The 72089-nt window shown below is 34.1% G+C and overlaps 6 protein-coding genes across 10 annotated transcripts in view; 4 read left to right on the forward strand and 2 right to left on the reverse strand.

The window, feature by feature from the left end:
* Nucleotides 1–1350: 1350 nt before the first annotated feature.
* On the forward strand, nt 1351–12481 carry LOC111050707 (rhodopsin). The gene is made up of 9 exons (XM_039440009.1): nt 1351–1581; nt 3734–3884; nt 5443–5681; nt 7077–7183; nt 7561–7667; nt 8363–8510; nt 9648–9758; nt 10822–10988; nt 11966–12481. Exons 2-9 carry the CDS (start codon nt 3736–3738, stop codon nt 12096–12098), a joined length of 1161 nt encoding a protein of 386 aa, XP_039295943.1. The 5' UTR covers nt 1351–1581; nt 3734–3735; the 3' UTR covers nt 12099–12481.
* A 1602-nt stretch (nt 12482–14083) lies between these two features.
* On the reverse strand, nt 14084–34210 carry LOC111050704 (YTH domain-containing family protein 3). 3 transcript variants are annotated; one of them, XM_039440006.1, is made up of 8 exons: nt 33993–34210; nt 33844–33868; nt 32214–32281; nt 30592–30705; nt 27759–28050; nt 25180–25523; nt 22425–23450; nt 14084–19750 (listed from the first exon to the last, which is right to left on the reverse strand). In XM_039440006.1, exons 1-8 carry the CDS (start codon nt 34014–34016, stop codon nt 19676–19678), a joined length of 1968 nt encoding a protein of 655 aa, XP_039295940.1. In that variant the 5' UTR covers nt 34017–34210; the 3' UTR covers nt 14084–19675. The 3 variants fall into 3 exon arrangements, with proteins under 3 accessions (XP_039295940.1, XP_039295941.1, XP_039295942.1); XM_039440007.1 differs by lacking the exon at nt 30592–30705; XM_039440008.1 differs by lacking the exons at nt 33844–33868; nt 33993–34210 and having other exon boundaries at nt 30592–30748.
* A 28-nt stretch (nt 34211–34238) lies between these two features.
* LOC111050702 (60S ribosomal protein L30) lies at nt 34239–40591 on the forward strand. Of its 2 annotated transcripts, XM_022337053.2 has the most exons (4): nt 34239–34508; nt 34604–34650; nt 37475–37620; nt 40381–40591. In XM_022337053.2, the coding sequence occupies exons 2-4, from the start codon at nt 34633–34635 to the stop codon at nt 40556–40558; spliced, it is 342 nt and encodes a 113-aa protein (XP_022192745.1). In that variant the 5' UTR covers nt 34239–34508; nt 34604–34632; the 3' UTR covers nt 40559–40591. The 2 variants fall into 2 exon arrangements, with proteins under 2 accessions (XP_022192745.1, XP_039295945.1); XM_039440011.1 differs by lacking the exons at nt 34239–34508; nt 34604–34650 and having other exon boundaries at nt 37421–37620.
* Nucleotides 40592–42492: 1901 nt separating this feature from the next.
* Nucleotides 42493–52929, reverse strand: LOC111050701 (zip homologous protein 3). Of its 2 annotated transcripts, XM_022337051.2 has the most exons (9): nt 52777–52929; nt 52091–52244; nt 51471–51535; nt 50976–51095; nt 50633–50742; nt 50301–50385; nt 49052–49239; nt 43783–43869; nt 42495–43494 (listed from the first exon to the last, which is right to left on the reverse strand). In XM_022337051.2, the coding sequence occupies exons 2-9, from the start codon at nt 52203–52205 to the stop codon at nt 43479–43481; spliced, it is 786 nt and encodes a 261-aa protein (XP_022192743.1). In that variant the 5' UTR covers nt 52206–52244; nt 52777–52929; the 3' UTR covers nt 42495–43478. The 2 variants fall into 2 exon arrangements, with proteins under 2 accessions (XP_022192744.1, XP_022192743.1); XM_022337052.2 differs by lacking the exon at nt 43783–43869 and having other exon boundaries at nt 42493–43494.
* Nucleotides 52930–52999: 70 nt separating this feature from the next.
* Nucleotides 53000–62863, forward strand: LOC111050706 (general transcription factor IIF subunit 2). The gene is made up of 7 exons (XM_022337056.2): nt 53000–53393; nt 53741–53814; nt 54071–54222; nt 54967–55056; nt 55785–55909; nt 59045–59188; nt 61532–62863. The coding sequence occupies exons 1-7, from the start codon at nt 53319–53321 to the stop codon at nt 61673–61675; spliced, it is 804 nt and encodes a 267-aa protein (XP_022192748.1). The 5' UTR covers nt 53000–53318; the 3' UTR covers nt 61676–62863.
* A 1970-nt stretch (nt 62864–64833) lies between these two features.
* LOC111050703 overlaps nt 64834–72089 on the forward strand; it is a 159674-nt gene continuing 152418 nt past the window's right edge. Inside the window, 2 exon segments of the mRNA XM_039440380.1 lie at nt 64834–65063; nt 71748–72089. The exon segment at nt 71748–72089 is cut by the window's right edge and continues 2711 nt beyond it. Of these exon segments, the coding sequence (XP_039296314.1) occupies nt 71770–72089 (320 nt within the window). The 5' untranslated portion in view covers nt 64834–65063; nt 71748–71769.

Below are 72089 nucleotides of genomic sequence, written 5' to 3' on the forward strand. Positions count from 1 at the left end.
AACCTGATGAAATGGTGGGTTATAAAGCCTTAGGTTCACTTACCCCTCATCATCATTATCTTTCCCATTACCCACGCACAAACCTGGAGCTCATGTGCGCATCACCTTCAGCAAAATAAAAATTGGTCTATTCCATAAAAATTGAGCTCCAAACACGTAAAAATAGCAGTCTCCTTAAATCTTCTCAAAATTGTTCTTTCTATTCTTACTGATGGAAATTACTGAGATATTGTAGATATTTATTTATTTAATCATTCAGAATTACACAACTTACAGAAAAGTACCACAGGCTTATAAGCCCAAAACGGTTCCAATTCTGATATATCTATTATGTTATTATCAGATATCTGTGATATACAGATATCTTTGTAGTTTATTATATTTTTTCATAGGCTACAAACGATTTAGCGACGGGTGTATTGCGTGTCGATGTTAGTAAAGGATACATTTTTACAATCCTATAAGGAAAAATGAATATTAGAAAGGATAGAGCTATCGGCTTCATCCAATCACAGACAAGAATGGTAGATCAAAGCTAATCAGGTGCTGACTTTATAACGTGAATCTCAATATGTTTGGAAGTGACTATTACATTGTAAATCTATTACTTAATTCCGTCAATATTAGACTATTTTCTCTGTTGAAATTATTATTTTTCTCTCAGACTACATTATAATTATTATCACTATTAGTAATGGATAATACTTGGCTTATTCTCTTTAAGGCTTGCCTTAGAGATAGGTAACTTCTTGATTTGATTCAATAAGAATCAATAAACGTGTATTCTGTTCTTAGAACACAAGCTTTTTGTATTTTTGGACAGAAATTGAACTTCAACTTTCCACAGTAAGAACATAACCTATTTTTTCGGACATGTTATTGTTTATCAAAATTTGGGAACAGAATAGTTTTGGGCTATGCCTGTTGTTCTATCCCGATCATATTCATATGATTTGTAATTAATTGTATCAAAAATAAATAAATAACAATGCCGAGTGACCTGGCTGTCTGGCTCAGGTTTGGTTGTCAAGAGTTTTCTGTTCGTACTGATCAATTTCATTCTATTCTATTGGTGATATTAGGCTTCAATGATTAATTTATTATGATTCAAATCTTTACGAGTTTTACTATTATTATTAATCAAGAATTGGCTAAGCAAATCAACTATATCCCACAAAATGTGAAGCTCCTAAGTACCTACCAACAAGTAAAAGTACTATCATAAGTACTATCAACAAGTAAAAATAGTAGCCTCCTCCCACATGTTGCTTGGTCTCAAGCAGCCCTTGTTCTTAGCTTATTGGATTAGGCCATCACATAAGAAACTTAGCGAGCGAATAGGATCATAGTTGGCAAGCAGTGGAAATATGGTTTCTTGATTCGATTAGTGTGGACGGGGGGTGTCGGTTTGCATATTTTAAAGGTGGAATAAAAGTTGGAGGCCTCAGTTGTGCAGGCGAGGCCATCCTTTAGTGTTCTAAATCCTCGTCTGTCAGCAAATTTGGCTCCAACAATCCTGAAGTAGTTCGTCTGTCAAAACCAAACGATTTTCTTCAGCGATACGACTAACATCTGTCGCAGGTATGCTCACAACCAAATACACTACCAAAATATCGATTTGTAACTTGATAATTACTTACAATTCTCTACTCCATAGAGATATCGTTTTGTAACTGACAATTTTAAATTAAGTACAACATCCTTTTGTAACTGGAATTTTCTATTTTATATTCTACAGAAATATAGTTTTTGACTGACAGTATTCCAATTTCAATTTATTCTATAAGAATTCAGTTTTGTAACTGACAATTATTCTCAATTTAGTATTTTACAGAAACATAGTTTTGTAACTTGACAATTTCAATAATTGATTGCCTTTTTCACAAATAACTTTTTTCGTTTTTGAACTGGAAATTCTCAATTTAGTAGTCTACAATATATCTAAAGAATTATTATTTTGTAACTTGATATTTTGCAATTGAGTATGTACAAAAATTTATTTTTGTAACTGACAATCTTCAATTTAGTATTCTACAAGATTATTCCACAAACCACGCTTTGGGAGGAAGACTGTTCCAACTCGAAAATTGTCAATTTTGAGCTAAGGGTGTATTTTAGTTGGTTTTTATGCACTTTATTCGGTGGAAGACTGTCCCAAGTCAAAACTCGTTCCAATTATTCTATATATCACGGAATGTTCAGTATTCCTATTTTGAAAACCGATGCAATCATTTACAGGAACACTGTGCCATTTCGATTAGAACAGTCTTCCATTCAAATTCAGCCATATTATGAATGAAAACATAAATACAGGCCAATTTTAAGAAGTAATAAATAAACTAAAACAGTTGGAATCAGAGAAATTGAGTGATTCTAAGAGCAGAAAATCAAGTTTGAATACCTATGAGAACTTAAAAACTGCTCTCCTGAATAAACGACATTTTGAGTTGGAACAGTCTTCCTCTCGAGGTGCGATAGTTTTGTAACATGACAGTTTTTAACTAAGTAGTACTCATTCAAGAAATATTCAACAAAAATTTAGTTGTAACTTACAACTTTTTATCTATTATTCTCAAAAAATATGGGTCTTGAAATTTTAGTGTCGTCTCCTCTTGTTAAATACTTTCTTGACACAATCAAGTAAGATCCTGCCGATTTGAAAAAATATTTTTTCAAGTGTTGGGGTTTCTTGGAAACCCTGAGAAAGCAAATCTAGCTATGTTAATAGAGAATATCATCCATTTGTATCACTTGAATATTGTCCACCATCCGAAAACACAAAAATTTATCGGGCAGTGTGAGGAAAATTTTTAATCAAAATCACAGTCAAATAAATTACCAGTCAAATATTTTTTCCCAAAGAACACAGTGATTGATTGATTTAACCAGTTAGAACATTTTATGTTTTCAATTTGCTGCTTTAAAGCTCATGAAAAGTTATTCTCTGGTTATGCTTCATTATTATGGTGTAACTTCAGAAAACCTTTTATGTAGTCTCTCGGTTCTTGTTCAAATTTTGCACGTTATGAGTAATTTGGTATAAAATTTTCAAGATCCAGATTTTTCTGAATTAGTGATTATTCATTTATTTATTATTGAATAAAGCAAACAAATACAATATTTATAAAATAGAAGTGTTTTTTTAATAAAAACATTCATTTATTCATTTATTGTATAAAATATTACAATCATAATATAATTATGACATTGAAGGGAAAAATAGGCTGAGCCTGTTCTATTTCTCTCCAAAAATGTTGATAAAAAGTTAATGTTGTCCAAAGGTTGAGGTTATGATATCACACACTGCTTCGGCACTTGATTCTCGATCCAGGAATAATGATTTGAAGATTTTCAATTTTGAAGGTTGACATGATACTTCAAATGAATCACAGAAATATATCACAATAAATTGAAAACTTTTGAAATATTGCACTCTTTTGAAAAATTTGAATACAAAATAAAAAACCTACGGTACTCACTATTAAAATTAAACAATAAACCTACTCACTATTAAACAATATAAACACTTATATTACCCTTTATTATTAAAAACTTTAGAATATTTTAACGACTAGTTTCGACCATAGGTCATTTTCAAGTTCAAATGTAGAAAATCTATTAATTTGTACAAAAGTAGCCCATAAGTGAAGTGTTTTTAAGAAAAGTGAGTTATTTAAATGTCTGATGTTATAGTTGTGAGTAACTTTCATAATTTGGTATGTTTTTGTTACAGCCATGTCTTTGATTTCTGAACCGTCTTACAATGCCTACTCGGCCTGGTACGGAGCTCCAGGTGGAGGGGGTCATGGTATGGGCATGGGGGGAAACCAGACCGTGGTTGACAAGGTCCTGCCAGAAATGCTGCACATGGTCGACGCTCATTGGTCAGTCCAATTATCCAATCATTGTCCTAGTAACAACATAACATTAAAAAATATTCATTTTCCAAAAATTTGGTACCTATTTAAAGTGTTCAAATAATTTCAACACTTTTATCCCTGTAACCTGTAATGGTTTTGGCATACTTGGTTGTGAGGCGAGGTGAAACAACCTTCAGGTCTCTCAACCAACAGATTTATTGGAAATGATAAGACGGCAAAGTTGCCAAGTTTATTTTTCCAACGCCATCCCATTAAAGGCCGTTCGCACAGTCAGCGCTTAAACTGAACTTAATCAACTGTTGGCTTAAACTCAAAATGAAAAACATGTTAACAAACGAGACTTGATACGGATTCAATCTAGTTTAAAATGAAATTTAGTTTAAATGGTCACTGTGCAAACGGCCCTTAGTCATTCCGGTATACAATATAATATTAATTGTGATTTTTCAGAAAAAAAACAGTTGTATCTCAAATATATCATATTCAAAAAATAAATCTTTTTATGATATAATAGTAACTTTCCGGAATTTAGATAAAATATTCTGGTAGAAGTTCATCATATTTCTTCATGGCTAGGCATATCCCTTATAAATATACATGCTTTCCATTTTTCTACTGAGAGATAATTTTTCTGCTGAAATATTAATTTATATTTTATAAATTTAAATTATTCATTGTTTATTATTGATGGTGTTTCTCAAGTTCCAAATCGCCCCCCATTGGCACGACCTGTTGGGTTAGCTATTATCATTTCTCTTGCGACACTCATTATTTCAAATTTTAATTAAAAGTTTGTTTGTTTGATTTTCTTAAAACTTCCCAGAGACTAATCAGAGTATAGGAATTGTCAAAAATTAATACATACCGGTACAGTAAAACAAAAAAGAGGCGACTTTTGATAATACAAACATTCGTTAATACGAAGTAAATCTCTCCTCCTTTCGAAAATCTAGATAATTCTAAGAAAATCAATGTATTTTGGTATCTTGGTAATATGAAGTAGGATACAGAACCTACGACAACCTCAACATTCAAGTTTTTAATATAAACTCGCGATAATACGAACTTTTAATGAGCTGTATAATACAGCTCCATCCATCCGTACATTGATATACTCTGTATTGAAAGTATGTTTATTGTAGGATATAATACCGTAGATTGTCTTTTTTTCTTTAGGACGTCTCTTAAATAAAAATAAAAATAGAAATCCAAGTACCCTTTTAAAAATTGTTTAGCCACAATGTGTTTCGGCTATATGATGCCATTATCAAGTCATATGCCTAAACATGTTGTGACTAAAAAGGGTACTTAGATTTCTATTTTTATTTAAATACAGTAGATATTTGAATAAAAAAATTATTCTATTAAGAAAATTTCTCTCCTCTTTTTTTCAAACTCTTGATAATTTGAAACTTTGCTCTGGTCCCTTCTGTTCCTCTATTATTATCGAGAGTCGACTTTAATTATCAGTAACTACCGTATTTATAACATGTATTTACCATGTTATATTGATTAATATCAATAAATAGATTACATTGTGAGTTTGCTTTGTGTTGTTCAGGTACCAATTCCCCCCGATGAACCCTCTATGGCACGACCTTCTGGGTTTCGCCATTGGGTTCTTGGGTTTCCTGTCGGTGTCGGGTAACGCGATGGTGGTCTACATCTTCTGCTCGACCAAGTCGCTGCGGACTCCATCCAACCTGTTCGTCGTCAACCTCGCCTTCTCCGACTTCCTCATGATGTTCTGCATGTCGCCGACCATGGTCATCAACTGCTACTACGAGACTTGGGTACTAGGTCAGTGTCACAACACATACCTGCAAACTTTTGCTTCCGTAAAAAACTAAGAAATAAGTATAGCCACCTTCAATAAAATACCTTGCTTAACAGATACCTGCAAAGTTTTGCTTCCTTAAAAAACTAAGAAATAGGCATGATAGCCACCTTCGATAAAATACCTTGTCCTAGGGAGAATGGGAACGTCGCTAAGTAGTAGCAGAGACAAACAAGTAGACAAACAAACTTACGCTTATCCTTTCTCTATGGTAGCAGTTCTGTCAGCTGGTCATCCCTAGTTCAAAACAGTGAAAAGCAAGTGAAAAATCCAAGTTTTTTTTTAATTCTGTGGCCCGGTTGCACAAAAGCCTTTCAAATTTAAATCATGAATAAATTCCACGAGAACTAATCAAAGAATCAAAGAAGGTTTATCTGAGAATGTTTATCTGATTGCTTATTGTGACATTTAATCGGGATAAAAAGTCAACAGATTTTTGTGCAACCGGGTGTATGAGTTATTTACTACATACCTCAACTGACTTCTGTTTTAAGATGAATTAAAAATGCCTTTTATTCCATTTATTTGAAGAATTGCAACATATACACCCGGTTGCACAAAAGTATGTTAACTTTTAATCCCAATTAAAAACAAAGGTATACAGCTGTGCTGAATAATAAGTTTTATTTTTCCGGCTCTAAATTTTGTAAATTACGTGAAAATGTTTCAATTATCAGTGATTTGAGTGTAATATTTTTGTTTCCTATCCAGTTACTCAACTTTCAAAATTCAAAATTCTTAGTTTTAGTTGTTTTTGAGTGAAAAAGAACTAAATTTCAGAAAAGTGGAATCATAACCTCATTTCGGACTTTTAAATTGGTATCTAAATTTGGGAGAGAAATAGTACAAGGAGTATCCTTAGTTTTTCTCTCCCATTCAGTGCTTCTTGTAAAAATTATAATAATAAAATAAAAATAAACAATAATAAATTAATTGTCACGAGCAATCAGAGAAGACTTCTTCTCAGAGAATGTTATCTGATTGGTTGGAGTTTAATTATGAATAAAATTCAACAGGCTTTTGTGAAACTGGGCCTTATTGCTATTCCGTTTTAAGGAACATAATAATAATAATTATTATTATTATTACACAAAAATTGATACTTTTACTGATTATATATTTTTAGAGAGAACCCTCAAGATCCCATTTGGGAATAATTTATAACCAACACTAGCATTCATTAAGAAAATGTATAATTTCAAAATCTGCATTAGAATCAAACATTTCAAAAAATATTGATCAATTTTGCAATCTACTGTGGTATTAAATAAAGTCGGTTACATGAGAACTGTCAACACTCATGAATTCAGTTTCTCATTATTTCAATTTTAATATTGCAATTGATTTTTTGCTTTCAGGACCTTTCATGTGTGAATTATATGGAATGCTGGGATCACTATTTGGATGTGCCTCCATTTGGTCCATGACTATGATTGCTCTGGATAGGTACAATGTCATTGTCAAGGTAAGTTAAACCACTTATATCCACTTTTTCAAATATAAAAATGTATCTATTAAAAATAACAATATGTGATGTAAAAATAAGGAACCTATTCATCAATCTGAATATCAATATCCATTACAAGAAGCCAGAATAATCAACAACCATTCAATAGAAATATACAATATTCTTCAACAATTTATTTTCTCTTGACAATAATTTATTAAAATAAAATTAACATTACAGAATAAAAATAAATTAACAGAATGAACAATGAAAAATAATTATTTCCTATTTCGACAAAATGTGTGGCATTTTATGGGATTGCTTTCAGAGAATAAAGCATATACTCATTCTGTATAATTTTTTTAACTATCTAATATTATTTGGTACATTTGCAGGGTCTCTCAGCGAAGCCTTTGACCAACAAGCGTGCTATTCTGAAGCTGTTGTTCGTCTGGCTCTTCTCTCTTGGCTGGACCCTGGCCCCATTCTTCGGATGGAACAGGTACTAAACTACTTGAGTAATTTTCAAAATAATAATTTGAAACGGAGTGATCCGTGGTTTAGTGGATACAGTGCTTGCTTAGCAGCCTAGTGGTCCCGGGTTCAGATGGACTTCACTATGATTTATATGGCTCATAACATAGTTGAGCATAAAAAGTTGCTCAGAAGTACTTAGAGGCTACATTTTCACAGGAGTATTGGAACGAACGTTGATAGGGTGAATAGATAGGTAAGGACAGATGTATTTATCTCCCACTCAACATATTACAAATTTTGTGGGAAAAGTTGAGGCAATAAGGGCACCCTCAAATTTAATCTACAAATATCCAACGTTCACAAATAACGTTGTGTAAAATTTGGGATGTATAGAAATAAAAAGAGAATGATGAAGTATAACGTGTCAATGTGACAATAAAAATGTAGAAAGGGTACTAGAGTTGTTTCATTTTGGAAAATAAATAACTGTTCCATTAATACAGAAGAGATGAGCAGGTAGTGTAGAGGAGACAATATCAATTTTTGTGTGCCATTAACAAACTAAGAACTGAAGTTTCAACAACAAACTTGTTGAACTATTAACAAACTTTGTACTAAACATTTTTTAAACGGATCTGTCAAGAAATTGTAAATAAGAGGAGAAGATTTTGTTTGGTTTTGAAGAGTTGAAAAGAAATAATTGTTAATTTTGTCGTCTAGGTATGTGCCAGAAGGAAACATGACCGCCTGTGGAACTGACTACTTGACCAAGGACTGGTTCAGCCGCAGCTACATCATCGTCTACGGATTCTTCGTCTACTTCATGCCTCTCTTCATCATCATCTACTCTTACTGGTTCATTGTGCAGGTAACTTACCCTAAAATACCATCACTGTACCTCGCCCTTTGTCAATATTCCCATCAATCAACTATTTTATTTTGTCAAAATACAAAAGCGCATCTAAATGAATACAGTGGAGCCTTTATAATATAGTACATCTCAAGAACTGCTAAAAAATTACTTTACCAAGACCAAGTACCTACCAACCACTATACCAACTATACCATTATACCAAGTACCTACTATATCAAGATTCTGTACTGTAGATGGACGTTTCAAGAGACTGCAGATAAAGTGTACGATAACGGGAATTACTATAATGGAGTGTACTATACCAAGGTTTCACTGTATAATAAATTCTATTCATTGTCAATACTCCAATCAATTCAACATTTTTTTTATTTCATCAGAATACAAAAAAAAAACATATCAAATTGAATACAATGAAATTCTTCTTTGAGAAAAGATAATGCAAAAACACAGTAAGATATAATTTCAAGAAATTTTTTAATACTCAAGGGAGAAAAGTGTTAAAAGTATGATGTGTGAGCACACACGAAAACATGCTCCTGTGAAATAATAATTTTTATTGAAATAAAGTAAATTTTTGACAACATTCCAAGTCTCTTCAATTAGGAAAAAAGTGTAGAACTGCAACAAGAATCTATGTTGCCTGTTGAAACAATGAATATTATAATTTTATTGTCAGTCATGAAAAAATGTGGACCGTTATTGCAAATCTCATCAAGCTACATTGTTAAATTTTCCAAGATCTTTTTCTATTATAATTATTGCAATTATTCATGCAATTCAAACCTGCTCACAGTTTTATATTAGCTAAGAAGATATTGCTTTTGAGTATTAGTAATTTGTGAAAATATAAAAGTGATTTTTTGATGTAATAAGAATAATTATGTGAGTACTGAATGTGGTTTCAATCAGCTATTGTTGTATTGAAGATGGTTTTCATTTTCTAAAAAAAAAACTTTCACTTCACTGTAATTTATGTACATAGTTTTTGAAGCATTATAATATATCTGCTGTATATTCTTGACCAGAATTGGAAATATTTATCAAATTACAGAATCGCCGTACCTTAACTTATACTTTTCAGTTTTTGAAATATTCATTCTCATCAAATAAAAACTTGTATTTGTTGTGCAGGCTGTGTTCGCCCACGAGAAACAGATGAGGGAACAGGCCAAGAAGATGAACGTTGCATCTCTGCGATCGGCTGAGTCTCAGACCACCAGCCAGGAAATGAAATTGGCTAAAGTAAGGAACAAATTACAACAGGACAGTATGCTAACAATAACTTTATTTTTATCAAAATCAATCTCATGGACTACTTGTACTGATCACAATCACAATATTATTACTGAAAGCAGTGAGTCATTATTCACTTTAGCACTGATTGATATAATGGTCAATTATTTAGATGTGAGTACCCATTTATGAACTGACAGACTAGTGTGGCTAAGAGCAGTCATATTATTCAAGTCACTAAGTTGTTATATCAGGAACTATGTAGTGGATTTTGTGATGGAATAAGAATGAGAGACATTAACTAATATAGTTATATTTCTGTGATATTATGGGTGATGTAGTGTGATTGGAGCTCTTTTGTAACACTTTAAAAATTTGTTGAGGGATTTTAGCAACTCCAAATTCTGCCTCCTAGGAAAAACTGATTTTAATTGTATTTTTCCAAATGATATGTTTCCCTTAATGTATTCTTTTAGTTTTCGAAGTAAACATTTATAAGCCCATGAGCTCATTATAAAGAACAAGTTATTGCAGATATGTAGAATATATTATGGTTTCTCTTAACATTAAGAGAGAAGTTAAGGGTTCGCCTGTTTATCTCTTTTAATAATTTTAATTCTAATTAACTAACTTCTATAAATTTATACAAACGTTAATTAATTAAAATTAGACAGCACAGCCAGTTGGAGCACTCGTTTAGTACCTCCACCAATGAAATCTATGCAGTATTCTATTAAAAAAACACAAACAGAAAAATGAGAAAGTGATTTTTTAAATATTATCTGCTGTAGCCCTGGTTCCCTGTTTTTTAGAAATGTATGAACGATTTTAGTTCTGAAGAAATGTAATATTTGTACAACGGTATTATTTGTGCCTTCGCCATTAAATAAATGAAATGGGAATGGGAATAAACAAACAAAATCGAGCAAGTGATCTCTCAATTCTCTGCTGTAGCCTGGTTCCCAGTTCTATAAAAATGTACAAACGATTATATTTCTGAAGAATGTAAAATTGTACTGTCTTATTTGTGCCTTTACCAATGAATGAATAAAATGAGAATGTGTTGGTACAGGTTGCTCTGATGACCATTGCCCTGTGGTTCTTCGCGTGGACCCCATACCTGGTGATCAACTTCTCGGGCATCTTCGAGACAGCCACCATCAGCCCCCTCTTCACCATCTGGGGATCCGTCTTTGCCAAGGCCAACGCTGTCTACAATCCTATCGTCTACGGTATCAGGTCAGAAAACTTTCTACTTTCATCTTGAACTTTGGAAAATAGAATTCATCGCCCTCCAATACTATTCACTCTACAATCCTATTGTCTACGGTATCAGGTCAAAAAACTTTCCACTTTCATCTTGAAATTTGGAAAATAAAATTCATCACCCTTCACTACCTATAGTCTGATTAAAATAGATTGAGACTTTTGCCAGTTGTACAAAAGCCGTTCGATGTTAATCGTGATTAATATTAATCCAATCAGAGAAGCCTTCTTTTCAAAAAAACCTTCTGATTGGTTCTCATTAAATGGATCACAATTAAACTTTAACCGGCTTTTGGGCAAGCGGGCCTTAATCTTTCAGCCCGAAGTATTTTGTGAATTTTAATTTCAAAATTTCCACTTTTACAAAAAGGGGTGGTCACGCTATTAAGTGACATAGCAGTGCCTGCTACTCCCATTGGACGGGTGATAAATAAATAAAAATCTCTCCCTGGTGTTTTAGAACCCACCTAAAACTCGAAAGATGTAGGTCCACCCTTATTCCCCAACATTGTTCACAAGGCCCACGCACAAGCCTAGGTCTTATGAGGGCATCACCCTCCGCAAATAACCCTTTATTCAGTTCAGAGTGTTATATTAATGTTCTTTTTTGTGTACCAGTAACTTGACTTTGTACAACAGGTTCGAGTAACTATAGTGAGTTTAACTGTTAGAAAAAATAACTGCAATGCTTCTATTCAGCTGACAGTTGAAAGTTAATCAATCTCACTATAAGTAGGTATTCTTGGTCTTTCTTATGCCCAGTCCACATGTTGGTCCAGTATGCTTCCTCAGCCTGGTAATGTCTAGTCTACATCTAGGCCAGCGCTGGCGAACACTGGGGCTGGTCGACACTGGGCCAACATGTAAATGCGGCATTAGCAATGGTCCATGTTTCAGCCCCATACAACAGCTCAGCACATCTAATAAGTCGTTTATTTGTTGCGTTTCAGCCATCCTAAGTACCGTGCCGCCCTAGGCAAGAAGTTCCCCAGCCTGGTCTGCGCGGCCGCTCCATCCGACGACGCCACATCCGTCGCCTCGGGCGCCACAACCGTCACTGAAGAGAAGGGACCAAGCGCATAAGCTTTTATACTGCGACTGCAACGCTATCTGGCGGTCGAAAACGGAACCAGCGTTTCTCGCTCTAACCTACTGCTGCAATCTTCAGTCGCGTCACTGTCGTTCTACATCTTTTCTCTAGGTTAGGTTAGACGTTGAGCAAGCGTTGTCAATATTTTCTAACAAAATCTTCCACCGTCCGTTCAGCATGCACTTGTAAATATCCAGGGTCAATATTAAGAAATGGGTGGGTAATAATTTAATTGTAATTAATGTGTAAGGGGTGATAATAGTTTATGTTTTCAGCTTTGAGTTGTCACCGTTTAGTTCTGTTTTTGAAGGGGGGTTTACCTGTGTTTGTTTTGTAAATTAATAAAGATCCTAGCAAGTACGAAAAGCTGATTAAATGTTTGTTGTATTCATTCGTAGATTATCCTCAATATAGGCCTATGTATAAATAACATTCATGTTGTGGAATATCAACACAATTAAATCCTAACCTAACCAAATCCATCTATAATAATGAGTCCTGAGATGTGCATAGTTGTGGAAAATCTCCATAATTGAAATGAAAATGATGATTTATCAATTCCACAATACATAAAATAGATTGAAGATCTATGGTCCTAAAAAGTGACACGAAAGTTACTACCCATCATACAGCTCATGTTACATAGGCCTACCTCATAACTTGGTTAGTGACTTTTGGGCCACTATGGTGAAACATAAAATATTTATTTATTATTCATGATACATGAATCATAATAATTATGCATTATTAGAAAAAGACCAATAGGTTTAGCCCAAATTAAGATCTGTCAAAATGAAGTGTTCTGGCAAAATCCTCTAAAATGAAGTGTATTGGAAAAATCTTCTAAAATGGGGCCTACTCGAATTCATGATCTACTTAATTGAAACAAAAATGAAGATTATTTTATCAATCCACTTCAGAGAACATACCAGGATAAGTTTTCTTAGTGTAGTGGAATTGACGATATCTTATTCCTCAATTTGTTTGGAATTCTACACTTGGGCCTATTACAAATTTTCAATTACTTCAGGTAAAGCACAGAACAGGCTTCACCAATATTCACATGATATGGGCGAATGGACCTATCAACCTTATCATTGGAAGTAACCTGTTTTCTGGACTTTTTTAATGAATCAAAATTTGGGGAAGGAACAGTTTTGGGCTGTGCCTGTTGGTCCTTCATCAATCATTTTAATGATATTTGTGTTTGTTGAATAAATAAATTGAAATTTTAGGAAATAATAAAATAGATAAAAAAGAAATACTATACTAAGCTTGTAAAATATCAAAACATTGTTTTAATAATCTGTAATGCAGTGGAAAGTTCAAGATGTGTTCATACTTGGAAAACATGTTTGTTGAAACAGGTAGGGCTAATTTGTGCCTGACAAATTAATAATGTTTGCTCTCTTAGCGACAACTGGCAAAATATACATACTGAACATAGGTACTTATGTTCGCCTCTCAAGTTCCTTGAAAACATTTTTTTTCGATATTTGTTAATTAGAGTGGAGTGTAAACCCAGCTTTAGTATAATTTCCAAGCGAGGTATTCAATAATAGTCCATATTATACTAAATACAGTAGCAAGGTTCAAATACTTATAAAGCGAAAGAAAATTCTTCACTTTGACTCACATGTAGATTTCTCTAACCGTTCCCCAAAGATAGTTAAATTTGTACTGAGCTATAATATGATGAATGTTGGCCTCATTCTTTCTGAATCAATGCGTGGCTTCAAACCGATTTACATTACTAGTATAGTGAGGTTTACTTGAAACTGTCCTTAAATAAAGCATGAATGCTGACGGTTTGAAGTTAATCTCACTATATTTCTTCCATTCAACTGCTAAAATAATTATTAATTATCTTCCTAAAATAATGAACTGAGCTAAGCAAAATTTCTTTCCTAATTCATAATTTTTTTCACAGAAAATGGAGTTTTCTGGGTTGCTTATTAAACAGTTGGAATTAAACAAATACAATAATGATTTCGGTTTATTACGTAATCCAGCAAGAAAGTACATACAAATAACAAATCGCAACTGAACCTCAGAAATACTGAAAACAAAATGGAAACTTCAAGTGTGTGAATTAAATTAGTTTCAACTAAACATAATAAAACTATTTTCCAGCACATAAAATATTAATATCATCTTTCAAAATAAAAAAATCAGATAAAACAATAATCAACAACTCTTTATAATAAAACATATTTGAGTAAATCTGTTCGAACAATTGTTAAAAAATAATAAAATATATAAATGTATTACCTAGATTACCGCAATTCAATTTCATACCTAACTGTCCAAATATCGTGTGCCATTCTGATGTAATATCCTATAAACAATGTGTTGTATCAATGCAATGAATGCATCTAGCATCATATTTTTATTATATATCATATTATTTGAATCAATATAATTATTGATTATTAAAATCTACCCGATCTGACATACCGTAGCACATCACTGCAATAATTTTATAATTATGTCCAGTCCTTTATACAATATGTCACCTCCACAATGTATGGAATATTGAAATACATTCATATAAATATTTTTAAATTACAAGATATACAATATTTAAATATACTTTTGAAAGTGTCTATTGTTGAAAATAGGAGACGCGTAGAAGTGATCAAACTAGAATATGTTCGCTAAGTTTTCAGTAGTTTTTCGTCTAACAACCAACTGTTCACAAATCGAGAGTAATGCTGCAATTGTATTTAACTGTTCTTTCACAGCACTGAATATTTAAAAAATCCTAGACCCTATCAAGGGTATTTCAATCAACGAAGCACTATCCTTCACTACTTTGTTCACTTGTCTATATTTTCGAAAAATTTCAAGCCCAAAAAATATTTCTTGATTACACAGTTTCTGTCGAAGTTCACTCTTCCTCCGATATAAAGTGTCGCGCTCGAAAAAATTTCACCACAAAAACCTCACACGTTTTCCACTTTTCATAAACCAATAATTCACAGTTTGTGTTTTGAATATCATGTTAAAATTGGAAAGATAAATACAAATTCAATAATTATTATCACAAACCAGCGTTAAAATATAACAAACATCACATCATTAAAACCAGTCAGAACATAACTACATAAATATATTGCAAAGATATGGAAAATAATTTGAGAATGCTTATCAACGCCAAAAATAATTATTTTTTTAAAATATAGAATTGATAAAAATGATTATTGAATACTGATATTTAGTGAGATTAGAAACAAAAACAAGAAATATATAATTTTGTATGTTTCAGTTCAATAATGGTGGTAGTATAGTATATTTTTCGAGTGTTCCATGTATGCTCACTAACTGTCAAGTAAATATATTACACAACTTTTAATCAACAATTTTATTGCATATTGAGTATATTTTCAAAATTTCCATACCTTTGTAAATACAAATTTAATTTCAAATCTCAAGTTGGTGGTCCATAATAATTTTACCTCAGACTTCAATAAATAATTGAAATTAAATAGTAGGTACATTTGACATTGCCTGATATGTAAGGTTCCAGTAATAAAAATAATAATATTTTGATAGCTCCACGTTTTCTAATTTAAATGAATAGTACAATTTGAAAATCAGTTAATACATTTTCAACTGTAGAATATTCAATATTTATTGAAATTATAACTTTCAGGTTTAGTAATAATATTTTAATGTTTGAAAGCACTAATTATTGTTTTAGAATGGTAAAAATTGAGAAAATATTTCACTTTGGAATATTCATTTTTGAGAAGCTTTTTGTATGTAGTAGCTTTTTACCATATTCACAATAATTACCAATTGATTTGAATGCACGGAGAAAATCATTGAATAAAGTGAGATATCACCATAATAGCGTGCAACAAGACACAATAGAAAACCAAGTTTTCAATTATATATTGTTTTTTGGCAGAATAATTAATAATTTGATCAATACAATACCATTGAAAGTAGTTTTCTGACAAAATTTTCAACACATTGTTGACAACACATCATAAATAAAACTTTACATTGAAGTTTTGAAGCGGAAGAATTTAAAAAAAAACCTAGAAAGCTCTTGGGATAATAGAAGTTGAAAAATTGTTGCTATAAAGTGAAGTGGGATTTACTACAGTAACTATATTATTGGGTAATATAGTTACTGTAGGATTTACTTACAGTCGGCGTTGCTAGAATGGCAAATGTTGGTGTTATTTATAACAATTGCTGACAGTTCAAAATTAATCTTATTTAGAAAAAGTCTCAAAATGAAAGCTCACAAAATGCTACCAAGCGCTCTTGGAAAGAACTACACGTACTTTCAAAGTAATTTTCAATAATCGCTCAAGATGGAAATGCAAATCAATCTACTAAGAGTACAGCTAGAAACTAATTGTAGACGAATTAAAAACAATAACTTTTTTTATGAGAATGGTAAAGCGGTTGGAATACACAAGAAAGTATCATAATAAAGGTAAGCATACACCTAAGTAATATTCAACACAATTCAATTCTCTATTACTTCTAGACAGTGAGAAAATCAAATTAATTAAGAGGCACAATTTTGTGTGGTTACAATGGTTTGAGAATTTGTCGTCAGAGATGGAAGTGAAAGAAAATGAACAAGATATTGTTACTCCAACTGAAGAATAGAGGAATTATTATTATTATTATTGAATATAGTCTTATTTCCCACGCACAAGCCTACAACTCATGCAGGCAACATCAGCAAAAAATCTACAGTTGAATATTTTATTATTATATAATAATATTATTATCCAGGATAATAGTTATAAAGAGTTATTCAATAAATTCACTTCTAACAGAGAGGTGGTAGTTCAACCAGGAAACAAATAATATTGAACAATGAATATTACTGTTTGAAAGGAAAAAGAATAAAAATAATCTGCAACAGTATTTAAAGCAGCTTTATCTAATAAAATGCTTCATCTTTCAAATGAATAGATAAGTATTCCTCAATTCTAGTTATTAGAATCAATATCTCGTATCATTCAACTGACAATAATCTCAACGATTTTTTACAACAGCAACTTTGGTAAAGAGAAAATTTTGTCACAAAATGTTTCCAAGCTTGGGGATGTTTAAATTTATTTGAGACTGTTAAAAACACAAAATTCATGGAGCAGTGATTCCCAACAGAGCTTACAAGGAGTCAATTAAAATGTTGGCTTATTTTGAATTTGGGAGGAATCAATTTGATAATCAAATTACAATAAGTTAAAATAATTAATTACTGGTTAGTTGACTGGCTCAACGTTTCAATAAACGTTGACGTAACGTTTTGATGTTTAAACTATAGTGAGATTCACTTCAAACTGGCATCATACCTTATTATAGAACATCAATGCTTTGCGATCTAACAATGTTGACAGTATGAAGTGAATTTCATTATAGATTCGAGTCTTAAATCATTCTTTCAACATGATCTAAATCAACTGTAACTAGTAGAATCAATTAAGTATTTTGATGGGGCTACTTAGGAATTGAAATTGCCATGGAAAATTTTGAATGTTCAATTACAAAGAATTATTAGTAACCTTACTATTTCTTATTTCAAAAATATGAATAGGGTACAAATATGAATTTTTTGTGATTGAACTAGTAGAATTCTCAATTTTTTAAAGAATCTGTCAACTTCTGAAAGAGTCCTTGAAAAGTCTGTTGAAAAACACGGCAAAGAATGAAAAAACTCAAGAGGCATAAGAAATCGTTTCTATTTAATACTAAATTGTCAGCATTCTGCAGTATGAATGACATTAATGTCATCAACCAATGCTGACAGTATAGGCAAAGAATATGAAGTGGAACAAGCGATACCCTAAGGCTTCGCTACGAAAATAGAAAAACTGTCTTGAATATTTTTTTTTGATTAATTTTTATGCTCAGAAGGAACACATATTAAACATGAGTAGCTACTAACTTGTAAAAGTATAGAAAATCGTAAAAAAGATGAACGTTCTAATGCAACTGCATGAAAGAATTTGGAGAATAGAGATTGATTTCAAGTAATCCTTTGAAAATTTGAAACTGTAGAAATATTATGGAAAGTGGACGTTTTCAACAAATAGAAACGAGTTCCAATGCAACTACATAAATAAATTGGGACAACCATTTTTGAAGTGATGTAATTCATTTGTAAAACATTTGAAACTGGAAGAATTATACTCAAAGTGAACGAGTATTATGCAAAATTGAAACTCTTTGACTAAAACATACTAGTTTTAACACAACTAGATAAAATAAATTTGGACATCATTTTGAGGTGACGTAATTTGAAAATGTTTTACCTAGTTACAAACCATTCAAATGATTTTTGTTTCAATAAATATTTTCACAACTCGATTGCGAACATTTTTTTTTCTAATTTCAAAGCCTTCACCAATTTCTCACAAAAGCAACACAAAAATAGACCGAATTGTAATTGTAATAGAACGAGAAATTTACTAATTTGATTATATAAGCTAGAGACGATTTGTAATTCATTTGCTAGAAATTAAATAGAAACTATTGAGAAACAAAAATAAGGATAATATGTTAAGACAGTTAATTGATAAAAATTAGAAGATAATGTTGATTATCATATTTGCCTCGAAGTGATATAGTATATATAGTATAACAAGCTTTGCCAGTAGTACAAAAACTGTAACAAAACTTCAAATGAATAGCAAAATTTGATTCCTTAAATATATATACATAATAATGATATTAAATTCAGCTATTGTTATTATTCTCTGGATTCAAATACGTTAGTGTTATTGTCGATTACCAGATAATCAAAGCTGTAGTCATTTTATGGATTATTCTTCAAAAACTATTTCTAATATCTTGTAACTGATACAATTCCACAATCATGTTGAATTACTTTTTAATGTAAAGTATCTTCTGTTATGTGTATGAAACAAAACTAAATATAAATGTCACAATACTAAATAGGAAGTAAACTTTCAACAATAACACCGGGAATACATAATTTATTATACTTATACCGGTACTAGATTAAATACATCACAGTCGATGAATCTATCTTTTCGTGGGAGAAAACGTTTCCTTATGATTGAGGACGAGACATTTGAAAAATTAATTTCAAGATAATTATCATTGAAATTGTACTGGGCTAAAGATTGTCTAAAATATCGTGTCGTATTGATGTTGAATTAGAATAATCGTAAACTTACAGGATACTGTAAGTATATGTAAAACGCAAAATGACTCCAAAATAACCATTTTGATTTGCGTTAGTCTATTCATTACAATATTTTTCACACATTTTCCAAATTACATAAAATATCAATATGTAAAGAAGAGGCAAATATGATAACCAATCTATTATGACATCATCTTCTTTTAGTCAATCTAAACTCCAATAATAATAAGAATAATTGAAATGCTAATTATAGTAATAATTATAATGATAATAATAATAATCTGCATCAATTAGAATAATAATAATCATCATAACAAGTGAATTACAATATATTTTTTATTACATGATGTATTTTTCTACTGGTTGTTTTTAAGTTATAATAATTTCAATTTTATACTCTTCCATCGGTTAGTAGTAGATATTTTATCAGTTATTTCTTGAACCTCCTCCTCCTCTCCCTCCCCTACCACCTCCACGACCTCCGCTTCCACTGTCTCGATCCTAAAAATAGACAAACACAGTTTAGAAGAAAATATAAACTAAAAATTTAACATTATCCAACACACATACAATACAAACAATAACTAAATTATCATTAGAAAATTAAGAACATCTATAAAAATCTTGAGCATACGTTTAAAACTTCACGTCTGATCGCCAGAAGGAATGGAACATATAAATAAGCTCCACTAAAGAGAATATATGAATTGGTACATGTAGAGATAACCTGTAAAATGGAGAATAGATATAATAGGACTATACGTAAGAAAATTGAGGAAGTATTTCATAGCTATTTCATAATGTAACAGTCATAAGTGAGATAAAGTTGTTACATCAATCAAAAGTTAATAGAAGTAAAAAGACAATTCAACAGGAAATGTAAAATTCAACAGGAAATGTAAAATTCAACATGCAATCCAATCCAATTATAATTATAACTTGATATCTCAAAGGGCCAGGAAGAAAATTATCGACATATTCTTAAAAAGGTGTTTCTTTCAATCTAGTCTTCAATTATTTTTATTGATTTTTGTATACCAACGGTTAACAAAATATAGAGAAGAACGGCTACAGAAGATACTCACAATAAGGAGAAACATGCACAGTAAAAATGTCGATATTTATAAATCATTTTTATTGACATAATCTATTAGCGTTAAAGTCTATTGATAGTTGTTTTCAAGTGCAAACAGAAATGACCACCAACAGAGCAATAAACAATTAATACCAATAGACCATCAGACACAATAAGTCTGAAATGAACACAGATATATTGTTTTAATAATATATTATGAATCCATAATAATGAATATGAATTAATGATGTAGTTGAGAGGTAGAGTGGACAATACTGCCCAAACTTCGCCACATCATCAAATGAAAAGCTATTCAAAGCGGAAAATTTGAAATTAGCTATGATGGTTGTGGGCTATTTCTGTGTTGATCTCATGGTTTGGTTCACACGTTAAAGATTGGTATTTAGCATAGAGAAAAGATAGCATGAGAAGATAACCCATTTATGTTCCAAATTTCAATGTTAACTCAAGCCGATAGCCCTAGTAGTGAAGCTATGCGACGTTGGTAGTCTCATACTGTGCCGTTCTTCCTGGCCAAAACAGTAATAATAGACAGTAGAATTAGGTGTCCCCATATAAGAGGATCTTTTAAGGGTCTCCTCCTCCACAAGTAGAGATCTGACTTCCGAACAGCCGGAATTCTAGTAGTTGGCTAGAATTAACAGAAATCGGCTTGAAATTTGGAACACAAATTTGGAACGACCTATACCATGGGATATCTTCTAATGCAGTCTTTTCTCTATGTCTTCGTCGGTTCGTCGGTTTTGTAAAATTAGTTTTTTTTTATCTTATAATCTTTGTTGTACAGTGTTTTAGTTTTACTTAGAATTGTATTGGAGGGTTAAGTGTAAGAGAGGGCCGGCTGCGCCCTAACTTCGCCCTCCTAGGTTTTTTAATAAAGGCAGTCAATCAATCAATCAATCAATCAATCAATCAATCTTCAGTCAAACCGGCCGGCTGTTCAGAAGTCAGATCTCTACGTGTGGAGGAGGAGACCCTTAAGAGATCCTCTAATATGGACACCTAATTCTTCAATCGCTGCCACTGAGTATGAGAGAGAAGGAAGGTCAGGTAGAACTGAAAAGAATTTCAGTTGAATTTCAGAATTTTTTATGCTAGAACTGAAAAGAGTTTTAATATTGGTTAACCGTTACTCGCAATCATAGTTTTCTTCTTTCAGAATTAAGTGATTGTGACTTTGCGGTCACAGTCTCAATTTCCTAAATTGAAAAGAATTACAATCAAATAACATTTTGCAGTGGAAATTGTTACTCAGCACTTCATTGACACTGTTAATGCTGTAGCAATAAAGAAGAAATATTTTATCTACCCTGTAGGGTAAAGATCTTTCAGTATTACAAATAAGACTCCAAAATACGGGATGGCCACATTTTTCAGAAAATTTGAATGCATTATAGTCTTTCCTTAGTTGTTAATATAAAGAGCTGCTAATAAAGAAGTTTAAGCAAATGGTAAAAAATTAATTGATTGAGTTTATTATTCTGTGGATGAGTACTTTGAGTCTCCAATATACAAGTTTAAATCTTGCAGTATTTTATGGTGAATTCAACGCAGCTATGGAGTGATGTAAATAAACAACTTTTGTCTCGATTGGTAACTTTTGGGGTTGATTCACATCAGCTGTTCATGAGCTACTCTTGTCCATCAAAATAAATTGGATTTTATGGCCTTGCGCACACCACTACGATTCGCATAACGGTGACGATTTCAACCATTTAACCGCAAGTTAATAATTCTCTCGTTACCATCACAGTCGTACGAATCGCAGAGGTATATTTACATTTATTTGTTGTAGTCACACATGTTTATGTGATTATTTGTTTGTAAGTATTAGGCTCAACTCACACTTACGCGACTCAGGTCGAGAAGAGACTCGACTCTAGTCGAGAGCATGTGTTTTCAAATGGTGACGTCGCGGAGACTAGAATTGACTTTTCACCATTTGGAAACACATCCTCTCAACTAGAGTCGAGTCTCTTCTCGACCTGAGTCGCGTAAGTGTGAGTTGAGCCTTAGAAATAAAATTTGATTTGATTTAGTGTGAATTTTGATAAAGAAATTATTGGTTTGCTAGCTAACCTTATGATGTCCATGTGATGGGCGCATGCCGTGATGATTGGAGCCGGATGGAGGCGGCGGGGGAGCCATCTCCTGCTGCTGAGAGGCGGCCGACGGGGGCGGCACGGGTGGAACCGCCTCCTTCCTCGAGTCCTCCTCCTCCTGGCGCTTCTCGTAGTGCACAAAGTCGTCGAAGATGGAGGTGGAGTGTCGGAACTGGTGCAAAACCTTCAACACTTGTCGGCCCTTGTCGGGGGGCACCTCCTGGGTGTCACGCGAGTTTGTCACCGGCTTGTTCTCATTGTTCTCGAGTCGAATGTGTCGCAACTGCGCGTTGGGCACATCCTTCACATAGATCCAGCGCACTTTGAACTTGCCCTTCCACTTGTCCTGCGCCCACACCGAACTCGACGACCGATAGTCTACATTGGACACCATCCTAGCCATGCCGCAGAAATGTCCCGAACCGTTCACACTGAAAAACAACAGCACACTGCCCCCCTTTGCCTCGCGCTCCCTGTACGCCTCATCCAGCCGCTTGTTGCCGTGCTCAGTCGAACACCAGATTTCGTACTTGATGCTACGATGAATGTCGTCCTCACTGTACGATTTGATCACAAAGAACCGCGCATCCTTCGCCGACAAATCAAAATCCACCGGATTGTAATTATTTTTCACACGTAACTCATCTAGGATCGGATGTGAAGGAAGGGGTAGAGGGGGTCCGGGGGGTTGCATGGGGGGAGGGGGAGCCGGTTGGGGTGGGAGATGGTGGTGAGTCATGACGGGGGGATGTTGGGGAGGAGCCAGCACTGCCACTTGGTGGTGGAAGGTGTTGTGTGGGGGGGCCGGAGCACCCCGGGGGGGCCCAGGTGTCCACGAGGGAGGCACCGTGCGAACGGGGGGTGCTACGATCGCTGCCGCCGCCGCTTTGGCCACCCCGTTGTTCTTCGTCTCCCACGTTCCAATGTCCATATTGTGTTTGCCTGGCACCACGGGGGGAGGCGGCGCACCGGGCCCTTTCTTTTTTGTACCACTTGATCCCACCTGAAAAAACAATTTCTTCATTCATTTATCAAAATTCAATTGAACACTGTAATCAAAAATGCTATAGAACTGTTCCACAATAAAAAGAACAAAACAATATCCAATTATTCTATTAACGACTCATCACAAAATGTTGTAGACTTGTTCTATAGTGAAATAAAAACACAACCTTAAAAACGTCTACTGAATTTCACTGTAATTCAATGACGGTTAAATCGAGAATCAATATTAGAGAAGTTGACGATGTCTAAAATCAGCGGTTAATCACTGCTAAAATCAATAGACGTACAAGAACGGGTTGCAAGAACGTCTATTAAAGTTGGGCGTGGTTAAATTACGGTTAAACGCCATGAGAACAAATTGGAGAAGCGGATGATGTATCTAATCAGCATTTAATCAAGGGTAAATTTAATGAAGGTAGACTACATTCAATAATTTCTCTATACCAGTCTTCACTTTTCCAAATCGAAAGAAAACATATAGTTCTATATTCTATATATTTATTCATATCATATACAATGAATGAGTCAGCATTGAACAGACTCATAAAAACCTCTCCTGAAAATAAAATAAAAAATTGTTGATTTATTTACTCAATTTAAATTCTTTTCATTTATCAATTGCATATGCCATTCATAAATCAGCATTGACAATAAAAGAACAAAGTAATAAGTATAAACACAATTTACATCTCAGCCACATAAACATAACGTATTGTAAAACATGATTAAAAATACATATTCAGCAATATATGAACACTATGAAATGATGGAAAACCATACAAACTTGGCTAACTATTTATTAATAGCTAGGAAGCACTGGACCCAGAGCTTCCACTCAAGTCTAGGCTATATGAGAAGTCTCTCTTCTTTGTGATCTCTTGGATTGACCGCGTGTAAGGGTCCCATAGCATCTGTATATTTTTCATAGAGTTAACGAAATATATATTGCGTCAAGTTATCGATTAGATTGCGCAAGATATGTGTATTGCATATCATTTATATGAGAGGATACAAATTTAACGTGACGTCTTACTCTGATACTGATGAAGCAATCGTAATTTATATCTGTATCAAAACTCTTAATTGGAATTTAATGTTGTTTAAAATAATGAGTGGTATATTTTAATGGAGGATATTTTATATTTTAATTTTTCATAATATGTATTAATATATCATAACATTTTTATATACTATATGGATGGATAATTAACGTTTGAGACTCCCGATCACTTATTGTATTTTTTGTTTAATATTATCCTTAATTCTGAATAGATTTAGATGTTTTTAAGATGTTTTGTGTGTTTTCAATAAATTGAAAATTGAAAGATTAATATCATATTAATTCTTACTTACTATGGAATATCAACTATATTTTATTTTAAATTTAATTTAGTTTTATGATTTGAAGTTTTTGAGTTTTTCTTTTTTTCCAATTTCCATTAACCCTATACCCTATTAATCATCCTTAGACCATTTAATACCTCATACTTAAATTCCTAAACTCCCAGTTCCAAGAAACATTTTTTCCTTAGTTTATTGCTAGCATATAATTCTATTTATGTATTTTATTATTTGTAGGCACCTGCTGTAAAATCTTTTAGGTTTAACGGGACCAATTTTGTAATACATTTTACTGAATAAAATGATTGATTGAGGATGAACATAAAAATAAATTGATGAAGGGATGAAATATAACCTGAAAATGAATTAATAAGAGTGCTAGTTACCTGGGGCTGCGGTTTGGCCGGCTGACTCGCTACAGCCGCCCACGTCTGCTTCTTGGGGGCGGAAGAGGAGGAGGATGACAACAGTTCCCCTTTACCGCTTCCATCGCCCTTGCCGCCACTGACCGCCTCCCCGCACAGACTCAGACCCTGCATCGACTGTTCGACCGACTTGAGCTGATCGACGCCACCTGCACCGCCCCCGTACGAGTAGTAGTCGTCGTAGTGCTGTTTGCGTAGGGAGGCGGGGGCGGCTGAACCACCCCACGTCGAGTAGTCGCCATTGCCGTGGAAGTAGTTGAAGCCGGAGGCGGTCGGCTGGCCGAAGGCAGCTCCTCCGAAACCACCTTAAATATCAAGCAAATCGAAAACCAATTCAATCAATTAGACTCTTTATTCAAGACATACAATGTATATTGTACATGAATGTGTCATCTCATTAAAAAATAGTTCTAATTCTTAAACATAGAACTAAAAAGATAGAAAGAAACACAACAAAAAAGAGACAATACAATAACAAACAAGGTAGGTAATCCCTAGTTCCCCCGGTAAAATTCTTCAAAACTATAAGTTTCTAACTCTATTAGGTACTTTTTCAACTCGATTTTGAATATTGCCCTATCCGTTTCGCTTCTGATGCTACTCGGGAGGTACCTCATGAATTTCATTCCCATATATGTTGGACTTTGTTTAAATTGTTCTCTCCTATGTTCTCCTAGGTTCCTATAATTCAAGGGGTGGTTTGGATTTGTCTTCTTCAACCAAGCTGGCAGTAAATTATACAAACGAACACCTGAACTTTTTACCCTTCGCTCATAAATGGTTGATTCGTGTGTTTCACCTCAGATTACTCCTGAGTGTATTTTGGCTTCAGCCTGTAGCACTTTTAAGGTGCGCTTCGAACACGCTTCGATCATGAACATTACGCGAGATATTACGCAATGATTCGCTACAGGTTCGCAAGATGATCGCGCGCTTGTCTTATTGTTGACTTCGCTACAACTTAGCCTCACAAATGTGAAACGTTCAATTCAGCTGATCGGGTGACAAAACTAAATAAAATATTCTGACCAGGAGATTGCTGGGTAGCCTTATAATACATTATGTTTACATAAGCTAAGCTAATAGATTGATAATAAATATGATGATTATTGCATTTATTCTAATGTTTTATCATGAAAGGTAATGTCTGTCAATGTTTCAAGAGGTGAAAGGCTTGGTTGGAAATTCGGCTTCTTTCTTCTAAATGTTAATATGCTGGTACCAATTATTATAAATGCATTTATAACTTTATATTATTCAATTTTTATAATTTAATAATTAATTATTTTGCTAATTTTATTTGCTAACACAGAGATCGTAACTATTAGCGAATGTTACAAACAAAAACGTTAACCGCGCATGTCCAACTATTGGTTAGTTCGCCCTAGGAACTTGCCAAGCTCGAGCTCTGTTACACGCTCAGTTCGCGTTCTGCTCTTGCTCGACCTGCGATCATCTATCGATCTGCTCGAGTGACGTTCGATTGCGGAGCAGAGCTCAAGTCTGTCCGCACCTTTACATTAGGTACTTGAAGATGTACTCTTATATGTTTTTATGAGTATATTGAGGCGTCAGCCTGTAGTACTCTTATGCCGCATCTGCATGTTAGCCCAATGCAGGCCAATGTCGACCAGCACCAGTATGTGGATGGGTGGTTTGCCAGCGCTGGCCTTCATTGGCCTTCGTAAGGAATTGCACCTTTACCAGGCTGGGTCAGCCATTGGTCCAACATGTGGCATACGGCATCATATTATAGAGAAAAGGTAGCATTAGAAGATATCTCATGCTATAGGAGTTCATTTTTCTGTTAACTCAAGCTGATAGCCCTATTAGTTATTTTGCGTGAAGCTATGTGCCGCTGGTAGTCTCTACCGCGCTAATCTTACTCTCTTGCTCAACAAAACAGTAATAATAGACAGTAGTAGACAGTGATCATCTTGAAACTTGGAACATAAACTGCCTATACCATGAAATATCTACTTATGCTATTTTTTCTCAATGATAGATTGCCTCTTGACATTTGGTATTGTTTTCTTGTTTTGTGGGGAATTCGAGTGGTGTTATGGAGTTATTCAGACTGCAGCAATTGGCATTGAAGTAGTGACAGGAGAAACAAGAAGAACCAGTTGTCGACCAATTTTTAAAGAATTAAAAATCCTTCCGTTACCTAGTCTTTACATTTTTGAGACACTCTGTTTTATAAAGAAACACCAACATGAGTTCAATACAGGAGAGGTATTTCACAATTACGAAACTCAGTACAGGCAAAACCTGAGAGATGAGGTTCATCAAAAAACTCTTTATCAGCGTGGAATGAAAAGCGCTGGTATTGTTCAATGCTCTACCTGCGCATCTCGAGGAAATGAACGGTAAGGATTTTAAAACGACATAAACGCCCTATACCATGGGATATCTACTTACGCTATTGTTTCTCTATGGTAGTATCTTGTCACTTGTAACTTTCAATACTTTTGTGGTCGTTAAATACTTTTGTGAATATTTTGTATGAATTTCGAGTGAATAAATTTGATTTGACTGACCTCCAGTGGTGCCGAAAATAGAAGCAGCATCAATGCTGGCTGCCGCATAGCCGGCGGCGGGGTCATGATGGCCGTAGCTGGGCGTGGTGAGGAAGGTGGTCATTTGCGGCGGGTGCTCGTGTCCGTTGGCCGACCACGTGGTGGGGGCGGCGGCCGGGTGGTCGGGGGGTGGAGGCGGGTGACCCCCTGGGTAGCCCGCTGTCTGGTAGGGGAACGATGCAGCTGTGCCATAGTAGTTGGACATCGAGTAGGGGTCACCCATGCCTGCCGCTGTTGGTCCGGTTGTGTAGCCCTACAAGCACCACACCGAATTCCATATTAGTCATGATTGTATAGCCCAACAAGCACCACAAACAACAAACACAATTAGGGTGGGCACACACCAGTTGGTCATGACAAGACTAGACACGTTTAGTCACAATACTCCACATAGTTGTTCAAGAAGCAACACACACCGATTAGTCATTGCAATTAGACATAAGCAACTGTGTGAAGTATTGTGACTAAACGTGTCTTGTCTTGACTAACTGGTGTGTGCCTAGCCCATAGAGAAAAAATAGCATAAGTAGATATCCCATGGTATAGGGTGTTTATGTCGTAACTTTTTCTGTTATCTCAAACCGATATTCCACTTAGTTCTTTCCCATAAAGCTATGTGACGCTGACAGTCTCTCATGTTGTGCCGTTCATACAATCAATCTCATCCGGCCAAAACAGTAAAAATCTACAATAATCAACAGTAATCGGCTTGAGATAAGTAAATGTTGCGACATAAACGCCCTATACCATGGGATATCTACTTACGCTATCTTTTCTTTATACTGACACACAGTCAGCTATAGTGAGGTCCACGTTATAAAGGCAGTGTTTGATTAGCAATGATATTGCTACCTTTGCCTATCATTCAACAAAGCGGATAGCGCTATCTCTTTCTCGCTTTGCTCTGATGTCAGATCATCTTTTAACAATGAATAATTGTCTTTAGAATTAATAGGGATTAGTGAGAATGGGTTAGGGAGAAGTTAGTTGAAGATTGAAGTTTAGATTTTTGCTTTTAAATGGCAATATGGTGGTATTATTTTTTGGAAATCTTAGAATTAAATACAAGATAATGTATCTATTGGAGTTTCTGAAAGCAACAGGAACTTGACGAACTGAAGATGCCAATCCAGTCTGATTCTTGATCAACTGAGATGTTGATGAAATGAATGTCATCCATCAGCATCAAAAACGATTTCACAGTGAACTGCTAAAGACGTTTCAGTCACGACGTTGGCTAGTAAAGGGTTTGACAAGTTGACTTATGCAAAATGTGACGAGAAAAACAGAGCGCATGCTCAGTACACAAATCCCCTCCGCCACCACACCACTATTTATTTATGGAGACAACAAATAACAGGTAATTTAAAACATTTTCTCGTGAATGAACCTGTACATACATACTTTACATGAAAATGAAACCAAATTGTTGGATTGTTAGTAGAATGGAATAATGTAATGTAAACCAAATGAGACAGCTTATAGTTGATTTATGATTGACGTATTTGATTGATGATTTGCTTAGTTGAATGAACGAACAATCATTTAAATTTGATTGATGATTTGCTTAGTTGAATGAACAATCATTTCAATTTCATGTCTAATATAGAATTTAGGTACAAAATATTGAAGTAGGTACCAAAGGTATAACTGCTCGTATTATTAATCACAAAGTTTCAAAGCAACTTGATTGCAATGTTTGTTTCAACAATATGAATAAGAAACTAATGTCTCTCAACTGAAGCCAGCTATTCCTAGACAATACAGATTTAAAGAGAATAGATTTATCAAGTTGAGCTATTTGTACATGACTAATCGTTGCTTTGAATCGAAATTGTGGATAAAATTTAGTTGAGCCATTTGTGGATGACTAATCTCTAAATTTGATCAAACATTTATGACAATAATTCATTCAACTTAGTGAGAGCTGACAATGACTGGTAGAACGAAGTAAATGTTTGTTTAGTTGATTAGATAGTTCATGATCCAATATAGTTTGTGTAGATAGATGAAGCAGCACAAAAAATACATTAATGTATTGTAATGATGTAATGTAAACTGAATGAGGCAGCTTATATTTATAATATTAATGATTAAGAATAACAATCTAATCTGAAAGCATAGACAACATAAAACTGAAATAATTTATTAAATATTTGTTATTATAAACTCGACAACGGAAATGTTAATTTATTTCTGAAACTATCCATTTAAATATTTTTTAGGGAAAAGTTTTTCTGATATAATGGTTGTAAGGGTAATCAGGCAGTGATAGGGCCTTCCGAGATTCAGTGGTCTTAGAAGGGTACTGATATCTATATCCTCCTAGGACCGCTCTGACAAATGACGGCTCTCTGTTTGCCCACAACTTCAACACAATATTTGTAATCTAAGAATACAAATATTGAAATAAAAAATGCCAATGTTTTACAAGAAATTGGAATAAATTTGAATTTTCAGTTATGTAAAACAGGGATGAAGGGTGTTTACTGTTCAACTGTGTCAACTTCCTGAAACCAATATTCAACAAAATCACATGTTAAACAATGGTTATTATAAGATACATGATGACTTTATAAATAAAAGAAAAAAGATGAACAAAATAAAAAGTGAAAACTTATAGGAATCGAATAATGAAGGAAATCTACTACATAGACGAGACAAGTTTATAAAATGAAATTATTAATTAACCCACAAAGGAGATTAAAACAGAACCAACAATGATAATAATTTTGATGATAGATTCAACAATAATTTAGAACATAGAATTGGACAAAATAGATCGATTAATTACCATAGAAGCGGCTAACTGAGCGCTATCATGATAGTAAAAACGCATTTCATTTGGGCCGTTACGTTTAGTTCGGTTCTTCTTTGCTTCAAATCCGTTCATCGTCGTATTTTCAACCTGTACACAGTACTTATACAATTCAGAGACCGCTCAATAATGACTAAAAAGCAAAAGCAAAACAAAAATGTTGGATGGTTAGAAATGCTTGAAAAATAGCTAATATTGGACAAACATAAATGTTGAATGGTTAGAAATGTTCGAAAAATAACTAATATTGGACAAACAAAAACGTTGGACAACTTTGGAAAAATAACTAAAATTGGACAAACAATTATGGAGAGAAAAATTTAATTTGAAGTTGGATATAATAGGTTACTGAGTTACTTATCAGGACTGGAATTCATTCCACCTTGCATAGCAAACAAGTGAGTTGACTAATACTATTTAAAGTGAGATACACGTCATTATGTAGACTATGATAGATTGCTTCTATTTCGCTGAACCTCAAAACCAAACTCGACTTATTTATTTGTTGGGAGTATTTTATCAAGTTTTTGTTTCTCTCCGAATCATTTTCATTATGTGCCAACTTTTCCACTTTATACAGAGTTATTTTAAATGATGACTCATTTTTTGAAATCCATATCTACTGAAGTACTTCTCCAAAATGAACACTCTTTATACCAACGGGAAGAGAAAGTTTCCAAATTCTTATCATAATACTTCTAAGCAATTTCTTATACCAGGTCACGCCGTAGGCCAGGTCGCTCCATCACCAGGCATTATTTCACACTGAGACAGTCAGCCGGGCAACCAGATTGGCTTTCGGTGGCCAAAACATGGCTGCCCTTGATTAAAAACAATGTCCGGTGACTTAGTGAGCGACTGTACGCCTTGATGACTGAGTGACCTGGCTACCTAGTCTAATGGAATCCTAAGGTGAATTATGTAACAAAGATGTGGACATTTCTCTTTTTAGGTAGAGTACATAAAGATTGTTCATTTTGGTTAAGTTCTTCAGTAGATATGAATTTTCAAAAATAAGTCCATAATTTAGAATAACTCTTTACAAATCAACTACTGTACCTATATGTACTACAGTAGTGGATTAAGATAATTATTTATAAATAATCGATTGCCGTTTAAAGGTAAAAACGATAGGACTACTTGTAAAAAGTGAAGCACAATAACAGCTAAACTGAACAAGTGAAAAAATGTTTAGTGGATCAAATAAGCAAATAATCTTTTAAAAAATACTTGTGAGTTGAAGCCTCAAAATTAAGTCGGAATGTGGTTTATTTACAACTACCTTTAAATTACTTTAGTTTCCAAATACAAAGGCTCTGACCAAGAAACAAATCCAATTTTGAAAACCTGATTAGAAATGTCCATGATGGTAATTATGTTTTATGGTCGAAGCCTGAATGAAAATTAGGACATCGGAATCAAAACTATAAATATAAAATAAAATGAGATTCAGATATTAACCTGATGATATATCCATGATAGTGATTATTATATTTTATGATCAAATCCTGTCTAAAGATTAGCACATAGGACTCCCCTAAGCTCATGAAGCATTATAATCAAATTTTGAAAAATAAGATTTGAATTAATTCTCTAACCTGATGATGTGTACGCCATGAGTCAAAATCATCATGTTCATTTACGTGGTCCTTAGGGCCATTGGTGACTGCAAACATTAAAAATAAGATTAATGACTTGCAATTTATAATTGCTTCAAAAAGTTAAAATGTTATCTCATAACTGATATTTCATTTGGCTTATCATAATTTCAAAATGAGTTGAAATTGCTTTTGCCTTCACCATATCGACTGCAGAGTTTTTCTACCAAGTAGGTAATAAATATAGGTGGTTGGACAAAGAGTGCAGGATCTGGTTTTGGATGGTGTGAGAGGACACGAGATAGACCTAGGATGAGGTGGGGAGATAGAATAGCGGCTGACTTGCGGGAGAGTGGTTGGAGGAGAGAGGAAGCATTGGATAGGGCTTTGTGGAGAGGCAGACTAAGAGAAAGGAATGCCGACCCCATTTAAATGGGATAAGGCACAGCCAAAGAAGAAGAATAAATATAGGTGGTTATAGGTCAGGTTAGTGTAGAGGACGCAGATAGACTGACTTGTCGTTCAGTACAAACAAATTTGAAGAGAAACATAGCGCATGCGTACTACATTGTTCCCTCTAAAGGTGCAATTCCTTAGAGACGACTGTATTAAAGGCTGCGTTCTATTACTGTATGGTCTGTATTTATTGATATAGAATCTATAGCCACCAACAACCAGTAGCAGTCACGCGGCTAGAATCGCAGAGTCGTCACTTGAGAATTGCACCTTTAGCGTTGGAAATATATTCTTGTGACAATCTTCTGTAGACATATCACTATATAAAAATGCTATAGACTGTATGATTACAAATGTGAGTAACATTAATAATTAAATTCAAGTGTCGGAACTGGGATGTTCTTCTTCCTTAAGCAAGTGAGCTAGTAGTTCAAAATTGTATCCCGTGATATGTATGGGATGGACACATTACAATGTCGGTCCCGGTTGCCGTATGGCAGTCGTAAGGCCAATTAACGAGTAAAATTATATATTCAGGTGAGGTGGGACCTTCCCGCAAGGGCCTCGTCTCTAATAAAAAGCCATATGAATTCACTTACTTCACTAAGTTGTATGACTTACTAAATTAGTTATTTAAAAATATCTCACTGAATAGCCTATTTGAATTAAACAAATCAATTTCATATTAATGATTGAATACTAGGAAATTATATCAACTAAACATTAATGGAACCGGATAATTAGATGGATAGATAAATTTAATGAGGTTATAGGTTCAATGGGCCACAACAATGAAAGGAGACATTAGGTCATTAAAATTTGTCACCCACGAATGTAATTTGTAATAATATAAAAAACTAATCAGATACAAATTTAAAAATAAATATTAAAGACAAACCAGGTATACAAGAGCTCATTCAAAAATAATAGCACTAATCAGTCACTTTCAACTAGGCAGCCCTATTGTCATCAGAATGAAAACCAAGTAACATATTGAAGTCTAATTCTTCAACAAACATATCCATAGGTCATTGTTAGGTTTTATAAAGATCTTTTACTGTTCAAAAAGTCTAAAAACATAAACATAAAGTAAAAATTTAAAGCACAAAGAAAAATGTTACGTTTCAATAGTCCTAGGTCAAATTGGAAAACACTTGATAAAAGTGAAACGTACCTTGATTCCCTTGTCCTTTCATCCGCTTCAGAGGCAGAAAAGGTGGCACACATGAAAAAAAAAGTACAGAATTAAAATCAAATTTTGTGTGCACCAAAATATTGGTAAATTGAACAAAATACGCCTAAAACTTAAAATTGTCTGCCTACCTGGTCTGACACGCCTGCTGACATTACCTATTTACGGCACTAAAAATAAGTGTCTAAGAATATAGTCTTTGAAAAACACAACACTCTGTTTTGTCCCCAACTATTTAAAAGTCTTTTAAACCACACAAACACTAATTAACCGGCTAGAATTATCATAAATCTACCTACTAAGTTCTTTTACATGAGTAATGGCGGCTGACCCAACTCGGCTGATCGAATCCGGCGCATGCGCTGAAAGAAAACGTCACGTAGAAATGAAATCTGAAAGAAGGAAATCAGCTGAAAAGAGCTACTCTGAAATTTTCAATAATATATCAAAATAGAATGATTTTGATATTAAAAAATTGCAAAAAGTAAAAATAAAATTCTTATTTCATGTTTAATCATTATTTTTCCCGAATTGACTCTACATATACTCTGCCATCTAGAGTAGTTGGTCAAGAAGGCACTTTCTTCGGCGATCTAGGTGGCATCATCCTTTTTCATCGTTCTTGCCAAACGTTAAAGTTGTTCGTGGTAAGTTAAATTTCTTTACAATTTTTAGCTTATTTTATTTACAATTGTACAGTTATTATTTGATTTATAATATTTATTCTCAATCTCTGTTCCAGGTGATTATATTTGAACACATATCTACAAAATGGCACAAAAGAAGCAGGTATGTGACACGTGAGCTTACTATGTTTTTTGGCCATGCCTTATTGAATTACTGTATAAAATATATTATTTTGCTAGTATACAAACTGAAATAAAAATAGATTATATTTTTGGTTAAATATCAGTCAATAAACAAAAATAATTTCACTTTGAAAACATGTTGAATCAATAAGAGTTAGGTTATCTCATCCATTCTGTAGATTTGTAGGTAACAACAGATCAAAGCACATTGCACATTACCAATTATTATGAATATTTACTTCAACCTGCAAAATATATTTGTACTTTGCTAATTTTTCTGTCTAGAATTCCGTTTTTCAGAAAATTTATAACCACTTTATCTTTAGTTTTAGGCTTGTTATTCTTTTTTGTTATTGCAAAATTTATGTTATAGCCTACTTTTCAGTATCAATAATCAATTTACTTGATGTATATTAATTAATGAATTGAACACTATTCAGTGATATTGTGAAATTTAATTAATCAAAATCACAATTTTATAGATTTGCTGGAAATGTTCCAACTTACTAAGAAATATTTTATTATCTGAGCTCAACATCCAATAGCAGCGCCAGACTCTTCTCAGTTGTTTACAAATGACCTGTGCAAGAGTGTGTATGGCTACAATGTCTGCGTTTGCTTTTACTTGCTTTAAATCAGATTTTTGTCGAGAAGAGTTGTCAGCCAAGTGCATACATCCAAACTCTTGTCGGCTAAAGAATAACCATTGCGAGCTTGTGCCAATAATAATAATGTTCTATTAACTCAAGACCTTTTACAAACATAGAGTTTCGTCATACAGTAATTTATAGTCAATACAATATCAATATAAGTTTCAAGTCAATAGTCCATTCAATATAAAAATCTTATCACAGCTTATCCGTTCCACTGCTGAGTCAGTCCAGATCATAATTAAATTAATTATAACAGAAAAAAAACAACATCTAATAATGATCAAAACAATACCAAATAATAACATTTATATCACAGTCACGTCAAACGGAGATTAAACAAGAATCAATCAGAGTCGGGTAGGTCAAATCACAGAAACATAGCATAACACATAAATAATCTATAGGCACATCAAAATCACAGCCTCCAGATAAAAATGCATTTATTGAATAAATTGTAGTCTAGACATCACTAAAGATGATGCCTTGAGCATTGAAACTAGATTTTGTAAAATTAGAACATTTTCAGTATAAATTACAAAATACATTATCGAGTTATATATAGATCAATAACGATTATATGACTTTTACAGTATTAATAATCTTTCTTGAAACGAGAGAGTAATGTCATTTTTTTGTTGTAGGGTCACTATTTTTTCATATTCAATTCTATATTATAAATTGAAAACTTGTTCTGCATTAGACCACCAGTGGGTGTTGGAGAGCTAGTACTTAACATTTGACTAGAGCATGCTACTAGAGAGCTGTTTTAACACTAAGCCGGCACAACACAACAAGAATGGAGGAAGCTCTCCGATTGGTTGATTATTGTTAATATGCTAACCAAATCAGCCAACCAGAGAGCTTTCCTGTCGTGTCGGTGAGAAATCGGGAAGTGTAAAAACGGCCCTCAGTGACCGATGAGACATCAGTGGGACACCAGGATTGGCTGCCGAGTGAGACGCCAGCTGGACCCTAGAGTGTAATGAGGGCTTTAAGTTCTAATGCTCCATAACTCGCTCGGATTTTTGCAATTCACTGACTGGTGGCTGAATAAAATATGAGCATTAGTCTTCACGAATCTTTTCTGTCGACACTTGGAAACATTTAGGAGTCATAGTGACATATTATTTGATGATGAAAATCATATTAAAACATATTATTTGAAGAGCACCTAACAAAGACAGCAGAAAAACTAAAAACCCGAAACAATATTATGCAAAAACTTTGCGGAACATCATGGGGAGCTTCAGCATCTACATTACGCTCTACAGCCCTAAGCCTTGTCTTTTCAGCTGCTGAGTACTGTGCTCCAGTCTGGATGAATAGCTCTCATGTTCATAGGGTTGATGTTCAGCTAAATAATTCAATGAGAATGATAGGTGGTGTTCTGAGATCTACCCCTGTGGAATGGCTCCCGGTGTTGAGTCACATCCCACCCCCAAATCTTCGACGCATGAATGCCCTCACTAGAGAGTACAAGAAGATACAGGAAAATCGAAGCCTGCCAATACATGAGGATATACAAGATGCCAATCAGAGCCGTCTGCAATCTCGTAAGCCACCGGTTAGGACGGCAATTACAGCCTTAGATTCAGGTTTCCGTTTAACTGAGGCCTGGCAACAAGCGTGGACAGCAAAGCAGAACATTGACATCCCATTTGTAGCCAAAAGGCCACCAGGCTTCGATTTACCTCGTAAAACATGGTCGGAATTGAATAGGGTACGAACTCATCATGGTAGATGTGCCTATCTGATGCATAAGTGGGGGAAGGCTGACTCCCCTTTCTGTGAGTGTGGAGCAGTCCAGACTGTGAGACACATAGTGGAGGAGTGTCCCAGATCAGCATACACGGGTGCACATGAAGATTTCCTGGTGGCTAAACCAGCATCAATAGCCTACTTAAATACCCTGGAAGCATGCCTCTAATTTCCAGGTCAAAAGTGACTAAGATATTTTCATTCGTTTTATATATGAATTTTCTATTGTTTTCTTTTTTTTCGAATTTTGTGATCATAAATGTGTTGTGTATACTGCCATACGCTAAATAAATAAATTTGATGATGTTAGGCTATATTGAAAACATTTAAGAGTTATTGTAGAACTATTGGACTATGGTATATTTCTTAAACTCTACTTGTATTTATTTACAGAAAAAGGCAATGGAGAGCATCAACTCTCGCCTTGCCCTTGTCATGAAGTCTGGCAAGTACTACCTCGGCTTGAAACAGACCCTCAAGACCCTTCGCCAGGGAAAAGCCAAACTTGTCATCATTGCCAACAACACTCCCCCTCTCAGGTTAGTAAATTACATTGTTACTCATCAATAACTAATGGTCTCTATTTAATTATTCAAGCAAAACATAAATATACAATCATAGGAATTTGATATTTCAATCCCCAGAAGAACTAATCTGAGACTCTTGCAGAGGAAGCCAGTTTCTTGACATTGTACAAATAATGTGTGATATCTACTTCATCTGATACCATATGAACAAGCTAATTACATTTCAAACTGTCAGCATCATTCATACTAAAACTAGAATGTACTTGAAATAAAATGAAATTTATCAAGTAATCTTTTATTTTATTGTGTAATTTCAGTGTATATTGTGTAGTTTTATGTGTATATAAGTAATTTCAGTAGTCCTAGAGAGGTATGAAATTTGACAATTTCTCAGTCTTTTCCATTCAATATTACGACCATTGGTAGCCGCTCTACATAAAAACATGATTCTTGAATTCTTCGTCCTTGACCAGGAGAACCGGATAGACTGTGTCAGGGAGTTCAGGGGGTCACCCCTCAAACTCTGAGATGGCGGCTGTTCGTGTTTGAGTATATGAGAATAGGGGTTCATCCACTAGTTTCTACCAATGAGTATAATGGCCGTTGTATTAGGCATGAAATAATTGCACTTCAAGTGAAACAATAAACATTAAGTTTATTTCATATAATGCACTTTTATATTTGTTGTTTAAGCTGTGGTATGAAGTACTTCTTCATCTATCTATTGAAAACAAACAACCTATCTTTAGTAACGTTCAATTTTAATGCAATGTTTGTTCACGTTTGTCTCAAGCAGCGCAATTCAGAGTGCAGTCCAATATCAATGCGTATTCATTTTAGCACAGCACTCCAATTTGCACTCTTTTTAAAAAAGCTTATCCCCATAAGATGTGAATGGTCAATTTTCTAATGTCGGTGTAATTCAGCTGTAATTTAAATTACATGCTTCCAATTTAGTACCGTGACTTCGTCTTTCAACCTTGATTAGAATCATGATTAAACTTGGCGTACGCTTAACCACTTTGAGCCCGTGCCGACACATGATTGTCGGAAGAGAATGAAAACAAGGTATTCAAATTCCGGCATTCAAGTCGGTGCGGGTTTGTTGCTTTCGAGTGTACTGGGTTTTTACAATCATGAATGCTGGACATTTTTACAATGGTGGACATTCAAAGTTGACACACTTCTGATTTGACACTTTTTATGAGAAGAAATGTCATTTGGTATCGCGTATCGCGTTTAATGTTTTTATTATATTTTATTGATTCAATGATTCAACATTTTTGGATTTTGTTAATCAGTCATTAGTTGCAATATTGTAGTAACTGATGCATGAATTCTTTATTCTTTATTGATTGATATAATAAGTATACATCATATAAATGATAGGGAGAGGAAAAATAAGGTAACCTTGTGCTAATCCTCTCCCCAAATTAAAATTTAAATAATTTAAAAATTTAAATTTTTCAATTTATCTCAGAATTGCAATAGCCCTTCCAACTAACTTCTGGTAAAAGGATCAAGTACGTTCGTTTCCCATAACGATTATTATTTTTAATTTTCCGGCATTCGTGCTGTTGTAAAAAGTACAACGGTGTCAGTCTTTTTGTTGCACAAAACTATTGAATAGGGTGGTGTCAGTGAATGAGTCACCTATGCATTCCAAAACTTTTCCCCCATCACTCCACTGAGCTGCAGTATCAACCGACCAATGATTCAGTCTTTAGGTGCCATTTAGTCGCGACAGTGTATAAGTCGCACTGTGCATAAGATAGGGAAAGACGTAAACGAACCAATAACACAGAATTGATGGCTCTGCTTGATGTACCTTATTGGGCTATGAAATGGTAGTCATGCAAATGTTCATAGGCGTAAAATAATCCAAAAAGATAGAAAAAGTAATTATACAAATTAATTAATATGTTTTGACAGTAAACAGAGTACATAACACTTGGAAAACTGGATGTTGTGAAAAGTACAACACGCGACTGCTCGTGTGATTGAGTAGGGCGCGACTACCGGAACGTTAATCATGTATAAGGAGGGTCATAAGCATATTTGACTCATTTTGGGTTAAGTAAAAACTTAGAGTAATTCATTAAAATAAACGACTCGCCGATTTCGGTTGTTACACCATATTCTAATGCAGTATTCACACTTACCGATTTTCGACCGACATTATTTTATCGTCACGACATCCACAATGCCGCCCTCCGAGTAGCCAACTCACCAACAAGCTATTTGTCCCATTAACAAAAGTGTCGCGGAATTTCAAATTTATTAAATATAAACATATTTAATTTAAAAGTGGATTTTCCAGCAAATGGGAGGACACTTGACAACTTTCACACTTACTGGATGTCGGCCGAAACTTGAATTTGTTCTCTAATTGGCTAATTATCAGCCAATCTGAAAGAAATTCTGAGTGTCGACCTACAATCAGTAAGTGTTGAAACGGTTATTCAGAGAGTCGTGATGATAAATATCGGTTGACAATCGGTAAGTGTGAAAGCTGCTTTTGAAAATTGTGTAACAACCGAAATCGGTGAGTCGTTTATTTTAATGGTTTATTTCAAGTCTTTATTCTAACAAAAAATGAGTCAAATATACTTATGAGTCTTCTCGTGATAGAAGATCATAATCGTCATGGGGGACGTACTCTCAATCCTTTTTACCAGAAGTTACCAGAATCTCTAGTAAACTCGCATTCTAAATTTGCTTTTTTCCTAATTTATTTGTGAAAAATATTGAAAATATACATTTATGTTGTAGGAAATCGGAGATCGAGTACTACGCTATGTTGGCCAAGACGGGAGTCCACCACTACTCTGGAAACAACATTGAGTTGGGAACCGCGTGTGGAAAGTACTTCAGGGTATGCACACTGTCCATTACAGACCCCGGTGACTCAGACATTATCAGGTCCATGCCTTCCGAACAGGCCGCGTAGAGTTTATGTCAATAAAATGTTTTATAACTAACAGTTACGGTCTTCTTACTTGCTTTAATCACGTACTATCACATTTTAGAATGTAGGGTGGTCAAGTATAGTGAGGTCCACGTTATAATGGTAGTATTTGATTAGCATTGATGTTGCTATCATTCTGCAAAGCAGTTAGGCCTATAGTGAGGTCCACGTTATAATGGCAGTGTATGATTGATAATAGTTTTGTTATCCTTGTCTAACATGCAACAAAACATCCTCAGTACAGCTGATGATGCGTTGGTTAACTACGTGAAACCATGGTTCTGTTTTAAATTTTTTAATAAATTTTTAGTGAAATTCGACAATATCTTTGTGCTTTTATTATAAGTATTCTTAGTTTTCAACTTTTCTAAATTCTAAATTTCTAGTTTATATATATTTTGGACTCAAAATTGGACAAAAAACCTGAAGTGTAAACATAACCTATTTTTGACAATTTCTATCTAAATTTGGGAAAGGAACAGTTTTGGGCTTTAAGCCTGTTGTTCCTCCCCCAATCATTCATAGTTGAGAATTATTTTGTATCATTATCAATGTAGAAAAACAGATAGCACAATCTCTCTCTAGCTTTGCAATGTTGTTAGTTGGTCAGAAATATTTTATTTCACTTTTGACAGTGACTGTACAGAAGTAGACAAACAATACTCAGCCGCCATGTTTTATTTTGATTTATAACAAAATAATAAAGTAGAGGAGTCGTATTATTGATTTTATGTATTATGTATTTTTGAATGAATAAAATTATTTTTAGATATTACCGTATGAGAAACACAAATAAATTATACTTGAAATGCAACTTCTAGTTAATAACTTTGAGACCATTCTAGACTTCAGTTTACCGGAATAGGTTAGACCTACCGCCTACACTGGTACCGGTATAAACAATATTGAAAGGTTAATTCATTATTATTTCCATTGAAATTATCTTATTATAGATAGGATTTCTATTTTTCTATTATTTTGAAAAAATTGGAATAGAATACCTAGCGAAAAACTTAATTGCTGTTGTTTTGAAGTTTAGATTGGTGAATCACAGCATTTCAAATTAGCCGCCATTTCAGGCTTGTAAATCTGATCTCTGTTATAAAAGCAAAGTTTAGAATCAAATTATGAAAAAATAGATTCTATTGATGAATTTAATTAATTTGACATGAAATCCATAATTTAATCAAAGGAATTGAATAACAGCTGTGAACACTCAGTAGCAAAATGGAGTCTTGGCAACGTTGTTCTCGTATGTTCCTTCACTGTCATTATAACGTGGACCTCACTATATCCTTTCTAACTTCGCTAAGTAGCCAGATCGTTTATGGAAGTATGATATTGACCAATATAATATTATATTACTTCTTGGGTAAAGGCCACGAGTTATAAAGGTGCGTACAGATTTACGCGCTGCGAACACGAGCAATTCACTTTTAATCAGCTGATACCAAGCTTTTTATATTTGTATCTTACCGTTTCTGTACAAATGCAGATATAATCAGCCGATGAAAAGTGGATTGCTCTTGTTCACGGCGCGTAAATATGTACGCACCTTGACATGAGCCACAACCCCTCGAATGGTGAAAGAGTGTTTGGCGTGGTAGAGATGTAGGGGTGAGAATGTATCTCTCTATTTTACCCCCTCCCTTGAAAAATCAGATTTAAGAGCCCCATGCGGCGGTAGTCGAATTGAATATTGATGGAATGATAAAACACATTATAAAATATAGTTGAAGGTTCATATTATACCTCGCCACCTCCACGCTACGATCGTTTTGCCACCTAGAAATAGAGTTTGCTGTGCTCCACTTCAAATATTTCTTTAGTTAGATTATGTTTTAACTCAAAGGTGAATTCAACGACAAGCAAAATTACAGTTAGTTATAACAATAGTAAAAGAATACTTCTTGAAATGTTCAATACAAATTTATTTTTTATTGACCACTTGAACAGAGAATGGATTTCCAACGCCACTATAACATTTTACTATACAATTGTTGACATAATATTGATGATTTCACGAACAATCGAGATAGACAATTTTCTCATGATAACAATACAGTACATTGATATGATGATGATAAACTTTTAATACAAAAACTAACTTTCAAATTAGACCTATTCATCTAAATAACTTTATTCTATCTTAGTCAACTTAAACTTGAAATCTTATCTAGAATTTGCAAATATGTAACGATCAGTATACTTTAACATGAAAGAAACAACATATAACATAGGTGACTTATCACACAGTAAACAAAAAATAGAATCCAATTTACTCCAGACTAATATCTAACGAATACTCTATTACTTCTTTCAACTCATATTTAAAATAGTAGTGAACTCATATCCTACTTATGAGTTGAAAATTATTCCATTTCAAATAATTGAAAATAACAAATCTCAAACTGAATGAAATAAATCTTATGGTATTGCTTACACGTGATTAATGATAATAAATAACTCGAACTGAAGTTAATATGAATTGCAGGAAAAAAATTAGACCTTGCTCTTTCTAATCATTGTACTGAGTGAAACACTTTTCTTTTACATATTATGCAATTGGAATGGAGTTATAGACTATATTAGGCTTGGAATCACATGATATTAATTTATGTGAAATTACATGATAGATTACAAATTATGAATACCTACAGTGATACAAAAATTCTGAAATTGATTGTTAACAGTCTTGATATATTGTCACGATTTGTGGTATGATCTTCATTTATTATTAGAGTTTTTATATTAGATTACATTATTGTGGAATTCTGTAACTTCAAGAATATTCTTTCCTAGATCTAGTATTATAATATAATTATTATTCTGTCGATATGATACTCGGTAATGACGAAATGATTGCAACTAGTAGAGCAGCAGTTCACCCAAGTTGGTTGACTTAATGCAGTCTCAAGCTGGAAAAATAAAATCAATTCACGATTGTTAGTTATTTCAAGAAGGAAAGAATTGAGTAGGAGGAAAAAAGGAAGAAAATTTCACATTCAATTTGATCGGAGTGATGTTTAACTCTTCATGAGTTCTGAAGCAAATTTCATAAATAGAATAAATTTTATCAATTACAAATATTTATGGAGCAAAATTATGCTTCATAAATGAGTTAATGTAGACTCATTTTATATTAATGTTTGTTTTCATAGGCCTAATCTATTAATTTTATAAATGAATCGATCAATTTAATTCACCTTGATGATGACATCGGAGTGATATTCAATGCGTTGAGCTGTGAAGATGGAGTGCTATTATATGGAATTCTCCTGCCTTGACTCATCCTGCAATCGATTCAAAACAATCTGAACTTTAATGAACCTGAACTATCGAATACTTTAAAGCTGTCTGCTTTCACTTAAATGATTGAATTCTATTACATCTACATGCCGTTGTTAAAATTATTGATCTATTACTGCTTGAAAGTCGGTAGGTAAGGGTTGGAATATAGTGGAGCTGCGAAGGCAGAGAGTAGCTTGAGCTTCAATCCCCGCTTCACTCTACCTTCGCTCTCCACTATGTTTTGACGCGATTTACTTCATGCTTTATTTCAAACCATCTCAGATACCTAAGCCGCTACAGTCTACCTGCATCGCTTCACCGTGTCGTGATAAATTAGGGTGAATCCACACGAGCGTTTTTATCAGGTGTTTCTCAGATGAGTCGACAGGACAGGAAGCTCCCAGATTATCTGATTAGGTTGGCGTTCGGCAAGCTGGCTGATCGAGACTTCCACTGGCTGTAGTGATCAGCCACTCGGAGAGCTTCTTGCTCTGCCGACTCTTCTGGAAAACGCCTCAAAAATCGCTAGTGTGGCACAGCCTTTATACTACATTAATTATTTTAGACCCTCTCAGTAATTTACCTTCACTGCACTACAATCTTTTTACTCTGTATTGTCACGATGTATATCGTAACTAGAGAAAGGAATTGAATTTAGGGCTCATTTATTCGACGCTCGGCTATCTTTCATAGAATCTGAGGGGTCAACGTTCAAGCCAGCCACTGGCCTACCGCTCAGCGATGCTGCGCATCCTCTCTCCCCTCCCTCTCGATCACTGAGGGAGGCTCGAGAAAGGCCAGCAAGAGGCAGTCGAGTTCGGAGAGCCAAGTCGAGCGGTCGAGAGAGGTGAGAAGGAAGCAGCGAGCAGCTAGCAACGTCACAGTACGTCTTGTACTAAGTGAACTCCGATTTCTTCAGCGACCGGGAGTTGTGTTGAGGCTAAAGACGATTAGCCTCCAACACTGTGAACTCCACTGCTCTACACTCGTTTGGGCGAGTGTTGAACGACATTTAACCTGTTTAGACGACGGGCTACCAGTTTCGACCAACGGCGACACGTCAGGTTTGGTCGAAGCCTGACTCCCCATTGGTAGACCACCAGTGGGACATCGAGGCGCAAGAGGACATCTGGGAAGGTGTGGAAAAACCTTTCCCGCAACTCCGCGGCCGATCCGGACCCCAGGAGGACAGCTGGTGCCCGGCAAGTGGGACTTAGGAAAGTCCAGAGTGCTGGCCGCCGCAGCGCACTAATCCAGTGCGGGATCGAGAAAGGACATCTAGGAAGGTGTGGAAAAACCTTTCCCGCGACTCCGCGGCCGATCCGGACCCCAGGAGGACAGCTGGTGCCCGGCAAGTGGGACTTAGGAAAGTCCAGAGTGCTGGCCGCCGCAGCGCACTAATCCAGTGCGGGATCGAGAAAGGACATCTAGGAAGGTGTGGAAAAACCTTTCCCGCGACTCCGCGGCCGTTCCGGACCCCAGGAGGACAGCTGGTGCCCGACAAGTGGGACTTAGGAAAGTCCAGAGTGCTGGCCGCCGCAGCGCACTAATCCAGTGCGGGATCGAGAAAGGACATCTAGGAAGGTGTGGAAAAACCTTTCCCGCGACTCCGCGGCCGATCCGGACCCCAGGAGGACAGCTGGTGCCCGGCAAGTGGGACTTAGGAAAGTCCAGAGTGCTGGCCGCCGCAGCGCACTAATCCAGTGCGGGATCGAGAAAGGACATCTAGGAAGGTGTGGAAAAACCTTTCCCGCGACTCCGCGGCCGTTCCGGACCCCAGGAGGACAGCTGGTGCCCGACAAGTGGGACTTAGGAAAGTCCAGAGTGCTGGCCGCCGCAGCGCACTAATCCAGTGCGGGATCGAGAAAGGACATCTAGGAAGGTGTGGAAAAACCTTTCCCGCGACTCCGCGGCCGATCCGGACCCCAGGAGGACAGCTGGTGCCCGGCAAGTGGGACTTAGGAAAGTCCAGAGTGCTGGCCGCCGCAGCGCACTAATCCAGTGCGGGATCGAGAAAGGACATCTGGGAAGGTGTGGAAAAACCTTTCCCGCAACTCCGCGGCCGATCCGGACCCCAGGAGGACAGCTGGTGCCCGGCAAGTGGGACTTAGGAAAGTCCAGAGTGCTGGCCGCCGCAGCGCACTAATCCAGTGCGGGATCGGAAGAGGACCTCTGGGAAGGCCAGGGAAAGCCTTTACCAGAGCTCCGCAACCAACCTGGACCCCGGGAAGACACCCGGTGCCCAAGGACCAGGACTTAGTCCCGACACGAAACCCTTTCTCACGACTGACACCGCAAAGTTCCTATTCCTTTCATTCCGCGACCAACCCTGTTTGGCAGTGCGAAAGCACGGCCCCTCTTTCCTAAAAGAGGGAAACATTTCTCCAAAACACTCAAGACCCTGTTTCAACCCCCAACTCGAACGAGGGTGGTTGACGGACGCCCCACCAAGACTCCCGTCCCCTGCCGCGGCCCACCCCAGTCGCCGACTGAGTTTAGCCGGCCCAGAACGACACTGGGAACTCTGATAGAGACAGGTGTGGGCAAAAATCTACTCAGAGTATCAAGTGAAAATTGAACCCTTGACATTTCTGTTTCGAAGATACTGCTCCTCTGTAATATTTATTTATCACTACCTCTGAACCTTTACCTCACCTTGTCTTACCTCACCTTACTTCAAATTAAATTTAATATTACTATGTTCATATATTATAGATGGTTCAGTCACAAGAATAGGGTTGACGAAGAAGACACGTAGCTACCCTGACGATTATCGTAAAATTATTGCAAGAGAAACAACGTATACGCACGCAGTACTCTATTCCCTCCTCACATCGCTGAAATTTGAACCCTATTCTTGTGACTGATATCGACAATCGTTACGCTCTTTTTAAAGGTAATTTTAAATAATTCGAATTAATTATCCTTGGGGTCTATACCAAATAAGCATAGATCTAGAGCACGAATCTTGGAGCAAAACACACAGAAATTTCAATAAACTTTTGTTCAGAACAGATTACAACTGTAATTTGAGCCCTATTCTCCTATATGAACCTTCTAACTTATAGTTCATGTTCATTGGAAATTGGAGTCAAAAGTTTCCAGAAACAACTCACATATAGTTACTGTTGACCGGAGTGTAGGGCGATTGGCTGATATTGGAGGAAGGTGTCATGTTGATGCTTTCTTTGGTGACTGCCTGGTCTCGGTACCTGCCCGAGTGGTAGCCCTCCACCTGACTGCTACACATGCTGAACGGGGACATGTCCGCCACACTCCGCGGGATCCCGTGGCCTCTCATCACCTTCAAACAAACCATTTCATTACAAAAAATAGAATGTGCAACTCCTTGAAAACAAAAAACTTGAGTGAACATTAATGCCGCTTCCACGCTCTTGCCAAGAACATAAAAATAATAATGATCTTACTGATATTTGATTATCGCCAAGGACGTACAAATGTCGACAAGCGCGAGAGTGTGGATGGCTACTATGCCACCGCTCGCCTTCACTTCACCCACACAGATGTATAGAGCTAGCCGCTTGGCAAACGAGTTGGCGAGAGTGTGGCGTTGGCATTACAATTACCTTGAAAGAATATATTTTTATACAAATTGAAAAAAATATTGCTGTGTAACAACATGGTGTGAAAATGTAGAGATTCGTGTAAATCTCGTCACCTTAGAATAAATAATTTTAAAATGAGAATAAACGGAATTAATTATGTGTAACCCCTTTAAAAACAACAGGGTGACGGAATATCGAGATCCATGTGGGTTATTTCATATTACCTACAAAAAATAATTTTATTTTTTAGAAACTTGAACCATCCTTTGAAAGCAACAGTGATATTTATGGAAGAAATTAATTATTAGAATAAAATAATATTAATGAGAGTAAACTTTGGGATATAAGAATGATCATAATTTATGTGTAGCTACTTGGAAGCAAGGATAATTTTATTTTTTAGAAACTTGAACCATCCTTGGAAAGCAACAGTGATATTTATGGAAGAAATTAATTATTAGAATAAAATAATATTAATGAGAGTAAACTTTGGGATATAAGAATGATCATAATTTACGTGTAGCTACTTGGAAGCAAGGAGTAAAACTTTACAACGTTGTTGTGATTTTCATCACCTTCAAACAAATAGAATTAAAGTAGATAAAATAAACCTTTAAACAAATAGAAATAAAGTATATGAAATAAATCAATTAGTTTGGTTTTTATCATTAGCTCAACAGACCTTATACTAACTTATTCATCAAAGAGAACAATATAAACGAAACCATCTCAGATACCTAAGCCGCTACAGTCTACCTGCATCGCTTCACCGTGTCGTGATAAATTAGGGTGAATCCACACGAGCGTTTTTATCAGGTGTTTCTCAGATGAGTCGACAGGACAGGAAGCTCCCAGATTATCTGATTAGGTTGGCGTTCGGCAAGCTGGCTGATCGAGACTTCCACTGGCTGTAGTGATCAGCCACTCGGAGAGCTTCTTGCTCTGCCGACTCTTCTGGAAAACGCCTCAAAAATCGCTAGTGTGGCACAGCCTTTATACTACATTAATTATTTTAGACCCTCTCAGCAATTTACCTTCACTGCACTACAATCTTTTTACTCTGTATCAAGTGAAAATTGAACCCTTGACATTTCTGTTTCGAAGATACTGCTCCTCTGTAATATTTATTTATCACTACCTCTGAACCTTTACCTCACCTTGTCTTACCTCACCTTACTTCAAATTAAATTTAATATTACTATGTTCATATATTATAGATGGTTCAGTCACAAGAATAGGGTTGACGAAGAAGACACGTAGCTACCCTGACGATTATCGTAAAATTATTGCAAGAGAAACAACGTATACGCACGCAGTACTCTATTCCCTCCTCACATCGCTGAAATTTGAACCCTATTCTTGTGACTGATATCGACAATCGTTACGCTCTTTTTAAAGGTAATTTTAAATAATTCGAATTAATTATCCTTGGGGTCTATACCAAATAAGCATAGATCTAGAGCACGAATCTTGGAGCAAAACACACAGAAATTTCAATAAACTTTTGTTCAGAACAGATTACAACTGTAATTTGAGCCCTATTCTCCTATATGAACCTTCTAACTTATAGTTCATGTTCATTGGAAATTGGAGTCAAAAGTTTCCAGAAACAACTCACATATAGTTACTGTTGACCGGAGTGTAGGGCGATTGGCTGATATTGGAGGAAGGTGTCATGTTGATGCTTTCTTTGGTGACTGCCTGGTCTCGGTACCTGCCCGAGTGGTAGCCCTCCACCTGACTGCTACACATGCTGAACGGGGACATGTCCGCCACACTCCGCGGGATCCCGTGGCCTCTCATCACCTTCAAACAAACCATTTCATTACAAAAAATAGAATGTGCAACTCCTTGAAAACAAAAAACTTGAGTGAACATTAATGCCGCTTCCACGCTCTTGCCAAGAACATAAAAATAATAATGATCTTACTGATATTTGATTATCGCCAAGGACGTACAAATGTCGACAAGCGCGAGAGTGTGGATGGCTACTATGCCACCGCTCGCCTTCACTTCACCCACACAGATGTATAGAGCTAGCCGCTTGGCAAACGAGTTGGCGAGAGTGTGGCGTTGGCATTACAATTACCTTGAAAGAATATATTTTTATACAAATTGAAAAAAATATTGCTGTGTAACAACATGGTGTGAAAATGTAGAGATTCGTGTAAATCTCGTCACCTTAGAATAAATAATTTTAAAATGAGAATAAACGGAATTAATTATGTGTAACCCCTTTAAAAACAACAGGGTGACGGAATATCGAGATCCATGTGGGTTATTTCATATTACCTACAAAAAATAATTTTATTTTTTAGAAACTTGAACCATCCTTTGAAAGCAACAGTGATATTTATGGAAGAAATTAATTATTAGAATAAAATAATATTAATGAGAGTAAACTTTGGGATATAAGAATGATCATAATTTATGTGTAGCTACTTGGAAGCAAGGATAATTTTATTTTTTAGAAACTTGAACCATCCTTGGAAAGCAACAGTGATATTTATGGAAGAAATTAATTATTAGAATAAAATAATATTAATGAGAGTAAACTTTGGGATATAAGAATGATCATAATTTACGTGTAGCTACTTGGAAGCAAGGAGTAAAACTTTACAACGTTGTTGTGATTTTCATCACCTTCAAACAAATAGAATTAAAGTAGATAAAATAAACCTTTAAACAAATAGAAATAAAGTATATGAAATAAATCAATTAGTTTGGTTTTTATCATTAGCTCAACAGACCTTATACTAACTTATTCATCAAAGAGAACAATATAAACGAAACATAATACACAGAATGTAATCTATAAATTGATTGATAAATATTTTGGATTCATTAATATTAAAAAATTGACTAACCGGTTTTTCCATAATTCTTGAAGAAGAAGAATACTGGCTATTTTGAGACGATACTGCCCCATTTCCTCTCAACATTTCAATTTCTCTGAAAAGAAAGATAAGTTTCTGATAATATTGAATGTATTTTCAACTATAATTAAAATTGGAAGAAAAATGTTTTAAATTACAACTTTTTTAAACAATTTGGGTAATTTAATAATTTGAGAAAAGTAAAAGATTTCTGTAGTAGAAGCAATTTAAATTTATGCATTATATATCCTTCCTCAAAATTAAGGAACCTAGGATCTAGGAAGATAATAATTCAATACAATAAAAATAATAATTATTATTACCTTATGGCCAACTGCAACTTGTTTGTGAGTTTTCCACGAATTTCCATTTCTTGTTTCAGCTTTTGTTCCAATTTCCCAATATAGACTTTCGCACGATTATATTTCTCAACCTAGAACAAAGAATAAGAAGTATTATTTATAAAATAATAATAACGAATAAAGAATTTTTAACGAATAATAACTGGTTTACAATTGAGTCCAAGCAATCAAATCATGATTTTGTTTGATTACAAGTTTATGACTATTTTATCATACAAATGGTAACAGAATTGGTGAATATTGAAAAATTATGAATATCTGATTATAATATTAGGTTATAAAAAATTATAAGCTATAGGTGTACCTTATGTTTGATCAATTGAGTGAATCTCATTCTGTGTCCTCTCTGAAATTCAATAGTCTTTGTCAGTTGTGTTAGCAGATCTTGCGGATCATCAAAGTACATTTTTATTTCTGGTTTCATCTGAAAAATATAAAATTATTAAAAAAATGTGCAACTTTAAACCTAAAAATTGTGGTGGGATAAAATTATTTATATTCTCAAATGGTTTACTTTTAAACAATGGAAATAAATATAAGTCTGTTTATTGTGTTTTCCTTGTAAAATTTGTGATAAATCTACTCATTAGTTTTTTAGTTTTGTTGAATAGAGTGAAAAAAGAGATTTTCTACGATGGTACTTATAAATCATTATTAGCTTTTGTAATCCAATGTAATATGTATCCTGTTGATGAAGATCTAATTTTCCTTAATTATTTTGGCATCTACTATTGAATAATTTTTCCAAAATATTATTAAAATTGAATTTGCTTTATTAATAATATGTGTGTTACTGTACCTGAGTAGATAGTTGGATAGTGGTCACATCTTTGACCTTGCAATACTGGCATGCATCCACACTATCTGGAAAGAAAAAAATAATAAGATTCAAATTGAGAATCATATAGTAGGTACCAAGTACAGTAATATGTAACATACTCAAAATAACAAGCAATAATAAGAATGGCCAATGAATTTAAATAAATTAATAATAAACATATTCACTGAGCCTGGAAAACAGGCGAAAATGAGTCAAGTTAACCAGGGCGCAAAACATATAAAAAACACCCCTATTAGGTGTTTGATTTTTTGTTGAGAATGATGCCAACATGAGCTACAGGCTTGTGCGTGGGAAATAAGATGGATGATGCTGAGAGATGAGTGCACCTACAGCTTTATGTGGGTTTCAAACCAGCGGTAAGCGATTTTCAAACTCTCAAATGGTAGGTATTTAGAGGATTTCGGCTATTGAAGTGGTCACCCTTACAACAGATAGTAGGCTCATAAAGCTTAACATATATATATCATCTATATAGCTTATCAGCGTGGCCACAAAACCAATCGTTCTCCCATTTGTGAGTTATTACACGTAGGGCAAAATAATTTTTATAGATTCTGAAAAAATTCCAAGAATCTTACCTGTCTTCAAACAATTCTGACAAAAAATGTGTCCACACGATGTCAGTCTAAAAAGTAACTTCCGGTTATCCTCATTTGGCTGCACAGCACATGAATTGCAATGAACCCAATCCATTTTGGAGTCGAGTGTTCAAAAAGTATCCTTTCCAATGACCTTGAAAAGAGAATAATAAAAATCGAATCGTGTTAGGTACAAATAAATTACGTTAAATTGTACAGCTAAAGAATATGATTCAACTTGAGCGCGACCGGTATGATAAAATAACTACGTTTTTTATTGTATAAAATGTTCGACTCTAATAGAAACATTGTAATGAAACAATTTTCCATTTAACTGAAAAATATTATAGATTAAAAATGCTAGAGGACACCGATAAAAGATATAATAACAAGAGGCTGGCTAGCATTTAAAATTCAAAGTCTCTGGACTTTTACCGACCGCTGTATTACCGGCATATTACCTACATTTGAATCAGAAAAGGTAAATCTAGTAAGTTTATGGAATAAAACATGTTTAATATTTTGACAAAAATAGATTGAGAAAACTTATACAAATTTCTTGACTTCTTTAAAACTTAATAATATAGTATTTTTGCGTTGAAACAAAATAACAATGAGTTATGAAGATATAAGCATAATTTATTTCATATTATAGAACTTGAACAATATAATTGTAATTTACTCACGGAAGATTTGAATTAAAACTTTAAACTCGTTCCAGAATCACTCAAAAGATGGAAATATCAAGCTTATTTTAAATGTATTATTATTTAGATTTCAAAGTAAAACTTAACCTTTGAAAAAACACCACTTTCAAAAATATTTTGATAAATCAAAAATGGCTGCCATCTGCATTGCGCAGTCTATTGGACAGATTTGATACTATTCCGGCGTTTTCTGAAGTGAACAGCTGATTTGATATTCGAGTTTTGACTCTAGACGTTAACCTCTAAACTGAAACAACTTTCTATTGTTATTTGTAATATTTTTTTAGTATTTTTTTGTAATTAATCTAAAATTATGTTAAAATTAATCTAAAATGATATTTCATAGTTAATAATTCAAGTTCATCCCCTTTCCATTTTGGTTACATTCATGTGATTTCAAATTTGTCTGTAACTAAATATAGGTTAAGTTACGTGGTACAAAACAGTAAAGTATTTAAAAGCCCAAAGCTGGTTATTTAATTCTTGATGTTTTTTCTTTGATTTTGATAACATAAATAATCATGTCTAGCTCTGATAAGCATGTCGACCGGGATTTAGATCTCTCCAATGCTGGTAGAGGAGTTTGGCTTGTAAAGGTATGTAAACTACTTTACTTACAGTAACTATTTTCATAATAGCCTAATATTATACTAGTTCATTTGAGATTTGAAAGAGCAAATGGACGAGAGAAATGGTTCATGCACGAGAGCATGGTTTGCCAACGCTTGCCTTTACTCCATTTTTTTCGAAGGAAGGCGAGTGGCCTGCCAAGCATCTACAAATGCCTGCCAATCATTCATATTAAAGTGAGAATGGCAACACCAAGCTTACCAGCTTGGCCAGCTATTTGGCAATAGTGTGGACTAGGCATTAACTGTATAGTGAGCCTATAATTTAAAAAATGTTACCAGAAAATTTTAAGAAGTTGACATTTTTATTCCAGGTGCCAAAATACGTTGCAAACAGATGGGAGAAAGCATCAAGCACAGTAGAAGTTGGAAAACTCAAAATTTCCAGGTATTATCTGCATTTTATTATGTGTTGGTAAACTTATTTTAAATCTTGTAAATTATTAACTTTGTATTTTGCCTCTTATCATTATACACTCACTATTTTGCTCTATGTCTATAATCTATATTATTACACTGTGTCTACATTTACGTAGCACAGATTATTCATTTACAAATTTATCGATGGCAAATAACATTATTTGAAATGTGTGAAAATAATACTTGGATTACTGTAGGCTAATCAAGTTTGTATCTTTCGACAGGACTCCTGGTCAGAAGGCCCAAGTTTCACTTTCTCTTTCTGAGTCAATAATGTGCCTGAAAGAGCCCGGGGAAGAAAATATTCCAAAGGAACATCGTCTTGATGTTTCAATGGTAACCAGGCAAACGCTAGGAGTGTTCTCTCACTACACACGTAAGTAATCGACATATAATATTATATTCTTACAAATACTGCTGAATATTTTTTTATTAACTAATATAGATTAGATTAGGTTTCTTTCGATATATCACACAAGAACTACCAAACTTGGTCACCATCTATCAATTTACCATCTTTAACATTTTTTAAAGATATTTATTTATTCTGCAGTGGCAGGATGTTTAAACATTATACAAATTGTATCTAAGCACAAAGCTTCAAATAGACATGATGTTTATGATATGACTGCCTTGATGTTGAAAGTCATCATTGATGTTATTGCTGATCCACTATACTCTGTACAAAATTACTTCAGACTTGGAGGAATTTGCGGCGCAGAGAAATGGAGGGAGATCAGCCAATTACAGTGATGGATAGAGTCATAGGAAGAAGCGCAGTTGCCAATACGTCGATTAGACTCAGTCGACTGAGCGCATACAGAGAGGAAATATCTGTATGCGTATCATGAGCGCTTGAATACTCACTGGAAATTGGAGGACGCTGGCCGGTTCAAAACGGCAACATAGCCGTCTTTTATTCCTACCGCCGTATGCCTTTTCTGCTGTGCATGTCTATCCCAAGTTAAAAGTTATTTTGTACAGAGTATAGCTGTGCCATCAACAGATGTTCCCATGCTGGAGTGTTCCCTGAACTGCTGAAGGTGGCCCGCACCGTTCCAATCTACAAGAAAGGAGATCCCACACACATAAATTGCTAATTTCCGTTTTATGTTTCCAGCCAATCCAAATGCAGATGCTATTGTACCAGAACCAGAAAAATTGTGCCTTGAAGGAAAAATTGTCCAGAAGCTAGAATGTAGACCATATGGTATGTCACTTAATTCTGCTACAGCATTGAAATTCATATTATCTCATTTCTTTTATTCTATTGTAATTGTAAGTTGTTTCTTAATTTGATGACTAGCATAAACAAACTTGAATTCAATTACAATTCAAACATTATGGATTTATATTTCCACCTATCATCTATACTATAATAAAGGGAAGAACTGTCTTATACACGTACGGGATAGGAAAATTATGTTCGACGCATCATCACGTCTGAACTACTGAACTGATTAACTTGAAATTTTGCATATAGATTCTTAATTAACCAAGGATGGTTGAAGGCCTATTATAAATCTTCAAGGTTTCATTACGTCAAGTTTTCAGTTTGTCAAATTTTAAAATAGACTCTTGCGGAGCACGGGTTTTCTGCTAGTTCCAAATAAATATTTTTATCTTTTTTGAAAATATCCTGTTGGGCTCAGGACTATGTTATTACTTTTTAGGTCATAACTGATTAATTTCATCGTCTTTAACGTCTAATAATTATTTCAAATATCCAATTAATGCTATATAAATAGAACTTAGGATTTCTGCTACTGCAAATATTGACCAAAAATCTAAATAGCAGAAAGAAATAATGATGAATGTAATCTAATAAAATCTTCCGTCTTTGACGTGATACAACAACTATTGAATATTATTCCTATGCCTTCGTGATAAGTTAAGATTGTTATTTATTCCTCTAATAATTTCTTATCTTTTTTCCAGCCGACAGTTGTTATATGAAATTGAAGTTGGAATCAATCAAAAAAGCAATGGTGCCCAATAGACAAGTTAAGCAACTTGACAAAATTGTACAGAACTATAAACCAGTTTCCGATCATAAGTCCAATGTAAGTATTTCTATGTTGTTGCATTTTCAAATTTCAACTGTGAATTTTGCCTCTTATCATTATACACTCACTATTTTGCTCTATGTCTATAATCTATATTATTACACTGTGTCTACATTTACGTAGCACAGATTATTCATTTACAAATTTATCGATGGCAAATAACATTATTTGAAATGTGTGAAAATAATACTTGGATTACTGTAGGCTAATCAAGTTTGTATCTTTCGACAGGACTCCTGGTCAGAAGGCCCAAGTTTCACTTTCTCTTTCTGAGTCAATAATGTGCCTGAAAGAGCCCGGGAAGAAAATATTCCAAAGGAACATCGTCTTGATGTTTCAATGGTAACCAGGCAAACGCTAGGAGTGTTCTCTCACTACACACGTAAGTAATCGACATATAATATTATATTCTTACAAATACTGCTGAATATTTTTTTATTAACTAATATAGATTAGATTAGGTTTCTTTCGATATATCACACAAGAACTACCAAACTTGGTCACCATCTATCAATTTACCATCTTTAACATTTTTTAAAGATATTTATTTATTCTGCAGTGGCAGGATGTTTAAACATTATACAAATTGTATCTAAGCACAAAGCTTCAAATAGACATGATGTTTATGATATGACTGCCTTGATGTTGAAAGTCATCATTGATGTTATTGCTGATCCACTATACTCTGTACAAAATTACTTCAGACTTGGAGGAATTTGCGGCGCAGAGAAATGGAGGGAGATCAGCCAATTACAGTGATGGATAGAGTCATAGGAAGAAGCGCAGTTGCCAATACGTCGATTAGACTCAGTCGACTGAGCGCATACAGAGAGGAAATATCTGTATGCGTATCATGAGCGCTTGAATACTCACTGGAAATTGGAGGACGCTGGCCGGTTCAAAACGGCAACATAGCCGTCTTTTATTCCTACCGCCGTATGCCTTTTCTGCTGTGCATGTCTATCCCAAGTTAAAAGTTATTTTGTACAGAGTATAGCTGTGCCATCAACAGATGTTCCCATGCTGGAGTGTTCCCTGAACTGCTGAAGGTGGCCCGCACCGTTCCAATCTACAAGAAAGGAGATCCCACACACATAAATTGCTAATTTCCGTTTTATGTTTCCAGCCAATCCAAATGCAGATGCTATTGTACCAGAACCAGAAAAATTGTGCCTTGAAGGAAAAATTGTCCAGAAGCTAGAATGTAGACCATATGGTATGTCACTTAATTCTGCTACAGCATTGAAATTCATATTATCTCATTTCTTTTATTCTATTGTAATTGTAAGTTGTTTCTTAATTTGATGACTAGCATAAACAAACTTGAATTCAATTACAATTCAAACATTATGGATTTATATTTCCACCTATCATCTATACTATAATAAAGGGAAGAACTGTCTTATACACGTACGGGATAGGAAAATTATGTTCGACGCATCATCACGTCTGAACTACTGAACTGATTAACTTGAAATTTTGCATATAGATTCTTAATTAACCAAGGATGGTTGAAGGCCTATTATAAATCTTCAAGGTTTCATTACGTCAAGTTTTCAGTTTGTCAAATTTTAAAATAGACTCTTGCGGAGCACGGGTTTTCTGCTAGTTCCAAATAAATATTTTTATCTTTTTTGAAAATATCCTGTTGGGCTCAGGACTATGTTATTACTTTTTAGGTCATAACTGATTAATTTCATCGTCTTTAACGTCTAATAATTATTTCAAATATCCAATTAATGCTATATAAATAGAACTTAGGATTTCTGCTACTGCAAATATTGACCAAAAATCTAAATAGCAGAAAGAAATAATGATGAATGTAATCTAATAAAATCTTCCGTCTTTGACGTGATACAACAACTATTGAATATTATTCCTATGCCTTCGTGATAAGTTAAGATTGTTATTTATTCCTCTAATAATTTCTTATCTTTTTTCCAGCCGACAGTTGTTATATGAAATTGAAGTTGGAATCAATCAAAAAAGCAATGGTGCCCAATAGACAAGTTAAGCAACTTGACAAAATTGTACAGAACTATAAACCAGTTTCCGATCATAAGTCCAATGTAAGTATTTCTATGTTGTTGCATTTTCAAATTTCAACTGTGAATTGATTCCATTAGAGCTTCATATAGTGCCATTCATTATTTCCAATCGATCTATCTATTATAGTTCCTTAGACTTAGTATTAGATATACTATAGTTTCATAGTATAGAACTGGGTGATTCAATGAAACGGGAATTTTGAAAGTTGTGTTGGTAGCCTTGGGCGATTGCTACCACTGAACAACCTATGCCAGCCTGTCAACAAAATTTTACCATTTAGTTATCATGGATGCACTACGTCACACACTGCACGAATATCGATGGCAGCTGGTCACCAATATTGTTTGGGGAACGTGTAATTTCGAGAAATGGTAACATTCCATGGCTTTTCAGATCCCCTGATTTGACAGCTTTTGATTTATTTTTGTGGGGTCACCTTAAAAGCAAAGTGCTCCTTAGTCGACCTGCAACAACGAAACAATTGAAAGCGAAGATTCGAGAAGCGATTTCAAATTCCAGTTGTTATGTTACGTCAAACCATGGACAAAGTGATGAAGAGACCACATGAATGTTTGCGTAGAAAAGGAACATACCTGCAAGATGTCATCTTCAAAAAATAAATGATACAGTATTTATTCTAAAATGGCATTATTTTTACTATTAAATGATATGAAAAACTTAATTTAAAGATTTGTTTTTCTTGAAATTACTTCACTTTCAAAAGTGAATTCGGTGGGGTTTTTGGTCAAATTTTGCCAAAATATGGAGCTATTTTTAATTTTGTAAAATTTATTGTTATGAGAAAAGTATTATAATGAAAATTTGTTGTACTTTCAGCTACATAGATATAAAACTCTTGACATTTTTTTGTAATATTTTCATTTCAAATAAGCGAACTTCAATACTGACGATCTTATAGTGGCACTACAATCTTCATAATTATTTTATAATACTCGTATTATTTTATGAAAGAAATCTACGTCATAAATCTACATTCACACAACACTGAATTTACTTTTTTCATTGTGTGGCGGAATTTCCAACAAATTTGATTCTGCCTAAGAACTTTTATTTATTTTACAGATTGAGTACGAAGAAAAGAAGAAATCCGAAGGCAAAAAGGCTCGTGAAGACAAGGATGTGGTTCTAGAGATGATTTTTGCTGCATTTGAGCAGCACCAGTACTATAATATCAAGGATCTGGTTGTCAAAACTCGCCAGCCTGTGGTATGTATAGTAAAAAAAAATAAAAAAAAACAGTATTTATCTTATTTGTAGAATATCTGTCGATATTGTAGAACCTTATAATACTATAATTCGATACAAAATACCAGGATACATCTTTATATTATGTTGAATATCCATTGATATTGTGGAACTTCATAATAATTCCATAAATGCGGTGGACAATTCGGCAGGGCAGAAAGCTCTATGATTGGCTGATTGGATTGGCGTTCGGGAATCAGCTGATTATCAGCCAATCGGAGAATTTCCTGCCCTACCGACTCGTCCGTTCGCCGCCAGTGCAAAAACGCCTGAATAACCGCTCCATGTAGCTTGGCTCATATTGTCAATTCATTCTTCACTCATTTTGTGCAATTACTATAGTTCTCATGATAGTTATGACTTCAACTCCCTTCAAGTCATACAATACGAGGCTGTGCAGTAGATATGATACATTTTTCTGAATTTCCTATAATTTCCAATGATTTTATAACGATAATCTTACTATAGATTTAAGTGAGTTCTGCTTGAATGGCTTTCAACTTCCTTAAAGTCATACAATATAAGGCTATATAGTAGTTATAAAACATCTTTATGAATTTCCTTAAATTTCCAATAATGGAAATGAATTGGAAATTTCATTTGTTCAAATGCTAATCAATGAATAATTAATTAATTGAAGAAATGCAATTTCCAATATTTATTCCCATCTGTAGACAGGCTGGCCGCTATGGCTACGTATAAAATGGGCGCTTCTACCCAGAGATTGTCAGTATGGTGTAAGGGTAAGCATTCCTGACCAGCAATTAGGAGGTACCGGGTTTGATTCCCGGGTTGAAAAATAATTTTTGTATAGTAGCGCTCATCGAATTTCCATCTAGCTGTTTACCCTTTTGTCAACATTCGCTGTAGCAGAAGTCTTTGGGGTGATTTACAGCATTTAATTGGAATTTTCGTTTAATGATAGTTTTATTTCCAATGATTTTATAACGTGAATCTCACTACACATTCAAGTGAGTTATGCTTGAGTGAAATATTATTTAGGTCAGGTTAGTTGGTTTCTGTATTTATTTACTTAAACATTCCATGATATACAAATAATTTGTATCATAAGAAAAGGACCAACAGACCTAGCCCAAAACTGTTTCCATTCAGAATTTTGATAGAACTAGGTCCAAAACGTTTGCCGTGCTACCAATTTTTCCTTAAATCGGTTGGAATAGCATTTAACACCTATTAACCTAAGGATAGTTGTCGGCTCCAATGTAATAGATTCTTGATAAATTATGAATGGATCTATCGCCTATGAATGAGAAATCCAGTTTTCAGAGCAAATGAACTTATAATCTTCAGATGAATTTATACAAATACACAAAGAACTATATCTTATAAGCCTAATTATTTAGAGTAACTACGAACTAAAATACTTATCTAGTTTACAGTTGAAAAACAGTGGCTATTGGCTTGAATACACAACTAGCAATATACAAACAAAATAGAACACTATAAATTGTTTAAAACTCAATTTAAAACATTAATAAACGAAAATGATTCAGAGCAAAATTTTACAACAACACACGTAGCCAGCCATTTTTCTAGAGAAGAAGGAACAGGCCAAAAAACAAGTCAGAACAGAGACACCTCCAACATTACAGACACGTCACCAAAAATTTATAAATTACAAGTTTAGAATTCACACCCTACATCTGTTCTCAATAAAACTTTATTTTGAAACTGTTATTTTAATTTTTCATATATATTCTCTATTTAAATAAACTATTTATCTATTAATTCTGCTAACCAAGCCTCGGTGACACCATGGAACAATGCAACAATCATTTACGATAAGAAATTCTCCGTCAAAAAGTTTGTCCGTCTATTGATGATTCTGATATTTACTATAAAGTTCCATAGATCTCGAATTGAAGATTCGATTCCAATGTGAGAAAAAATGTAATATTACACGTTCTATGAATTTATCAATTCGAGACAAATTTTAGGATATCTTGTTTTAGTTGACTATATGTTCACTTTGAACAATTAATTACGACATAGCAGTCAGGTATTTATATAAATAAAAGCTATTAGCTTCTACTTACATTAGTGTAGCGCTTTCGGACACTAGGCCCTTCATCAACACTCATCAAGGTGATCAACACAGAGTGTTGATGAAGGGCCTAGTGTCCGAAAGCGCTACACTAATGTAAGTAGATGCTAATAGCTTTTATCTATATAAATACCTGACTGCTATGTCGTAATTAATTGTTCAAAGTGATTATTTAACAAGCAGTTCGTAATGGAATCAAACATTGAAGAGGACTATAATTATGTTTTTGTTGTTGGCAGGTCTATTTGAAAGAGATTCTGAAAGAGGTTTGCAACTACAATGTGAAGAATCCGCATAAGAATATGTGGGAATTGAAGCCCGAATACAGACATTACAAAGACCCAGAGCAAACTACGTCACAGCAGCCTTCCACTTCCGACTGATATCATCAATATTGATTGTCTGTGTTTGTGTTGTCTGATTGATTGATTGATTTCGAGAGTGTAGGTGAGAGTGAACAAGTGCAGTGCTACTTTTATTTATCAATTATTCTCAAATATTATTTAAACTTTGCGACGATGTTATTTAACATTTGAACTTTCACTAAGCGACGATATTTAAACTTTGTGATGACTTATTTTCAATTTGTATGCACGTGAAAACAATATATTGGAAGATTAAAACCTTTCTAATCCTATGGGATAAATTTATGATTTCAGTTTTATTGATTGATCACAGTCTCAATCAGTTCTTTGTTGAAACATTTTAGTAGTTTGATAATGTCAATATTTGAAGCAAATTCATTTTTTCAAGTTCCCAATCATTATTGATTAGTTTGTTTAATAATTAATCAACGAAACTATGAATATAGTCGAATTATTATATTTCTTTAAGTTTCGAATCATTCTTTTTCTGTAGGTTTCAAATTTTTTATGTACATGTCCTGTATTTGTTTTGCTCAATAGTGAAAAAAATTATGATTTCATCGAATCAACAGTTTGTGATGATCAAGTTTTTGACATAAAGGATTCTGTAGCCTACTATTGAGCAATAACGAGTTAATTGAGCTCTCATGTTTGAGTGGGAAAATTAAAATGATTAGATTCAGTGAGATTAACTTCAAACTGTCAGCTTTTTCCTTGTAAATTACATCGGTGATAATAAAAAAATGAAAACTCTTTATTAGACGGAGTTAAGATTTGAAAGTATTCTCTACCACTCAACCTTTAGGTGACTTTGTTTTCAATGGCAGTGCTTCCCATTTAAAAAAATCTGACAGCTTAAATTGTCTCTCTCTGTAGTGGGGTATATAAATTTTTGTGAATGGAGATTATGTAGAAATAAATTTGAAAATTAGCATTCTCCATCAATTTCCTATGTAATCGAAGACTGAATTATTACAAGAAAAAGCTTGAATTTCATTTTTAAGATTTATCCTGTGCTAATTATTAAATTGCTGGTTAATTTATTGACGATTTGATTAGAGTTATTTGGATCTCCGTACCAACCGACTGTGTAAAAATCTATTTATAGAAAAATATTTGTATTTTTGTTTCTGCATCCTCAATTCCTGTTCCTTTGATTAATGACTTTTATAAAAATACTTGGTCAGAAAATTAGTAAAAAAAAAATGAATCTTCCACAGTAAATATTATATTGTGTGTTGTCATGTCATGCTCATTTGTTAAAATTTGATTGAAAAGAATATAATTTTCAAATATACTTATTTATCTTCATTCAATTTCTTTCCTAACTCATGGGTTTGGTGTCGGAAAATCTTTACTGATAATTTCTATTGTTTGGCTTTCAATGATTGGTTGATCAAGTTAGTTCCAGTTGACTGTTTTCTCTGAAAAAATGTTTTTAGGAGTAGATAAAGGAGTTTGAACCATAATCTACCTCAAGACTAAAATGATTGCAACTTTATTTCAATCTATAAAATACATCTAAAAAAAAATCATCTCAAAAATCTTTTTTCAGTATTTCAAGAACAAGAAAAAATGGTTAATATATTATGAATCTTTCTCACATAGAAAATGTCTGTGTGTAGAAAAAGAATTAGAAATCTCAAGTCATCAAGAACTTGATTATTGAAATAATATTCTACAAAGAAGAAAAGAAACAATGTTTTGTAAGTAACAGAACTCTATTCAAGGCCGTATTCCATGTAGAATTGAGCTTATTGTTTAAAATGTTTTTCTTTCGAGTGTGATGCCTTAGACAAAAGATACCATAAGAAGATTCCCATGATAAAGGTCATTTATGTTCCAAATTTCAAGCCGATTTCTGTCGTTTATTACTGTTTTGGCCAGGTGAGAGTGTAAGAACTGCACAGTATGAAAAACTACCAGCATAATATAGCTTCACGGTAAAGAACTAGGACCATTGGCTTGAATTAACAGTGAAATTTGGAACATAAACGTTCTACACCACGGAATATCTTCTTATGCTATCTTTTCTCTAAGGTGATGCTTACCTGAACCCACGGCTAGTGCGATCATGAGAGGAATGAATCTACAGCTTTAGATGGGTTTGAAATATGTGAGAATTGATTTAGAAGTTAATATTTGATAAATAATTAGTGGAGCTGGTCTTGGAGAAGTTTCCAGTCAAAATTTAGTACCGACCAAATGTCACTTATTCAATTTGAAGAGATGTACCGTTAACTGCTCGTTAAATTAACCAAATATCACTTATTCATTTTGAAGAGATGTACCGTTAACTACTCGTTAAATTAAACAAATATCACTTATTCAATTTGAGGAGATGTACCGTTAACTGCTCCTTAAATTAACTTTATTCAATCTGAAGAGATGTACCGTTAAATTTTCCTTAAACCACTTACCCTCATGAAAGTGATCTCTTATTAAAGTGATAAGCAACTATACTTATAAGTAAATTATTTGTACTATTTTTTCAAAATAATGTTAGAGATAGTAAGGGCTAAGCATGTTTTTTCTTCCACTACGTATTTTTCTAACATACAAAATATGACTCAATCTACGTACATAGCAGCATTAATGTAAGATTCACTTGAAACAGTCAGCATTCCTTATAAATAACATCAATGATTCCCATTCAACTAAAGCTGACAATTTAAATTGAATCTCAATTAGGTCCCCTAAATATAGTTCATCTTTCCTTTCGTGTTCCACTAATCCACCCTATTCTCTTTCTCACTCCAACATATTATTTTGTTACTATCTATACTTCCATTCTTATTCACCAAACACGATCTTCTCTCTTCCTCTACTTCTCTTCAACATACCTCTTTCTCCCATATACCATTCCATAAATATGCAAAAATAATTGAAATCAATACTTTCTTCCTGATTATATGGTACACGACTGCATGAATTTGAATTCATATATATAACATTGTTATCTTGACAGTTGACCCGCTGAAAGGAAGAAAGGAAACCACCAAACTGATAAAATTCACTGGAAACATTGCTTATTGCTTTTCATGATTTCCTTCTCTTTCTCCCTCTCTCTTATAAATATTTCTTTCTCTATTTAATATGTGTCAACGTGTACTGATTTTCGTTTAAGCCGAATTCGGTTTAATCAGTTCAGTTGAAATGGTTCCTTCGTTGGGAAACATGTTTAACGAAGGTTGTGTTTGAAGTTTTTTGCTTGAAATCACTTCAAGCGAGGAATCAACTATGTATTTGGTTTATAAGAAACAATCTGTATTTGGTTTATGAGAAACAATCTGTATTTGGGTTATAAGAAATAATCTGTATTTTAGATGGTTCATAAGAAATGAGAGATCGTTCATCAAATTTTATGTGGCATTTCATCAGTATTAGTTCCTCGATCGAAATTTCGGTAAGTTTCTGTTCATAAATTTGTTGTTTGACATGTTTGCAACGTTACCGGCATGTAGCTACATATAATTTGATGCTCAATTCACCAGCATCTTGGTGAATGTTTTCTTATCTTATACAACGTATCTTCTCTTACGTACAACTTAAAATACCGTACAATGTGCTAAAATTTTATACAACCTTTTCACTACAACACACCTGATTGAAAAATGAGACCAATAACCATTCTCTACGGCACTTCAATATTGCCCTTTAAATCTAACTGACATTCCAAATGTCCATGGTTGTTTCAGAATATCTTCATTCCTTGGATATGTTTTAGTCTTGTTCAATATTTTTTCAGTTTACCACATATTTGACCGAGCGAAGTGAGGTCTAAGATTCAAGTCGACGGTTTGGCATTTTTCTTTATGTTTAAATGTTTATATGTTGCGCATTTACGGTGAAACTCGGTAATAGATTTTCATGAAATTTGACAGGTATGTTCCTTTTTAAATTGCTCGTCGACGTATATACAAGGTTTTTGGAAATTTTGCATTTCAAGGATAATATAAAAGGAAAAAGGAGCCTCCTTCATACGCCAATATTACCGTAAAAATCAGACTATAGAATTATTCATCATAAATCAGCTGACAAGTGATTACACAGATGTGTGGAGAAGCCAGTCTATTGCTGTATTTCCATAAGGTCTATAGTTTCAATCAGGTACTTGTGGATGAGAATACTGCGTGAGGTCTACTGTTCACAGAACTACTAGTTAGTTGGTTAATACTACCCGTTCAAAAACATCGAACATCTTGAAAATGTATCTTTCCATCAACGTAAGTAGACAGTTGTCTACTAACTTTGTCTTTCCATAGGCTGAGGCCATGATTCTAGTTTAGAGTTTGGAGTTATTGATAGAAAATATTTTTTCCACATTTTTCTTTTTTAATCTGATGATCAAAATTACAACAAATATTATTGAAAAGAAATTGATTTCTAAAATCATGAAAAGTGAGAAATGAAGTTTGTAGGGAAGTATTATGGTAGTTTATTTTGTTAATTTCAACATACCGATTTTTCGCCAACACGACAACACAGAATGTTTTCTGATGGGTTGATTGGATTGGCGTATCGACGGCAGCCAGACCTGATAACAGCGCTTACACTCACATTCCGGGACGACACGTCACGGTACGAAAGCTCTATGTTTATTTAGGATTTTTTCTAGACATTTTAAATTGATAATTTATTATTATTTTAGAAAACATAACAGGTCAATGTAACCAGAGACAAGAAATATAGTATGCCCCTTATGCTCCTTTATCTATGATGTAACTTACTGAGCGCGAGGTCTACTGTTCATAGAACTAAAAATAAATAATAATTTTTCAATTCAATATAGGCCTAAATATTTTCAATATAGTTATTTTTTCTGTAGATATACATCAACTACCTACCATATCATTCTATTGAAGACACCAAAAGCCCGAGAAAAAAATATCAGATACCTATCACATAACAATGAATTGAAAATTATTCTTGAAGGTAGGTATACTGTCTCATTGCTATTTCTAGGCAAATTATTGATTTTTGTAGTCATAACAGACGTATCCTCCAAATCAATATGAAAACTATTTTCACTAATAATGACGATATGGAGTTATATGTTTCACCATGAATCAATAATATATTTCTATTTCATCAACTGAATACAATTAATCCAGAATTATTGATATTTTTTAGCCTAATATTAATTTTGTTGGTAGGTTTTATCGCATAATGGAAAGATGTTTTCAATCAATGACAATATGAAGGTATTATCATGTTACACCATTATTACTTAATATAATTATTCATATTCGTTATATACAGTGATTCACACCATCTTCAAATTAACATTAATTTTTTAAAACCTGAAGATGGTGTGGATCACTGAAACTAGTTGTTATAATTTGTATTTTTAATCGATTATTTTATTAATTTCAAAGAAAGGGTACCACAATTCTATTTTATAAATATAAAAATAAGTAACCCTGAGTTCATACATTTTATGAAAATTCTAAATAAATTATTCTCAATTCTTAATTTCTTCAGCCGAATTCAATTCATCCGTAGTCTCAGTTCACTGTTTTCTAGACCCTCTGCTTGTACAAAAATAATAGCGGTGATATAAATGCCACATGCAGGTTCATTTGAATTCTAGGCTTCGGAGACTCATTGGGGTGAGCTGAAAAAACAACTGTTTGCATATTAATTATTGACAACTTGAAAGTGGGAGTGAGAGAGAAATAAAATGATTCGATATTGAAAAGAAAGAGAAAGAAAAGAATACCGTATGCAAGGAATTTATTCAGTGAAAAGAGGAGAAAAGATAGATGGATAAAAATACAAATGAGAGGAAGATGGAGCTATAGTGGGATAATGAGCTATGGAAAGATAATATATTTTGTTTTATTCAAGAGAGAGGGAGAGAGAGTGAGAATGAGATGTGATAAGTAGTGTGAGAGAGGGAGTGAGTATGACAAACGAAAGCTAAATGATAATGGAAAAAATTGGAGAAGAATAGTGATATGGTTAAAAGGAGAAGGAGAGTCATTTTTGAGAACGAGAATAGATAAAGAAATAGTACATTGTTATTCTACTGAATTGTTATGGAAAGAGATTAGTCGACGAAGAGAGAGAGAGAAAGAGCAGGTAGAAGAGAAAAGAGACGAAATAATGATAGCATATGAATCGCCGGGGAAGAAGAGACACTAGTTAACATATTTGCTCAACACCTGCTATGTTAGTTAATGCTTAAACATTGATCAGTATGTATGCTGTACTCCGACGGTGTGAATCATTCATACATTGTACAGAAGCATTATTTTTGCAATGAGTTTTTACTGTAATGTAGAGAATTTAATGTAAATAATTATGTAGTGAATAGGGCAGAAAATGAGTGACTGTTTTAGAATTACATATACCGGTAATTTTTTCTTTTAAGTAATTCTAATTAAAATGAGAATCCACTGTAGTCCTCAGACTCTGTTGGTGGAATAAGAGTAATCTAAGTAAGATATCTAACAGTTTATTATTAGTCTGTGTATGTGTAATATTGTGTATGTGTAACGAAGTAACCGTTTATTACTATTCATATTATAGTGCGATGGTGCACTAAATTGAAACAAAAGTAGAGATTTGGATACGGTGTGTTAGCTTAGGGTTTCTTCGTGGATTTGGTTCCATCTTTTATGCAGCTGCACCTGGGTAAATAGATTATCATTATTACAATTGAAATTATTCATATACCTATGTGTTTTTTTTTTGTAAATTATTTGAAGAAGCTATGCATTATGCATATAGTGATTTGTAATTCGAATAGTGGTGCTGGTTCCCATGGACGATTTGATAAGGGAATTATTTGTGAATTGTGTCTAGATGGGTGATTTCATTGAGGTGATTCCATGATTTTTCAAATTAAATGGTCGGTGTTGAATTATGAATTAATAATAGTTATGAATTGATCTCATTGATATAATTTGAAAAGTAGAAGAGAATAACGCATTATTACTAGTCATATATCTAATTCAAAATCAATGAAATCCACTTATTATGTATACCACACCCCACCACGAAGCCTGTTACTTTGTATCTGATATGTGTACTTTGTTTATAATTTGGTTTTCGTATTTTGTTTTTATTTTGCTTGTGTTTTTGAATGAATTTAAATTTGAATAACATACAATTTATAGGTGAAAAACGTTTCAACGGTATTCGAAACATATAAAACCGGTGTAGTGAAAAAAGTATGTAGAATTATTCAAGATTATTATGGACAATTTTAAATCCAACCTTTGATTCCGAGGCTCATCAACATCTTTAATAATATAAGAAGAAAATAATTTTTCAACTTTAGGTTTTCAATCCACTTAAGCCGTGTCCACACTAATCAAATGTTCTACAAACATGTTTGTTGAGAAAGTTTGGGCAAATTTTATTATATTTGACAAACAATGTTTGCCTGTGGCCAGTGTGGACGCGGCACCAAACAAAATATTTGTAGTGGGAAGAACAGGCTCTATGTTTTACAGCTGTGAACGTTGAAAATGTTTGGAAAACAATATTTTTTTTGTTTGACAATCAATGATTGTACAAATACTTTTTAAAAAATGTTTGTCCCTGAGCTCCTCAACAAACATGTATGCCGAACATTTGTTCAGTGTGGACACGGCTTAAGACTTAATCACATGAATATTGTTTTGATATTTTGGATCATTGTTCCGAAAGATTGATTATTAATTGTGCAAGCCCTTCTGATGAATAACTATATTGGTATATTTTTTATATAATTATTAGTAAGCTTCAGCCTTTATTCTCTTTTCTTAGACACAAACGTTTCCGACTTTAATGCCATGATCAAGTGTCCAAAATTTTGCATCGAAACAATTCAGAGAGTTTTGTAAAATTTAGAATTTCGACACGAAGAAGTGTCCGTACTCTCTCCTAAGAGAAGTGTCCTCTTGTGTGATTCACTTGAGACTGTCAGAATCGGCTGAATGGGAAGCATCAATGCTTTAGTTAGTAGAAGGAATGCTGACAGTGTAAAGTTGATCTCACTTCACCCATCTAAATGTTATTGCATGTGGTTTGAGCAATAATTGTTAAGCTACAGTTCCTCTTACTTGAAAATGTGTGTTTTTCAATAGATGCATGGTACAAGACAATAACATCATCGAACTCCTTCAAAAACACTTCGACTAAATAATATTTAGCACAAGCTAATTATTGTTTATGAACACATGTGAAGTCACAAGCCATACAATGTTAATAAGATCAAGACCAAACCATTCAATACAACAATGCTTCGCATTCAAGGACATTAATTGAGGTCTCTTTATTTAGCTAAATGTTTCAAAATGTATGAATTCAGGGCTACTTATAAATTTTTTGAAACCTGAAGATGGTCTGGATCACTGAAACTAGATGATATAATTTTTATTTTTAATCTATTATTTTATTAATTTCAAAAAAAGGGTACTATAATTCTATTTTATAAACTAAATGATTCAATACAAAATTGGTTCTATTCCATTTTTTATCGAATTCATCCAGATTATATCCAGATTGTATTAAATCGGACGTAGTCTTACTTCATGCGTAAATGAATTACATGGTGAATCATTAGGATTTATGGGCTTTTGTTTTAAAGTGGAGTTCTTTTATAATAATATAAAAATAAGTGGCTAGAGTCTATTATTCATCTATGAATATTATCGAGCTTGATGATATTGACGTGTTTATGCATAAATTGTAGGTACTGTTATTGACTCATCTGTTGACTAATTGCAAAATATATTGTAAGACTGGTTGGAATTAATAATTGAATGATGATAATCATCAATACATTAGTTAAAAATTACTTAATTGATTGAAACGCAAATTTTCTGAGATTATATTTCATTGAAGAGCTTTAAGCTCTAGTATCTTTAAAATGAATATGATCAATTATCAAAATATCATTTAAATCAACAGAATTTGAGTTTCTTTCTCTATGAATTTCAAATTATTTTGGTTAGATTTGAAACGAACATTTGAACAAATGATGATTATAATAGTTTAATGAATAAAATTACAGAAAAATAAACTCTCATAATATTTTTTCCTTTATGGGACTATATAATACTTCTGGTTACTTCATATTTGATACCTTTACTCTCGAAGTTTCTGTTTAAATGGAATAATTAGAATACATCATTATAGAATGTTTATCGCGAAATCAAAGAAATAGGCCAGAATTTTGAGCCGTAGGTAGCAGCACTACTATAACGAGGTACTTTTAATACTAGATATCTATCTGTCTGTGATACTTGGTATCGACTCTGTGTTGGTAGTAGTCCAGTAAATTCTTCACTTCTCAGGAAACAAACATGAAATGATTTTTCTCGTCGGTTTTATATGTATTATGAGGTGCTGAATTCAAATCTGAAATTTGCTGACACGCCAGAGAGCGGCTTCACCCATGAAAATCTCCTAATTTTGAGACTTCAATTTCCAATTGTTCTTTTATCTAAAAATTCTCATATCCGGGTACAATTATCTACAAAGTAGAAGACTAGAAAATTGAAAAATCAAAGTTTGCGCAGGATCCTATGGTTTCTGGCTTTGGAGCAACAGATTTTCAAAAAGGGTGATTTTTCGAGTTGTTTTTCTAAATTGTAGAAACTTGTAGAAACTCACTACCTCTATGAAAAATTACTATTCTATACAATTTATACAAGTTAGTATTATAGAGTAATGATGAAAAATCACATTTCATGTGGAAGTACAATTTATTCTGAACAAGATTCCTCAGAAATTTGGTTTTGGGGTAGGGGGAATACTTGCAAAAACTAGAAAACCATGTCCTACAGCCAAAATACAAATTTTCCATGTAATAACTTATCAAGGCCTTCCTAACCAATAAAATAAATATTTTGGATCATATTGTTATATAAGGGTTATGTTTTATCAAGTCATTCAGATGCACTTAATTTCAGTATTTCCTAGTGGGGAGGCGCTCATAAGGACACCTTAAGGATCAAAATTTAAAACCCTCATAACCTTTGACCTCAATGATTTGATCTTCTCGTTCTACAGCTCGTTCTTTTTCAGCTCATCGAAGCAAATCTTGCTTTCTCCTAGGTTTTAATTGGAAGTTTGTTTCCTTTTTGTGTTCCAGGACTTCTTCCAACACCAACACAATGTTGAGAAGAGACTACAAGTATGGCGGCGGTGTGCAGAAGAAACGCGGCAAACACCAGTGGCTCCGAATTCTGAAAAAGCACATGGAAGACATCGACAACTTCGCGATCGAAGAACAGGTTGCCATAGATCAGCTGGAAAAAAGTTTGGAAAAAGAGTCACGTAAGAGGCGACGCATCAAAAAACAGTGGAAAACCGAGAAAAACCTGATGTCGTTCTGTCCCAAGTACAGCATTGAAACGAAAACAGTACAACCCGACAACTGTTGTTACTATGTTTGTCTGGATGACGTTTCACCAGCGATAGCTTCGTTGATAAC

Source organism: Nilaparvata lugens, chromosome 13 (genome assembly GCF_014356525.2).
Source record: "Nilaparvata lugens isolate BPH chromosome 13, ASM1435652v1, whole genome shotgun sequence".
Classification (NCBI taxonomy): Eukaryota; Metazoa; Arthropoda; class Insecta; order Hemiptera; family Delphacidae; genus Nilaparvata; species Nilaparvata lugens.

Bases quoted from the DNA above. Each gene is read 5' to 3' on its own strand.
- LOC111050707 (XM_039440009.1), top strand. From the start codon at position 3,736: ATGTCTTTGATTTCTGAACCGTCTTACAATGCCTACTCGGCCTGGTAC. The intron at 5,682-7,076 runs GTCAGTGTCACA...TTTTGCTTTCAG, and splicing joins CTACGAGACTTGGGTACTAG to GACCTTTCATGTGTGAATTA. The intron at 10,989-11,965 runs GTCAGAAAACTT...GTTGCGTTTCAG, and splicing joins CCTATCGTCTACGGTATCAG to CCATCCTAAGTACCGTGCCG.
- LOC111050704 (XM_039440006.1), bottom strand. From the start codon at position 34,016: ATGTCAGCAGGCGTGTCAGACCAG. The intron at 30,706-32,213 runs GTTAGAGAATTA...TACTGTGTACAG, and splicing joins CATGGCGTACACATCATCAG to GTTGAAAATACGACGATGAA. The intron at 23,451-25,179 runs GTAACTAGCACT...TTGTTTTTTCAG, and splicing joins CGGCCAAACCGCAGCCCCAG to GTGGGATCAAGTGGTACAAA.
- LOC111050702 (XM_039440011.1), top strand. From the start codon at position 37,436: ATGGTATATTTCTTAAACTCTACTTGTATTTATTTACAGAAAAAGGCA. The intron at 37,621-40,380 runs GTTAGTAAATTA...TTTATGTTGTAG, and splicing joins AACAACACTCCCCCTCTCAG to GAAATCGGAGATCGAGTACT.
- LOC111050701 (XM_022337051.2), bottom strand. From the start codon at position 52,205: ATGGATTGGGTTCATTGCAATTCATGTGCTGTGCAGCCAAATGAGGAT. The intron at 50,386-50,632 runs GTAATAATAATT...CTTTCTTTTCAG, and splicing joins AAGTTGCAGTTGGCCATAAG to AGAAATTGAAATGTTGAGAG. The intron at 49,240-50,300 runs GTTAGTCAATTT...GTTTGTTTGAAG, and splicing joins CAAGAATTATGGAAAAACCG to GTGATGAGAGGCCACGGGAT.
- LOC111050706 (XM_022337056.2), top strand. From the start codon at position 53,319: ATGTCTAGCTCTGATAAGCATGTCGACCGGGATTTAGATCTCTCCAAT. The intron at 53,815-54,070 runs GTATTATCTGCA...ATCTTTCGACAG, and splicing joins GGAAAACTCAAAATTTCCAG to GACTCCTGGTCAGAAGGCCC. The intron at 55,910-59,044 runs GTAAGTATTTCT...TTTATTTTACAG, and splicing joins TTTCCGATCATAAGTCCAAT to ATTGAGTACGAAGAAAAGAA.